The sequence below is a fragment of the Salmo salar genome, unplaced genomic scaffold (assembly GCF_905237065.1).
Source record: "Salmo salar unplaced genomic scaffold, Ssal_v3.1, whole genome shotgun sequence".
In the NCBI taxonomy this organism is placed as follows: domain Eukaryota; kingdom Metazoa; phylum Chordata; class Actinopteri; order Salmoniformes; family Salmonidae; genus Salmo; species Salmo salar.
The window spans coordinates 43,448-115,536 of NW_025547706.1; the positions used below are offsets into that span (position 1 = coordinate 43,448).

Sequence of the window (72,089 nt, forward strand, 5' to 3'; positions counted from 1 at the left end):
GATTTACATCTTTTGAACGCAATCAACTTGCCAGATTTAAAAATAACCTTACTGGGAAATCACACTTTGCAATAATCTGAGCACTGTGCCCAGAAAAATACGCGCTGCGATACAGACTAGACGTCATGTTGGGGAGATCTAAAATCGAAAATACTATGTAAATAATCCATTACCTTTGATTCTCTTCATCAGATGTCACTTCCAGGTATCACAGGTCCATAACGAATGTAGTTTTGTTCAAAAAAGCTCATCATTTATGTCCAAAAATCTCCGTCTCGTTAGCACATGATGTAAGCCAGCCGGACTTTCGTCATGAACGAGGGGAAAAAATATATTTCCGTTCGTTCAAACATGTCAAACGTTGTATAGCATAAATCATTAGGGCCTTTTTAACCAGAACATGAATAATATTCAAGGTGGACGAATGCATAGCCTTTTATAACGTATTGGAACGAGGGTACCCAACATGAAGTACGCGCCAGGTGTCTAATGGGACATCACCGTTCCATGGCTCTTGTTCGGTCAGATCTCCCCTCCAGAAGACTCAAAACACTTTGTAAAGGCTGGTGACATCTAGTGGAAGCAATAGGAAGTGCCAAAATATTCCTAAACCCCTGTGTCTTTCAATGGGATAGCTTTAAAGTCAATACAACACATCAGGTATCCACTTCCTGTCAGAAAATGTCTCAGGGTTTTGCCTGCCAAATGAGTTCTGTTATACTCACAGACACCATTCAAACAGTTTTGGAAACTTTAGAGTGTTTTCTATCCATATATAATAAGTATATGCATATTCTAGTTACTGGGTAGGATTAGTAACCAGATTAAATCGGGTACATTTTTTTTATCCAGACGTGCAAATGCTGCCCCCTAGACCCAACAGGTTAACGGTGGCTCCTGTATCAAGATAGCTGGCACAGACACAGTTCCTTTCAATCGAACCCTATCTGTGTATGATGACGACAACAGGCAGGCTCTCATCAATGTCTTAGCCTTCATGATGTCAAACAGTCTCTGGGCATCGGACAGCGCAAAAGGAGCTTTAGACATTCTAGTTGCTTCTGCCCGAGGGGAGTTTCAATTCACATGCCGCACAGGTGTTCAACAATAGGTCTTGCCAGGGTTATCATGGGACCCAGTGGAATATCATCCTTTTCTTTTCCCCAGTGTGCAGACAGTTACGTCTGCATACCTTCTCATCACCTCAGCACTGACAAGGACTATGATGCTCTCAGAAATGTCCTAGCTCTTTTGCGATCTGCCTGCCTTGACGACCTTGGGATTCTCCACAGAGTCACTCAGGAGATGGCAATGGCAAGCCCGCGAGCCTTCCAAGACCTCGACTGTACATCTTTCCCTCATAGACACATATATGGTGGGGGCATTGTCATCCCATATGCTGTGATGAAATACGTCACCGCAGTGTACCAGACCATGAGTGAGTACGCGGACAACATTGCCATTGTAGACGAAAATAGGCCTCACGTCAAAGTCTTGATCCAGAGCCCCTCTGATAACATAGGTGAAATCACTGGACATCTCTCAATCACCATACTCTATGGACCAACACTCTGGGACATATACACAAAACTCATCCATGGGCTGAGGCTTTCAGAGGGGTGTGAGGAAGAAGACATTGACAGTATTGCTACTGTCACACAGTTAAGCACCGAGGTGTTGATCAGGAGAACCCAGTTGAACTTTATGTTGAATAACCATATGTCTTTAACGTCTATGGGACCGGCGGGACGAATTCGTCCCACCTACGTAACAGCCAGTTGAATCCTGTGGCGCGATTTTCAAAACCTTTGAAATGCTATTACTTCAATTTTTCAAACATATGACTATTTCACAGCATTTTAAAGACAAGACTCTCCTTTATCTAACCACACTGTCCGATTTCAAAAAGGCTTTACAGCGAAAGCAAAACATTAGATTATGTCAGCAGAGTACACAGCCAGAAATAATCAGACACCCATTTTTCAAGCTAGCATATAATGTCACAAAAACCCAGAAGACAGCTAAATGCAGCACTAACCTTTGATGATCTTCATCAGATGACACACCTAGGACATTATGTTATACAAAACATGCATTTTTTGTTCAATCAAGTTCATATTTATATCAAAAAACAGCTTTTTACATTAGCATGTGACGTTCAGAAAAAGCATACCCCCGCAAACTTCCGGGGAATTTACTAACAATTTACTAAATTACTCACGATAAACGTTCACAAAAAGCATAACAATTATTTTAAGAATTATAGATACATTACTCCTCTATGCACTCGATATGTCCGATTTTAAAATAGCTTTTCGGATGAAGCACATTTTGCAATATTCTGAGTAGATAGCCCGGCATCACAGGGCTAGCTATTTAGACACCCGGCAAGTTTAGCCTTCACCAAAATCCCATTTACTATAACAAAAATGGTCTTACCTTTCCTGTTCTTCGTCAGAATGCACTCCCAGGACTTCTACTTCAATAACAAATGTTGGTTTGGTCCCAAATAATCCATCGTTATATCCAAACAGCGTTGTTTTGTTCGTGAGTTCTAGACACTATCCGAAATGGTAAATAACGGTCGCGCGCATGGCGCATTTCGTGACAAAAAAATTCTAAATATTCCATTACCGTACTTCGAAGCATGTCAACCGCTGTTTAAAATCAATTTTTATGCCATTATTCTCGTAAAAAAGCGATAATATTCCGACCGGGAATCTGCAATTAGCTAAACAGCCGAAGGAAAATACTGCACGGGGTCGAATCGGGCACGCGCCTAATTCCATTGTCCTCTGATGGGCCACTTGGAAAAGGCGATAATGTGTTTCAGCCTGAGGCTGCCTCGTCATCGTTCAGGTTTTTCCCGGGCTCTGAGAGCCTATTGGAGGCCTAGGAAATGTCACGTTACAGCTAAGATCCTGACTCTTCAATACACAGAAGCAAGAACAACAACACCTTGTCAGACAGGCCACTTCCTGCATGAAACCTTCTCAGGTTTTTGCCTGCCATAGGAGTTCTGTTATACTCACAGACACCATTCAAACAGTTTTAGAAACTTTAGGGTGTTTTCTATCCAAAGCCAATAATTATATGCATATTCTAGTTACTGGGCAGGAGTCGTAACCAGATTAAATCGGGTACGTTTTTTATCCGGATGTGAAAATACTGCCCCCTAGCCCAAAGAAGTTAAAGGATTGGTATAACTTTTACTATGGTTCGACATGTGTATAGGTTAACAGCAATTGTGTGATATGTACAGGTGGACTATGTTATACAGTAATGTTTCACAAATATATTGAATAAAGGCACAAGACACATCTCCCTGACTGATCATTCATTTGGTTTATTCATGTGAAGACAAACTCAATGCTAGCTGGAATGGCATTATACAATAATTATACAATAGCTTAGTATGTTATGAAAAGAGTTCACTATTCATATCTATAGCCTTGTGCTGAGCACATCGGACCCTCTTGTGTCCTTTGATCATAGTCCATCCTTGTCATTGTCTCCACTCACTTTAAGGGGAAGGTCGTGGCACAAAAAGTACATTCTTAGCACTTGTCATGTGGTCCATCAACTCTCGTATATTTGAGAAGTGTAGATTGGCCCCATATCGAAACCCAGACCTGTCGAACATCACTTTGTGTCCCTTGCCTTTCCCTGTTACAATGTCAAAGAGGTATCCAGAGCAGTGTTCATCCATGTAACATATTGCTGCAGCAGGATTGCTTTTTTCCATTTGCATACTTTTTAGGTTGTTTAACAAGGCAGTGTGCTCACATTACCCTGAGGACATTCCATTTGGTGACTGCCCAAAAGACAGTCCCCACCATGCACTCTTTAGTGACTGTATCATGGTATGCATCTCTTCCACTACACATATGCAAGGGAACTCACTTTGACCACCAGGTATGGATCTCGGTCTAGCCATCAGGTACCCTCCTGGGTATTTTGCAATCATGTCCTCTATAATGTTTGCAGGTTGACTGTATTCCCATTTTAGGAAGTCGGTACATTTGTAACGGCCTCCTATGACATATATGGCGAATGAGATAATAACATAATCATCTGTCTTCATCATACATGAACACACTCCTCCGGGCACCGCTCCACAGTATTCCGATATGGCAAAAGCTCCAGCATTCACATCGGGTCATTTGTTGCTCAGACACAGAACCCCACCAGTTGTCACCCAGTGACTCTACAAATGAAAGCCATGATCTATCCAATAGAGGCCAGTTTCCATATGTCACTTCCATTCCAGCCATTTCCAATAGACACTTGCTGTTCTTCCCAGTGCTGAGACAGGCTAAGTGTGTTCATATCCTAGGAACAGACCTTGCTATTTAACTGCTTTCCTGTGATAGTTGGTTGGGTAAACACCCGGGGGTTGGGTTTATCCAAGGCTTGCTTGGGATTCATCCAAGGCTTGCTTGGATGAATACCCCAGAGCTGGAAGAGAGAGAGAGAGAGCCACATTATGCTAAGTGGTAAATGGGTTGCTAAGCACCCCTAGGTTGAATACACACGAGCGGTTGAGTAACAGTCCACAGATGAATAACCAAGATATTGTGCCATGAAGGGACTCGTGTTAGATAATACAGACACGGCTGAATGAGCAGGCCCAGCCATAATCACTTTCTGAATGAGCAGGGCAGAGTTGATAACACGACCTCGGAAAAGGAACAGGGGGGAGAAGAAAAACGCTTGCTTTGTTTTTTCTATCTTTTTATCTCGTGTGAAGTATTTGGCTTTCCTTATGTGTGGGTTTGAAGTTCCACACCCAGAGAAAAGGGGGATGGTTGGGATATATTTAATTAAACTAGGTGTGGTTCATAGCTTATGAATACATTCATGTTATTAAACATAACAGGTTTGTATTGTATTGACATAGATTGAGCAACCTATAATAGAAGTGACTAACTGGAGGGTTGGTCATAGGGGCTAGTCTGTATGGACCGTTTGAGACTGGGTTGATCGCCACTTGTCTCCACTGGTCTCCTCCTTCTCCCTCTTGTTACATCCATCGTGCTCATGCACAGGTCCTGTGCTGTAGGAAAGGGTCTTAGTACAAAGGACACTTTTACAACCGTTGTCATATGGTCCAGCAAACTTGTCATTGAGTTAAAGTGTATATCTGTATCAAGCACAAACCCCGAATTATCAAACGTGACCTTGTATGGTTGTCCTTTTGCTGTTACAATTTCAAAGAGGTATCCACATTCCTCTTCATCCATATAACAGATCGCTGCAGCTGGCTTGGGGTATTCGTCTTCCATCTTTATTAGGTCCTGTATAACTTCAATGTGCTTTGATGACCTTGGGGAACTGCCCGTTGAAAGCCCCCCCACCTCCCTGCATCTCACCAGAGTAGGCCGTGATGGCAATAGCTTCTACAGTGACTTCGGGTCTATTTAGGGATGATATTAGCTGCTCTTTAGAGACGGAACCCCACCACTTCTGAGGCCAGTTGCCATATTTCCTTTACTTAGAGACACGGAGTGAGTCGAATTGTCTTCTCCCCACATAGGCCATCTTCTAATCAGTAACCTAGTTTGCTATATGTGTGTGTGTGTGTGTGTGTGTGTGTGTGTGTGTGTGTGTGTGTGTGTGTGTGTGTGTGTGTGTGTGTGTGTGTGTGTGTGTGTGTGTGTGTGTGTGTGTGTGTGAGGCATCAGTGTCTCCGGAAGGGAATAAATAGTGCAGCAAACACCAGACTCCCAGCAGGTAACAGTAAACAGACACATTGAAAGCAATGAATAAGCTTAAACCATTTGATAAAGCACACACACACACACACATCGCCGTCCTGTAGATACGACTCCTGAGTTGAAATGGTATCAGCGCTTTCGGCTGAGTCGACCGTTGAATATGATGTGTAGAAAGAATGGTTTCCAGGGTCCCCATCTGCCATAGTAGCGACTTAGATGTAATCAAAGGCACGTATAGATAGAGAACCCTGCCCTGTTGCACAAGAAGGACACCATTTACACAGTCCACTGAAGTGTGTATATGCACACATGCAAATGGCACTCGGTACATAAGCACACATCTGTCAATACCACATAAACCGATCCCAGAGAGGCCCGAGTCTACAGGCAGTTTGCTGAGATACACTTAGCGCCTCCAGTCCTCACACACTCAGGGGGTAATATCAGTCCATTAGCCTGACACACAAAAAGAACACCACGTTGGTTAGATAGGTTTCAACAGAGCCATTGCCAACCTCTGAAAAGCTCTCTGACAGCAACTCTCTTTGCTCTCTAATCAAACTCTTAGGACAACCTAAGCTTAGCCCCTATCCTCGTAACTCCATCGAACACCTCAGGATACCACAGACTGCACTTTCACTAAGGCTATGGCAGGCTGGTACGACTGCCTCCTCGAGAAGGAAAAGCTGGACCGTGTGAACGTGAGAGCCGGCAGCGCCGAAGGCGGCCATGTGACGATAGGCCCAAGGGACAGTCTCTTCACCGGACCCATGTATGTGCCGTTAACGCACTACCACCATCTCGACGCCCTATTAGCCATCATGGCGTGCTACGTCTCCCCGAGAGTGAAAAGTTTGTACGATTATCCCGTGAGACATGTTCACATTGAACCAGGGCAGCTGCTCCATCACGCATCACAATCCCCTGTCAAGTCAACGTGGAGAGGAGAAGAGTAAGCAAAGTATAGATACGATAAGGGTAAAAGAGAATATTACCATCCTATTCACACTACACCCACAAGTGGAAAGACACTGGTCCACCCTGGACTTGGTCCCCCCCATAGCCTTATGCGGCCAGGGACCACAGCCAGCCCTCAAGACATGGACTCCACCGCTAGCTACCAAGACCTGAGGTTCATTTCAAAGCATTACACATTCACTGTACAGCATGTATGCACTATGGTGATGACAAAGAATATGAATAAAAAGCTCAACAGCCGTTCTCACAGTTCAGTGCCATGTTGTTACATTGACTATTCATCTCTACCCCTACACCTGTCTTTCACTCATTACTTTGCAAGGCATACCTCGCAGTGTTTCATATCCCACATAGGAATATGCACTCCCAGCACTTACAGAGACGAGTGGTAGCACTATGGATCACGTTCCCAACCCTATTGCAGGTATAACTTAGTGTTTACATTGGGAGGGAGAAATGTAGCACATACCCCTGACAGACATGGTGAATTAGTCAGTCCTCGCAAGCAAAACTCCCGAATGCACTCTGTGACACTGAGACAGAATAGCATATTGTAGCCTAAGTCAGGTGCATGTATTATAGACACAGAGATAGTTAGGCAGGGAATAGGAGGACAGTGTGTACGAGAGACAACCCAATAAACATTGGGGCGAGGTGCAGCAACTATTACCTACATTGGATAAAGCAGGACATTAAACCAACAGTAAGGGGGAGCGACGGGAAGGTACATTTCCAAACACACCGGGTGACAGGAAGGTCAGGAATACTACTATCACACTCACCAGACACAGTGTTCCTAACCAACAGATATGTTATTTATATAGTTTTAGAATACTTTTAGAAATAGTTAGTTGATTACGGGGCCACCTGGCTGTTTGCGAACAGGGCACTTGGTTGGAATGTGGCGCGTGTGAGTTCTGGGGCAGGACGTTCCAGTGGTATCCACCTGGTGGTAATGTGGTATAACAAATAAATGTATTAAACATTTTCAGTATTTCATTTTCTCTTTCTCATTTATTTTTCCTTTTTGTTTCTTGTCCTTGGGTTTACAGTTCTTTATCAGAGTTTCCATTTCCTCACACACAGAGACATCCAATGTTCCCACTGCAGGCCATTTGGTGTTTAATTTTCTTGTGTGTTTTTCCCATTTCATAGAGATTTTATTATCTCCTCTTTACTTAGGGGGTGTCTAGTCCCTAATATCTCTACTGGTGTTGTATTCATTTTATCGATTGTCTACAGCTTAGCTATAATTGATTAAATCCTCCTTGCTATCTTCTTTTCCTTTTGATTTAATTCTTTGTGATGTCTATCCTTCTTATGTTTATTTATTTACTCACTATATCCTATCTTCTGGTTAATGATTGTTTTGGTCCTATTTTACTCTATCCTCAGCACTAGTTCCTATTTCACGGCTGGGTAGCCTGAGGCTGTTTTTCTCTACACAGCTTGTGCTTTATCCGTATGTTTTATCTTCTCACTTCACTCACCGTATATACTATATGTGTTTTGTTTAATACTTTTTATTATGTTCTGTGTATTTCACAGTGGTTACTTTAACACACTATTATGTCAATGTTTTATCTTTCCATAGCTTCTTTTGTCTGTTATCTATTGATTTTGTTCCCTCTTCCTTGTCAGTATAACCTCTCTGTCAACAATAACATATCTCTGACCTTACTGTTGACAAATGGAACCGGTCTCTAGTTGGGGGAAAGTGCTTGTCAGTATAACCTCTCTGTCTACAATAACATAACTCTGATCTTACTGTTGACAAATGGAACATTCCACCCTAACATGTAGCTGGGAATACGTTATAAACTTCAGAATGTCAGTGTGTATGCTGAACCTACTTCCTCAGTAAATGGAACTATGTATGTATGGAGGGGAAAGCCTGCTATTATCTGTCTATACTATGTATGTATGGAGGGGGAAGCCTGCTATTATCTGTCTACACTATGTATGTATGGAGGGGGAAGCCTGCTATTATCTGTCTACACTATGTATGTATGGAGGGGGAAGCCTGCTATTAGCTGTCTACACTATGTATGTGATGTACAACAAGCAGTGCAGCAGTAATGAATGAGGAGGAAAGTGTTTCCATAGGTTTGTGTTGTTATTATTATTAGCGGCTTGGGTCTTTTTTAATATCAAGGAATATTTCACTTCCTCTGTTCATAGGAGTAACAACATGAATTTGTCCATGAGGCAGAAGTAATGTGGTGCGACTCGAGTTTCGCCATCAGCTGGAAGACTGTGTCCCTTTTTGGTCAGTGTCAGTGGAGGAAAGAGAGAGTGGAGGGATGTTGAGAGACGGACCCTCAGTCTGCTGCTCTCTCCCTCTGCTGAGACTGACCCTCAGTCTGCTGCTCTATCCCTCTGCTGAGACTGACCCTCAGGCTGCTGCTCTCTCCCTCTGCTGAGACTGACCCTCAGTCTGCTGCTCTCTCCCTCTGCTGAGACTGACCCTCAGTCTGCTGCTCTATCCCTCTGCTGAGACTGACCCTCAGGCTGCTGCTCTCTCCCTCTGCTGAGACGGACCCTCAGTGTGCTGCTCTAGAGACTGAGAGGTATAGAGACATACTGTCAAGGTGACAGGTATCCTAGTGGTTTAGAGACTGAGAGGTATAGAGTCACACTGTCAAGGTGACAGGTATCCTAGTGGTTTAGAGACTGAGAGGTATAGAGACACACTGTCAAGGTGACAGGTATCCTTGTGGTTTAGAGACTGAGAGGTATAGAGACTTGTCTCTATAAGACTGTTTCATTTCATCGGGTTTCAGAAATAATGTATAGGATATGTTCATAACCCCGTCCACCTATAAGATGTGGGGGGATCTGTATGACTAAGAAGAGATACAAAGAACTCTGATTGTAAAACATCTTCTCTTTTTAGTCCTAGATATGTCTATGGTTACTGCTGAATGTAGTACCTCTAACCCTGATCCTAGGCCTAACAGTAATAACCACACTGTAATGTTAGAACACATAAGTGTATTATAAGGCATTATAAAGGTCATTAAAATATTTATAATATGTACTTCATAGAAACTGTTAACCTTTATATATGCTAACAACTCACATTTTGTTAGATGTATTCCATATTAAGGGTCCTAAACTAGGAACTAAAATATTTGTCTCCCTCTAGACGTTGTATGCAGATCTCTCTCTCTCCCTCCCTGCACCCCTCCTTCCCTTGTTCCCTCCCTCTAACCCCTCCTTCCCTCTAACCCCTCCCTCCCTCTAACCCCAGCCATCTGGCAGAACAAGGAAATCCCTCCCCCTCCCACAGACTCTCTTCTGTGGAAACTAAACTGATCTGAGTCTCTGTGTCGTCTGTCTGTGTGAGAGTGAACAACCATCCAAATGGCTCAGCAGGGAGTTCTGCTGGACCAGGACCAGTTCTGTTGTTCTGTCTGTCTGGATCTACTGAAGGAACCGGTCACCATCCCCTGTGGACACAGTTACTGTAGGAGCTGTATTGAGGACTGCTGGGATAAGGATGTTCTGAAAGGGGTCTATAGCTGTCCTCAGTGCAGAGAGACCTTCACTCCAAGGCCTAATCTGAGGAAAAATAACATGTTGGCTGACATGGTGGAGAAACTGAGGAAGACAGGACTCCAGGCTGCTCCCCTTCCTGCTCTGTGCTGTGCTGGACCTGGAGATGTGGTGTGTGATGTCTGCACTGGGACCAGAAAGCGGAAAGCCCTCATGTCCTGTCTGCCGTGTCTGGCCTCTTACTGTGAGACTCACCTCCAATCTCACTACGAATCTCCTGCTTTGAAGAAGCACAAGCTGGTCAAAGCCACCGCACAACTACAGGAGAAGATCTGCTCTCATCATGACAAACTGCTGGAGGTTTACTGTCGTACCGATCAGCAGGGTATCTGTTATCAGTGTGTGATGGATGAACATAAAGGCCATGATACAGTGTCAGCTGCAGCAGAGAGGAATGAGAAACAGGTAAGACCAGAACAACTTGTTGGTGACTGTCTGATAAACAAGGAATTAATGATACAGTAGGAACTAAGGCTGTTTGAATATGAGATCATTCAAATGAAATTGATCTACAACTATGAACACAAACCTTGATTATATAGATATGTTAACCCAGATTCTTCAAATGTATCACCATTTTCTAAAGTCTGTTAGGTTCTGAACAGACAGAGTTAAAACTCAAACCAAGTTTATTCACCCACTGGGTCATACAGCTCAAAGACAATGTATGATTACACAATAACATATATTTATAACCTCATACTAGGCAGGGTCAATTGTTACACATCTAGACAGCCAATACATCTCTGTTGCTAGGCAGGAACTGAATTGGTTCCTCTCACTGGTGTAGTCATGGCCCTGCCTGATGCTAGAACCTTGGTGGGTGTGGAAGTGTGTGTGAGATAAGACTGTAGTAGGAGGGTCGTTGGGGTGGGCCTCTCTGGCCCCCCTCCCAGAGGTTTCTTCTCACTTCGTCTGTTGACTTGAACTCGAGCCGAATTCCTGGCTCCTCCCTAGTTCTGCAGCTGGCCTGCCTTATCAGAGACTAACTAGACTGTTGAATTCCTGGCTCCTCCCTAGTTCTGCAGCTGGCCTGCCTTATCAGAGACTGAAACTAGTTGCCCTTTGCCTCCCTCGTTAGGAACATTGATATTCAACAATAACATATTTGAACAGAATATTTCAGCACTTCCCTTGTCTCTCTCAGTAACTTTCCATACACCAAGTTCCTATCCAACCTTCATTGACCCCAACATATACATTCCTTATACATGTAAAATCATCAATACGTTATAGTCAAACATCATTATCATTAGTTATCAAACATCATTATCATTCGTTTTCAAACACCCAATCAACTCCCTGTTAAAACTATAATCATTCACATGACTACATAATGATATAATTTCAGACAGACACTTCCTCAATATTTTGATCCTTATCTTCTATGGGTCCTATGTCACATTACTATACTATTGATCTACTGGACAAATAAAGCTTGATAGCTCATTGAAGAGTGATTCTCCACAGAGGCAGCTGGGGATGAGTCAGCAGAAGGTCCAGCAGAGATTCCAGGAGAGAGAGAAGGAGCTGAAGGAGCTCCAACAGGCTGTGGAGTCTTTCAAAGTGAGTATTGTTGACCAGAGGAGACACACCATTTCACTTCTCTCCTCCAGTCAGAGAGAGAGAGGGGCCCCTCTCCAATCCCACTAACCCCACTGTTGAGAACAGGCTGTCTGGACTCCTTTCAGAGAATTGACTGCTTAATGTAACTGACAGGATATGAACACAGGTCTACCGCGGGAGAAACCAACATATTGACCATTACACCAAGAGGACATTCCCTATTGGGCCGACACTGATTTAGAAGTCACAGGCGGGGCTACCTCATCACATAACCATGAGTAACCATGACTGACTCATGTCCCCTATACATTAACATGGAGCACTCTCTCTCTCTCAAATTAATTCAAAGGGCTTTATTGGCATGGGAATCATATGTTTACAAATGAACAGAAATGAACAGTAAACATTACACTCACAAAAGTTTCAATGGAATAGAGACATTTCAAATGTTATAAATCAATTGGAAAACAGAGTTTTTTTGTGGTTTCACGGTGGGTGGGACTATCGATATTTGTTTGTGTTTCTTCTGACCAGAGAGAGTGGTCGCTCCGTGTCACGCAACTTGGTTTAAGATCTGATTCTTGTTTTGCTCTTAGGAACAGGGCACCATTGAAAGGAGTGATTTCTGGGGTAGCGTTAGTGTGGAGGTGGAGCAATTGAAGTTGAAGGCTCTTGGTGTTTGTGATGCCCGCCGTTTGGTGTGAAGCAGACCAGGTGGTGAGCGTGGTGAAACAGAGGAGTCACTGTCAGCGTTTGAGTCTTTACCCGACAAAGTCATGTTGGGATATATCAGTTATTCTGTTAGAGTCTTTGTGTTGAATCCACTGAGCTGTTTCAGGTGCAACGTTTATGGTCATGTTGCAGCAGTTTGTAGGAGGGAGATTCCAAGATGTGGGAAGTGTGCAGGAGGTCATGGGATAGAGGATTGTGAAGTTTCAGTGGATAAAGTTGCGTCAACTGTAGGGGTACACATGTTGCTGGGGATCAGAGGTGTCTGGTGAGAGAGAGGCAGGTTAAGGTGGCTAGAGTCAGAGTAGTGCAGAAGGTGGCGTATGCTGAGGCAGTGAAGAAAGTAGAGGAGGATGGGTCAAGGCTGAGGGATCCTGAGAGGATCCCTGTGAGTAGTAGATCTGTGACAGCACAGAGGAATTGGCCAATGAGTGATATAAGCTTCAGTAAGGTTGGCTTCTTAGAGTTCAAAGCAATGGTTATCAACTGTACCGCAGAAATGGAACGTAAATCACAGACAATAGATGTTGTGGTGGCAGCTGCAGAGAAGTATTTGGTCATACGAGATTTGACTTCAGAAGAGTTCCAGGGTGTGTTGAGTGGTGGTGTCCCGTCCTCCCAGGTCGTTGGCATGGTGCAGGAGCAGATAGGGTCAAAGTAGTGGAATGGGTTAGTGGGTTTTTAATGAGTGTAGGGTTAGTTGGCATGGTGCAGGAGCAGATAGGGTCAAAGTAGTGGAATGGGGTAGTGGGTTTTTAATGAGTGTAGGGTTAGTTGGCATGGTGCAGGAGCAGAAAGGGTCAAAGTAGTGGAATGGGGTAGGGGCTTTTTAATGAGTGTAGGGTTAGTTGGCATGGTGCAGGAGCAGATAGGGTCAAAGTACTGGAATGGGGTAGTGGGTTTTTAATGAGTGTAGGGTTAGTTGGCATGGTGCAGGAGCAGATAGGGTCAAAGTAGTGGAATGGGTAGTGGGTTTTTAATGAATGTAGGGTTAGTTGGCATGTTGCAGGAGCAGATAGGGTCAAAGTAGTGGAATGGGGTAGTGGGTTTTTAATGAGTGTAGGGTTAGTTGGCATGGTGCAGGAGCAGATAGGGTCAAAGTAGTGGAATGGGGTAGTGGGTTTTTAATGAGTGTAGGGTTAGTTGGCATGGTGCAGGAGCAGATAGGGTCAAAGTAGTGGAATGGGGTAGTGGGTTTTTAATGAGTGTAGGGTTAGTTGGCATGGTGCAGGAGCAGATAGGGTCAAAGTAGTGGAATGGGGTAGTGGGTTTTTAATGAGTGTAGGGTTAGTTGGCATGGTGCAGGAGCAGATAGGGTCAAAGTAGTGGAATGGGGTAGTGGGTTTTTAATGAGTGTAGGGTTAGTTGGCATGGTGCAGGAGCAGATAGGGTCAAAGTAGTGGAATGGGGTAGTGGGTTTTTAATGAGTGTAGGGTTAGTTGGAAGGGTGTTGTTTTATTTGAATAAATATGAGATGTTCCTTTTCCCATTTTGTATCACAAAGTAAAATAGATTTATATTATTGTCCAGTTGGGGGCAGTAATGCAACATATAGGATGCCAACCGCCGTTAAACTCCAAAGAAGAAGAAACGTTATACTATGTCTATTTATAGTGTTGTAACGATGTCTCTCTCTCTCATTCCATCACTTTCGTGGTAGTTGGTTGTGTGGGTCTCTGGTTATGAATGGGGTGCTGACAGACAATCGTTGATGGATATTTATAGAGCCCTGATCAGGACGACAATTGATTACGGGTGTATAGTTTATTGAACAGCAGCAAAGACTTAAGCTGGACAGAATCCAATATATAGCTTTAATGATATTTATTGGTGCATTTAAATCAACATCTGTATGTGTCTTACTAGTGGAGGCAGATGAGATGCCTTTGGGTATACGGCGTAATAAATTGTCATTATCTTATTGGGTTGAAAGGCTGTGAGGTTGAGCATCCCACTGCTAGTGTTCTAGATGACTGTTGGGAATATACTAGTAGACAAGGCTGTGGTTTTGGTTGGACAGTTGTTGGTATTAATGTTATTATTGAGAAATGAGAGAATGGGTGTAGTTGTGAGATTCTGCTGGGTCCCAGCACATTCAGGTGTGGAAGGGAATGAAATTGTAGACCAGTTATCTAAAAGAGCTTTACTACAAGATATAATATATATTAATGTTCCACTGGGTAGAGGTGAGGACAAATGTAAGATCAGATACATTTTGATAGATGTGTGGCAGAAGAGATGGGGACTCTGGGCACAAGGGACGGCATTTATATGTCCTCTAAAGGTCGGTGGACCAAGGTTCAAAGGTCAGATTAGGAAGGAAGAGGTGGTGTTTAATCGATTGTGCCTAGGACATTGTACATTGAACTGGTCCTTACATCTGGTTGGCAGCATGTGAATGGTTTGTGTCTAGAGGGTATTGTCAATGAAACGGTGGACCATGTGTTGTTATATTGTTGTAAGGATGTTGAAGAGAGGGAAAGATTGAAGGGTAGGGTCATTGAGGTTGGATGGGGTTGGGGGGTTGGAAGGGATTTGGGGGGATGGAGGAGGGTCTATTAGAAGTTAGTAGGACTCTTTTTTATTTTCTCAGAAGTACTGAGTTAGGTAGGAGGATTTAGAAATGGTGTAAACCGTGATTGAACACACTCCAGCACAGTAGGTGGCGCCATGCACCTTAACGTTGGTTTGAGGACCGCCATTATATCATAGAAGAAGAAGGTGTTGTGTGAGGGTTTTGTGGTTCCTGAGGAGGGCTACTATTCTTTTTGCGTATTTTCCAAATGTATTTTGTAGTTGTTAAGGGTTTATATATTAGTTTCCACTGTTTATCGGTTAGAGTTGAGGGGGGAGTAGGGTAGGTTGTTTGGGAGGTGTGATGTCCTCAACCGAGTGGAGAAGAAACACTGTCTCTTCAGGTGCATTCTGGAGAATGGTGTGGAGGAATTATTGATCATGGTCGGTGAACAGGTGGGAGAGGAACATATACACTCTGTATCCAGAATGAACAAGGCGGTGGTTGTGGTAATGTAAAAGGTGAGTCTTGTTACCCGGCTAGTTACCAGTATGATTTATGTGAGGGGTGTTGGTGCTGATTTCGATAAGAGTAGTGGTGTCTAATCTGCCTCCATTTATTACGACCGAACAGATCCGTAAAGAGTTGGTTCGTTTTGGTCAATGTACAAGTGGTTTTCGTTTCGTGGCTCTCGGCTGGGTGTCTCTTTTCGTAGACGAGTGTTTGTTTCTTAACTAAATTCAAGGTTAAACAGGGGAGGGGTGGTACACAGGGTTTGTTTAGGGCAGACAAGCGTGACCAGCCAGCAGCGGGGGCTAGGACTAGGCTGGACACTACATTTTTAACCACATTTACTGATAAAACTCGTTCATTGCATCCGCCAAGGAGCCCAGTTATATAATATTACCATATGTCCCAGCTGTTTGGCGTAGTTTTGAAGTAAACGCGAAAAAGCGGGGCGTATTTTAGTTCATGTTTCACCCTCCAGCTCCTATTAGTTGTATTGAAAAAACAGGTCTTATTTTAGGTCATGTTTCACCCTGCCAACTCCTATTAGTTGTATTGAAAAAACAGGTCTTATTTTAGGTCATGTTTCACCCTGCCAACTCCTATTAGTTGTATTGAAAAAAACAGGTCTTATTTTAGGTCATGTTTCACCCTGCCAGCTCCTATTAGTTGTATTGAACAAACAGGTCTTATTTTAGGTCATGTTTCACCCTGCCAACTCCTATTAGTTATATTGAAAAAACAGGTCTTATTTTAGGTCATGTTTCACCCTGCCAACTCCTATTAGTTGTATTGAAAAAACAGGTCTTATTTTAGGTCATGTTTCACCCTGCCAACTCCTATTAGTTGTATTGAAAAAACAGGTCTTATTTTAGGTCATGTTTCACCCTGCCAGCTCCTATTAGTTGTATTGAAAAAACAGGTCTTATTTTAGGTCATGTTTCACCCTGCCAACTCCTATTAGTTATATTGAACACTGTCACAAGTACTGTACAGAAACTCTAACTGTACGTATAACCTATTTTAGCCTGAACCCTAATTCTAGGGTAGGGTGGCCTACAACTATTTTAGTAATAATATTATTTTAGTAAATACCATTTTAGTACTAAATAGCATTTATTATTTTTTAAATAAAACCTATGTAAGCATTTGCCTTTTATTAGTTATTTTATTATATTTATTATTGCAAGGCAGAACACTTGATAAACAAGACTCATTTGTTTTATATGTTAAATGTGGTTTGAACTGGGTGACATAGTAACCTCTATGTGAAAGTCCAGCAATTGGCGTGGGACAGGTGGGGCAGGTTTGAGACTGATCTCTCGAATTAAATACACTTTATTTCTCAGCTGCCTCACCAATGTCTTTACGTGAATTAATATTGTGTATTTATATATTTACATATTTTTTTTTTTCCTTTTTTTCTCTTCACTTATCTTTTTATATATATATATATTCTTTTTTAATTTCTAAAAACTCAACCTCAAAGCACTCTCCTGCAACCCGCCTCACCAATTTAAAAAAAGAAAGTATTATTTACCTCATCTGAATTCCACAACAGAAGCTAGCAAGAGGTTAGCCATTTTCACTGGCTAACGTTGAAGTTCAGCTAGCCACGGTTAGCTGTCCTCAGCTATCCATTAGCTCGAAAAGCTATCGCCAGTTTTTGTACAGCGCGACTCAGACCAGAGCATACCGGACCTATTCTCTCTCCTTTCCCCGATTTCTACCGCAGGCTCTGGACATTTACACCTGGATCTTGCAGCTAACTAGCTGCTACCTGAGTGACTATTGGCAACGTCGGTCACGGAAATAACACACATTTTTACGGAGCTAGCCAGCTAGCCAGCTGAAGAGTTCCGTCAGCCACTCCTGGGCTATTCCTGAGCTAGCCAGCTGAAGTGTCTCCTGGGCTACAACTCACCTATCCTGACCCGTTTTACTGCCGATCCGGAGCCCCATCGGGTCTTCACGACTGGACCACCGACGTTATCTGCCCGAGGGAATTATCCAACTGGCCCCTCCGTCGCGACGTAACCTGATCGCCCATCTGCGGCCCGCTAATCGTTAGCTGTCTTTTCGGCTGCGATCTGAATAGGTCTATCGGACACTTTTCTTGGGCCACTATAACTAACTATTTTGCCAACTTGGACAGGTCCCCTTCCACACGGAACCCCACTAACCCACAGACGGAAACGCACGAGCTGGCTAAAAACAGACCTCCCTCCCATCTTCCACCAGCTTGCTACCTATGGCCCGGCTAGCTGTCTGAATCTCACTGGACCCTTTGATCACTCGGCTAAGCATGCCTCTCCTTAATGTCAATATGCCTTCTCCATTGCTGTTCTGGTTAGTGTTTATTGGCTTATTTCACTGTAGAGCCTCTAGCCCTGCTCATTATACCTTATCCAACCTCTCAGTTCCTCCACCCACACATGCTATGACATCTTCTGGTTTCAATGATGTTTCTAGAGACAACATCTCTCTCACTATCACTCAATGCCTAGGTTTACCTCCTCTGTACTCACATCCCACCATACCTTTGTCTGTACATTATACCTTGAAGCTATTTTATCGCCCCCAGAAACCTGCTCCTTTTTCTCTCTATTCTGGACGTCACAGACGACCAATTCTTATAGCTTTTAGCCGTACCCTCATACTTATTCTTCTCTGCTCCTCTGGGGATGTAGAGGTGAATCCAGGCCCTGCAGTGCCTGGCTCCACTCCTACTCCCCAGGCGCTCTCTTTGATGACTTCTGTAACCGTAATAACCTTGGTTTCATGCATGTTAACATTAGAAGCCTCCTCCCTAAGTTTGTTTTATTCACTGCTTTAGCACACTCCGCCAACCCGGATGTCCTAGCTGTGTCTGAATCTTGGCTTAGGAAGTCCACCAAAAACTCTGAAATCTTCATCCCTAACTACAACGTTTTCAGACAAGATAGAACGACCAAAGGGGGCGGTGTTGCAATCTACTGCAGAGATAGCCTGCAGAGTTCTGTCCTGCTATCCAGGTCTGTACCCAAACAATTTGAACTTCTAATTTTAAAAATCCACCTCTCCAAAAACAAGTCTCTCACCGTTGCCGCCTGCTATAGACCCCCCCTCGGCCCCTAGTTGTGCTCTGGACACCATATGTGAACTGATTGCCCCCATCTATCTTCAGAGCTCGTGCTACTAGGTGACCTAAACTGGGACATGCTTAACACCCCAGCCATCCTACAATCCAAGCTTGATGCCCTCAATCTCACACAAATTATTAATGAACCCACCAGGTACAACCCCAAAGCCGCAAACACTGGCACCCTCATAGATATCATCCTAACCAACGTGCCCTCTAAATACACCTCTGCTGTTTTCAACCAAGATCTCAGCGATCACTGCCTCATTGCCTGCACCCGTAATGGGTCAGCGGTCAAACGACCTCCACTCATCACTGTCAAACGCTCCCTGAAACATTTCAACGAGCAAGCCTTTCTAATCGACCTGGCCCTGGTATCCTGGAAGGATATTGACCTCATCCCGTCAGTAGAGGATGCCTGGTTATTTTTTTTAAATGCCTTCCTCACCATCTTAAATAAGCATGCCCCTTTCAAGAAATTTAGAACCAGAAACAGATATAGCCCTTGGTTCTCTCCAGACCTGACTGCCCTTAACCAACACAAAAACATCCTGTGGCGTTCTGCATTAGCATCGAACTGCCCCCGCGATATGCAACTTTTTAGGGAAGTTAGAAACCAATACACACAGGCAGTTAGAAACGCCAAGGCTAGCTTTTTCAAACAGAAATTCGCTTCGTGCAACTCCAACTCTAAAAAGTTCTGGGACATTGTAAAGTCCATGGAGAATAAGAACACCTCCTCCCAACTGCCCACTGCACTGAGGATAGGAAACTCTGTCACCACCGATATAATTGAGAATTTCAATAAGCATTTTTCTACGGCTGGCCATGCTTTCCACCTAACTACCCCTACTGCATTCAACAGCACTGCACCCCCCACAGCAACTCGCCCAAGCCTCCCCCATTTCTCCTTCTCCCAAATCCATTCAGCTGATGTTCTGAAAGAGCTGCAAAATCTGGACCCCTACAAATCAGCTGGGCTTGACAATCTGGACCCTTTCTTTCTAAAATTATCTGCCGAAATTATTGCAACCCCTATTACTAGCCTGTTCAACCTCTCTTTCGTGTCGTCTGAGATTCCCATAGATTGGAAAGCAGCTGCTGTCATCCCCCTCTTCAAAGGAGGTGACACTCTTGACCCAAATTGCTACAGACCTATATCCATCCTACCCTGCCTTTCTAAGGTCTTCGAAAGCCAAGTCAACAAACAGATTACCGACCATTTCGAATCCCACCGCACCCTCTCCGCTATGCAATCTGGTTTCAGAGCTGGTCATGGGTGCACCTCAGCCACGCTCAAGGTCCTAAACGACATCGTAACCGCCATCGATAAGAAACATTACTGTGCTGCCGTATTCATTGACCTGGCCAAAGCTTTTGACTCTGTTAATCACCACATCCTCATCGGCAGACTCAGTAGCCTTGGTTTCTCAAACGATTGCGTCGCCTGGTTCACCAACTAATTCTCTGACAGAGTTCAGTGTGTCAAATCGGAGGGCCTACTGTCTGGACCTCTGGCAGTCTCTATGGGGGTACCACAGGGTTCAATTCTTGGGCCAACTCTTTTCTCTGTATACATAAATGATGTCGCTCTTGCTGCTGGTGAATCTCTGATCCACCTCTACGCAGACGACACCATTCTGTACACTTCTGGCCCTTCTTTGGACACTGTGTTAACAACCCTCCAGACGAGCTTCAATGCCATTCAACTCTCCTTCCGTGGTCTCCAACTGCTCCTAAACACAAATAAAACTAAATGCATGCTCTTCAACCGATCGCTGCCTGCACCTGCCCGCCTGTCCAGCATCACTTCTCTGGACGGTTCTAACTTAGAATTTGTGGACAACTACAAATACCTAGGTGTCTGGTTAGACTGTAAACTCTCCTTCCAGACTCACATCAATCATCTCCAATCCAAAGTGAAATCTCGAATTGGCTTCCTATTTCGCAACAAAGCATCCTTCACTCATGCTGCCAAACATACCCTCGTAAAACTGACCATCCTACCAATCCTCGACTTCGTTCGATGTCATTTACAAAATAGCTTCCAATACCCTACTCAACAAGCTGGATGCAGTCTATCACAGTGCCATCCGTTTTGTCACCAAAGCCCCATATACTACCCACCACTGCGACCTGTACGCTCTCGTTGGCTGGCCTTCGCTTCATAATCGTCGCCAAACACATTGGCTCCAGGTCATCTACAAGACTCTGCTAGGTAAAGTCCCCCCTTATCTCCGCTCACTGGTCACCATAGCAGCACCCACCTGTAGCACGCGCTCCAGCAGGTATATCTCTCTGGTCACCCCTAAAGCCAACTCCTCCTTTGGTCGTCTCTCCTTCCAGTTCTCTGCTGCCAATGACTGGAACGAACTACAAAAATCTCTGAAACTGGAAACACTTATCTCCCTCACTAGCTTTAAGCACCAGCTGTCAGAGCAGCTCACAGATCACTGCACCTGTACATAGCCCATCTATAATTTAGCCCAAACTACTACCTCTTCCCCTACTGTATTTATTTATTTTATTTATTTTGCTCCTTTGCACCATATTATTTATATTTTATCTTTGAACTTTCTTCAAACTACAAATCTACCATTCCAGTGTTTTTCTTGCTATACTTTATTTACTTTGCCACCATGGCATTTTTTTGCCTTTACCTCCCTTATCTCACATCATTTGCTCACATTGTATATAGTCTTATTTTTTATTTTATTTTTTTTTATTCTACTGCATCATTGATTGTATGTTGTTTTACTCCATGTGTAACTCTGTGTTTTTGTATGTTGTCGAACTGCTTTGCTTTATCTTGGCCAGGTCGCAATTGTAAATGAGAACTTGTTCTCAACTTGCCTACCTGGTTAAATAAAGGTGAAATAAATAAATAAAAAAATAAAAAAATAAAAAAATAACTTTTAATTGGTAAATATTTCCAATAGATGGCAGCATAAGACCACGAAGCATCAGCTATAGGCTACAAGCAGCAATAAGATTGACATAAAATAGCATGCAACCAAAGACTACAGTGAGGGAAAAAAGAATTTGATCCCCTGCTGATTTTGTACGTTTGCCCACTGACAAAGAAATGATCCATCTATAATTTTAATGGTAGGTTTATTTGAATAGTGAGAGACAGAATAACAACAAAACAATCCAGAAAAACTCATGTCAAAAATGTTATAAATTAATTAGAATTTTAATGAGGTAAATAAGTATGTGTATTGTAATTATGTTATTGAAACAGAATAAGTCAGTAATGAGAGATTAAATAAGTCCAGTCCAACCATTACCTCTCTCCTCTTTCACATCCCTCTATCATCTCTCTATGGGGGAGTACAACCATTACCTCCCTCCTCTTTCACATCCCTCTATCATCTCTCCATGGGGGAGTCCAACCATTAACTCTCTCCTCTTTCACATCCCTCTATCATCTCTCCATGGGGGAGTACAACCATTACCTCTCTCCTCTTTCACGTCCCTCTATCATCTCTCCTTGGGGGAGTACAACCATTACCTCTCTCCTCTTTCACATCCCTCTATCATCTCTCCATGGGGGAGTACAACCATTACCTCTCTCCTCTTTCACATCCCTCTATCATCTCTCCATGGGGGAGTACAACCATTACCTCTCTCCTCTTTCACATCCCTCTATCATCTCTCTATGGGGGAGTACAACCATTACCTCTCTCCTCTTTCACGTCCCTCTATCATCTCTCCATGGGGGAGTACAACCATTACCTCTCTCCTCTTTCACATCCCTCTATCATCTCTCCATGGGGGAGTACAACCATTACCTCTCTCCTCTTTCACATCCCTCTATCATCTCTCCATGGGGGAGTCCAACCATTACCTCTCTCCTCTTTCACGTCCCTCTATCATCTCTCCATGGGGGAGTACAACCATTACCTCTCTCCTCTTTCACATCCCTCTATCATCTCTCCATGGGGAGTACAACCATTACCTCTCTCCTCTTTCACATCCCTCTATCATCTCTCCATGGGGGCGTCCCAATAATCAACCCTTCCTCCTGAAGTGTAGCTTTCCTTCTCTACTCCTCACAAATGTAAAAGCATTGGATTGGTGTTGACATGGGGTAGAGGGAGTTTACATATACCAGTCATTTCCTTTTAAATCCATGAAGGGAAGTGGGAGAGAGAGAGAATCAGATAAAGTTGTTGGAGATAAAGGAATATGTGAGCAGAAACCCTCCAGGTACAGATACTGTATGTAGAACCATAGTAAAGCCCAGTATGGACTATCAATACAGATACTGTATGTAGAACCATAGTAAAGCCCAGTATGGACTATTAATACAGATACTGTATGTAGAACCATAGTAAAGTCCAGTATGGACTATTAATACAGATACTGTATGTAGAACCATAGTAAAGTCCAGTATGGACTATCAATACAGATACTGTATATAGAACCATAGTAAAGTCCAATATGGACTATCAATACAGGTACTGTATGTAGAACCATAGTAAAGCCCAGTATGGACTATCAATACAAAGTGACCATTTAGAACGAGGCCCAGTTCAATGAGAGGAAGTCTTAACAGAACTGGGGGATGACAGACATGAAGTGGGAGGGTGGAGATCTAATATTTTTTGGTGCCAAACACTAAAGCATGATATTGTAATAAATCTACACCATATTCCCTATGTAGAACACTACTTTAGACCTGGTTAGAAGCACCGTAGTGCACTACGTAGGGAATAGGGAACCATTTGGAACAGAGACAGTAATTCCCCTGAACATCTTTCTCTTCCTCATCTGGTTTCTTGAACAGCCCTTCACTCCTCCCCTCTTCCTCCCCTCCTCCCTTTTCATTCTATTCTATCACCCACACCACTAGCTCACCTCCACACAATCCATTTACAAGTTAAAGACACACCTTGGAATAAATAACAAAGGAAAACTATTACTAGAAGAAGTTTAGTGTTGTATTTTTTTATTTCCCATCACCATAAATCATATTTAATCACTGAACAGTAGCAGACCTAACTTCATCTGTTCCTGACTCTGGATATTGGATTAAAAAGACCATCAATCTCCAATGATATTAAAGTACTATTCTGAACATTACTGATATACTGAGGGGCAAGTCAAGATATCTGCAGGTTTTATTGTTTGGTCAATACCACCACCTGCTGGACAGGTTTAATGTTGCTGGACTGAGCAGTATTGGAGGATGAAAGATGACACATTTAGGGCCGGTTTCCTGGACATCTACATTGAACATGCTTTTTAGTCCAGGACTAGGATTAATCTGTGTCTGGGAAACCAGACCATATACTTTAGTAGAAAGTAAGAGATTCCAGCTTGTAGTGGGCTGACTTGTCCTGAATTCTCAATTGAGAAAACAAATCAATGGTTCTGAATGACAACCAATATACATCAACACCATACATCATGATTCATGGAAATGTACAATATTAAAACATTGCACTTAAATAAAAATGAATACATTGAATGTTTATTTTAATTCAGATCATCTGAAGATCAAATCAGTTGAATCATTGTACATAAAACAGAGTAGAATGAATCATCACATGTGGGGACCATCACCACCAGCATGACTAGTATCTATGTGGACCCTACTACAGTTTAACCAGCTCAGCTATAGACTACACCAGCATGACTAGTATCTATGTGGACCCTACTACAGTTTAACCAGCTCAGCTATAGACTACACCAGCATGACTAGTATCTATGTGGACCCTACTACAGTTTAACCAGCTCAGCTATAGACTACACCAGCATGACTAGTATCTATGTGGACCCTACTACAGTTTAACCAGCTCAGCTATAGACTACACCAGCATGACTAGTATCTATGTGGACCCTACTACAGTTTAACCAGCTCAGCTATAGACTACACCAGCATGACTAGTATCTATGTGGACCCTACTACAGTTTAACCAGCTCAGCTATAGACTACACCAGCATGACTAGTATCTATGTGGACCCTACTACAGTTTAACCAGCTCAGCTATAGACTACACCAGCATGACTAGTATCTATGTGGACCCTACTACAGTGTAACCAGCTCAGCTATAGACTACACCAGCATGACTAGTATCTATGTGGACCCTACTACAGTTTAACCAGCTCAGCTATAGACTACACCAGCATGACTAGTATCTATGTGGACCCTACTACAGTTTAACCAGCTCAGCTATAGACTACACCAGCATGACTAGTATCTATGTGGACCCTACTACAGTTTAACCAGCTCAGCTATAGACTACACCAGCATGACTAGTATCTATGTGGACCCTACTACAGTTTAACCAGCTCAGCTATAGACTACACCAGCATGACTAGTATCTATGTGGACCCTACTACAGTTTAACCAGCTCAGCTATAGACTACACCAGCATGACTAGTATCTATGTGGACCCTACTACAGTTTAACCAGCTCAGCTATAGACTACACCAGCATGACTAGTATCTATGTGGACCCTACTACAGTTTAACCAGCTCAGCTATAGACTACACCAGCATGACTAGTATCTATGTGGACCCTACTACAGTTTAACCAGCTCAGCTATAGACTACACCAGCATGACTAGTATCTATGTGGACCCTACTACAGTTTAACCAGCTCAGCTATAGACTACAACAGCATGACTAGTATCTATGTGGACCCTACTACAGTTTAACCAGCTCAGCTATAGACTACACCAGCATGACTAGTATCTATGTGGACCCTACTACAGTTTAACCAGCTCAGCTATAGACTACACCAGCATGACTAGTATCTATGTGGACCCTACTACAGTTTAACCAGCTCAGCTATAGACTACAACAGCATGACTAGTATCTATGTGGACCCTACTACAGTTTAACCAGCTCAGCTATAGACTACACCAGCATGACTAGTATCTATGTGGACCCTACTACAGTTTAACCAGCTCAGCTATAGACTACAACAGCATGACTAGTATCTATGTGGACCCTACTACAGTTTAACCAGCCCAGCTATAGACTACACCAGCGTGACTAGTATCTATGTGGACCCTACTACAGTTTAACCAGCTCAGCTATAGACTACACCAGCATGACTAGTATCTATGTGGACCCTACTACAGTTTAACCAGCTCAGCTATAGACTACACCAGCATGACTAGTATCTATGTGGACCCTACTACAGTTTAACCAGCTCAGCTATAGACTACACCAGCATGACTAGTATCTATGTGGACCCTACTACAGTTTAACCAGCTCAGCTATAGACTACAACAGCATGACTAGTATCTATGTGGACCCTACTACAGTTTAACCAGCTCAGCTATAGACTACACCAGCATGACTAGTATCTATGTGGACCCTACTACAGTTTAACCAGCTCAGCTATAGACTACACCAGCATGACTAGTATCTATGTGGACCCAACTACAGTTTAACCACCTCAGCTATAGACTACACCAGCATGACTAGTATCTATGTTGACCCTACTACAGTTTAACCAGATCAGCTATAGACTACACCAGCATGACTAGTATGTATGTGGACCCTACTACAGTTTAACCAGCTCATATATAGACTACACCAGCATGACTAGTATCTATGTGGACCCTACTACAGTTTAACCAGATCAGCTATAGACTACACCAGCATGACTAGTATCTATGTGGACCCTACTACAGTTTAACCAGCTCAGCTATAGACTACACCAGCATGACTAGTATCTATGTGGACCCTACTACAGTTAAACCAGCTCAGCTATAGACTACACCAGCATGACTAGTATCTATGTGGACCCAACTACAGTTTAACCAGCTTAGCAGTACTATAAAAGAGACTAAACCCAGGATAGAGGGGCTGAGTGAATGTGGTCTGGACTCTGTGGAGGAGGGTCATTGTGTCAGAGACACTGTAGAAGGACAGAGTACCTGCCTTGTGATCCAGGTACACTCCTACTCTGGAGGACTGAGGGCCTGATACTTTAGTCACAACATTATTGTGTATGAAACAATAACCATCACTACAGCACTGTAAACTCCAAGACTTGTTATTGTGTCCAAATATATTACTTCTCTCTGTTCTGCTGATGTCTTTATATGAGACTGCTGTAACAACCAACTCCCCACTCCACTCCACCTCCCAGTAACAGCATCCAGACAGACCCTTTCTACACAGAACCTGGTAATGGTTAGTGAATCTGTCTGGATGGTCAGGATATGGTTGGACTTGGCTTGTATAGGTCACCTTTCTGTTCCCTTTAGACAAAGAGAGGAGTGTGTATGCTGTGTTTGGGTCCAGTCTGAGCTGACAGGAATCTGGGAGAAGAGCAGAGACCAATGAGGGGAGTCAGAACAATAACTTAAGTCAGATACTGTGTCTACCCTGTCTTTGATTAGAGCACAGCAGAGATCAAATCAGAGAAATATGAGGAGTCAGATAGATACCCAGTCTTTGATTAGATCTACTATTGCTCTATATTTCTAGAGGGATTGTTAGGAGTGTCAGTAAAAAGAGACTGTTAGTTACTTCACAATAAAGAGACTCACATGGTAACAACTGTTCTCTGGTCTTGGGCTCTGGAGGCAGTACAACATCCACTAAATTCACTACAGACACACAAACACATTGACAGAGAGAGGGAATGTTATCATCATACCATATTCCACATGTATATGACTAGTAGGGAACTTTCAATGGTCTAAAGTTGATGTTCTTATTGTTTTCAACACACCTGTAGTGGAGATCTTGGTCCATTCTCCTTTAAGGAAGTCTTCTAGTTTCACTCTCAGTTCAGACACAGTCTTACTCACATCTCCAAAGTACTGAAGAGGACGGACAACAATTCTGGGTAAGTCTGAAGATACACTGATACTGGAGAGAGACTGATAACTCTGGAGAGAGAAAGAGAGAGAGAGAGAGAGAGACAGGGGGAAAGAGAGAGCGAGAGGGGCAGAGAGAGAGAGAGAGAGAAACAGAGAGGGAGAGGGACAGAGAGAGAGCGAGAGAGAGAGAGGGACAGAGAGAGAGAGGGGCAGAGAGAGAGAAACAGAGAGGGAGAGTGATAGAGAGAGAGAGACACAGAGAGAGAGAAAGGGGCAGAGAGAGAGAGAGAGGGACAGAGAGAGAGAGAGAGAGAGGGAGAAGGACAGAGAGAGATTAAGAGGGAGAGAGGGAGAGAGAGAGAGAGAGAGGGACAGAGCGAGAGAGAGGGACAGAGAGAGATAGAGAGAGAGGGACAGAGAGAGAGAGAGAGGGACAGAGAGAGAGGGAGAGAGAGAGAGACAGAGAGAGAGAGGGATAGAGAGAGAGAGAGATAGAGGGACAGAGAGAGAGAGAGACACAGAGAGAGAGAGACAGAGAGAGACACAGAGAGAGAGAGACAGAGAGGGACAAAGAGAGAGAGACAGAGAGAGAGAGAGAGAGAGACAGAGAGAGAGACAGGGAGAGAGACAGAGAGAGAGGGACGGACAGAGAGAGAGAGGGACGGACAGGGAGAGAGAGAGAGAGAGAGAGAGAGAGAGAGAGAGGACAACATAATGATTGAGATGAATAGTTTCACGTTAAGTTAATTTCATATCACATGTAACAAGGCAGTTTAGTTACCTGGAGGAAATGGATGTGATCCTCTGTGTGTGAGAGCTGCTCCAGCTCAGTGCTTCTCTTCCTCAGCTCAGCTATCTCCTTTTTCAGTTGCTCCAGGAGTCCTTCAGCTTGACTCACTTGAGCCTTCTCTTGGGCTCTGATCAGCTCCTTCACCTCGGAGCTCCTTCTCTCAATAGAGCGGATCAGCTCAGTAAAGATCTGATCACTGTCCTCCACTGCTGCCTGTGCAGAGCGCTGTTAAGAGAGAGAGAGAGACAGAGAGACAGAGAGAGAGAGAGACAGAGAGACAGAGAGAGAGAGACAGAGAGAGAGAGAGAGAGAGAGAGAGAGAGAGACAGAGAGAGAGACAGTAGGTACAGTAGCCTCTGCACCTCATTGAGTCAGAACGCTGCCACCCCTGCTCTCCATGTCCACCAGGCCTTGTCCCCCTCCTGGACAGGCAGGTACAGAACACCGCTTGGCCCTGCTCTACTCTCCTCCCTCCTGGTACCCCCTCCAGTAGCCTGCCCCGTAGCAGAGCTAGACCCAGCCTCTGCCCCTGAGTCCTAGTAGGCTGGACAATAGAACGAGTCAAAACGGCCAAAGAACGTTGTCTGAGCTGGAACACTAGCGAGGTCATAGCAAATGAATTGAAACGAACCTTCACAGAGCCTCTTCTGACTGGAATGATCCTTAGAATTCCATTTCCCCTAAATGGCACCAAAAATGTCTACCTTCTTATTTGACCACTAAAACCTGTTCTTAGGACCAAACTGAAAAATAACAACTGGTGTAGAAAGTAAACACCCGCACCTCGATTGTGCCAAGTGTGTTTATGTCTGCGTTACCAGGAAGTAGGAAAAAACGGGCAACTTCTGACTATTTCTGGTCTAGCGATCGATGACAGCAGAGGACGCTGCCCAACCTTATGTCATTAGAAAGAGGAGATTGTCCTGATTAAAATCGTGTCCGACATGAAAACATCTAAATTTACACATTGTGAGATATTTAGTGAAATAAACAGAAAAACCATAACTAAGCTACTCAAACTTACATCATTAGAAATAATAGGTTATCCTGATTAAAATGGTGTAGAACTTTAAACCATTAAAATAAATACATCTATTACAGATAATTGGAGAAATAGACATGTCCCTATTTCCCCAAAACAATGGCAGTCTGAAAGTTATAACAGCAGTCTTTTAATTAACCAGCTTACCATTTATCTACGACCATTTGACTTTGTGTTTAACATTTAGTGGTTTGTAATCTAGTGGTTAAGAACGTTGGGCAGTAACTGAAAGGTGGCTGGTTCCAATCCCCGAGCAGACTAGGTGAAAAATCTGTAAATCGCTTTTTTTTAGGCAGATTTGGGCTCTTAACCCTAGTGGCCTAGGGTTGTCATCTGATGAAGATCATCAAAGGTGAGTGCTGCATTTAGCTGTCTTCTGGGTTTTGGTGACATTATATGCTGGCTTGAAAAATGGGTGTCTGATTATTTCTGGCTTGGTACTCTGCTGACATAATCTAATGTTTTGCTTTCATTGTAAAGCCTTTTTGAAATCGGACAGTGTGGTTAGATTAACGAGAGTCTTGTCTTTAAATAGCTGTAAAATAGTCATATGTTTGAGAAATTGAAGTAATAGGATTTTTAAGGTATTTGAAAATCGCGCCACAGGATTCAACTGGCTGTTACGTAGGTGGGGCGAATTCATCCCGCCTGCCCCATAGAGGTTAATACAGATTTACTTTAATACAATAATTCATTGAATGTAATTAGTTTGTGTATTGTAATTATGTTATTGAAACAGAATAAGTCAGAAATGAGAGAATAAATAAATCCAGTCCAACAATTACCTCTCTCCTTTTTCACATCCCTCTATCATCTCTCCATGGGGGGTACAACCATTACCTCTCTCCTCTTTCACATCCCTCTATCATCTTTCCATGGGGGAGAACAACCATTACCTCTCTCCTCTTTCACATCCCTCTATCATCTCTCCATGGGGGCGTCCCAATAATCTCTCCTTCCTCCTGAAGTGTAGCTTTCCTTCACTACTCCTCACAAGTGTAAAAGCATTGGATTGGTGTTGACATGGAATAGAGGGAGTTTACATACAGTGGGGCAAAAAAGTATTTAGTCAGCCACCAATTGTGCAAGTTCTCCCACTTAAAAAGATGAGAGGCCTGTAATTTTCATCATAGGTACACTTCAACTATGACAGACAAAATGAGAAAAAAAATCCAGAAAATCACATTGTAGGATTTTTTATGAATTTATTTGCAAATTATGGTGGAAAATAAGTATTTGGTCAATAACAAAAGTTTATCTCAATACTTTGTTATATACCCTTTGTTGGCAATGACACAGGTCAAACGTTTTCTGTAAGTCTTCACAAGGTTTTCACACACTGTTGCTGGTATTTTGGCCCATTCCTCCATGCAGATCTCCTCTAGAGCAGTGATGTTTTAGGGCTGTCGCTGGGCAACAGAGACTTTTTACTCCCTCCAAAGATTTTCTATCGGGTTGAGATCTGGAGACTGGCTAGGCCACTCCAGGACCTTGAAATGCTTCTTACGAAGCCACTCCTTCGTTGCCCGGGTGGTGTGTTTGGGATCATTGTCATGCTGAAAGACCCAGCCACGTTTCATCTTCAATGCCCTTGCTGATGGTAGGAGGTTTTCACTCAAAATCTCACGATACATGGCCCCATTCATTCTTTCCTTTACACGGATCAGTCGTCCTGGTCCCTTTGCAGAAAAACAGCCCCAAAGCATGATGTTTCCACCCCCATGCTTCACAGTAGGTATGGTGTTCTTTGGATGCAACTCAGCATTCTTTGTCCTCCAAACACGACGAGTTGAGTTTTTACCAAAAAGTTCTATTTTGGTTTCATCTGACCATATGACATTCTCCCAATCCTCTTCTGGATCATCCAAATGCTCTCTAGCAAACTTCAGACGGGCCTGGACATGTACTGGCTTAAGCAGGGGGACACGTCTGGCACTGCAGGATTTGAGTCCCTGGCGGCGTAGTGTGTTACTGATGGTAGGCTTTGTTACTTTGGTCCCAGCTCTCTGCAGGTCATTCACTAGGTCCCCCCGTGTGGTTCTGGGATTTTTTCTCACCGTTCTTGTGATCATTTTGACCCCACGGGGTGAGGTCTTGCGTGGAGCCCCAGATCGAGGGAGATTATCAGTGGTCTTGTATGTCTTCCATTTCCTAATAATTGCTCCCACAGTTGATTTCTTCAAACCAAGCTGCTTACCTATTGCAGATTCAGTCTTTCCAGCCTGGTGCAGGTCTACAATTTTGTTTCTGGTGTCCTTTGACAGCTCTTTGGTCTTGGCCATAGTGGAGTTTGGAGTGTGACTGTTTGAGGTTGTGGACAGGTGTCTTTTATACTGATAACAAGTTGAAACAGGTGCCATTAATACAGGTAACGAGTGGAGGACAGAGGAGCCTCTTAAAGAAGAAGTTACAGGTCTGTGAGAGCCAGAAATCTTGCTTGTTTGTAGGTGACCAAATACTTATTTTCCACCATAATTTGCAAATAAATTCATTAAAATTCCTACAATGTGATTTTCTGGATTTTCTTTCCTCATTTTGTCTGTCATAGTTGACGTGTACCTATGATGAAAATTACAGGCCCCTCTCATCTTTTTAACCTCTATGGGCTAGGCGGGACGAATTCGTCCCACCTACGTAACAGCCACTTGAAGCCTGTGGTGCGGCTTTCAAAACCTTAAAAATCCTATTACTTCAATTTCTCAAACATATGACTATTTTACACCTATTTAAAGACAAGACTCTCTTTAATCTAACCACACTGTCCGATTTCAAAAAGGCTTTACAACGAAAGCAAAACATTAGATTATGTCAGCAGAGTACCAAGCCAGAAATAATCAGACACCCATTTTTCAAGCTAGCATATAATGTCACCAAAACCCAGAAGACAGCTAAATGCAGCACTCACCTTTGATGATCTTCATCAGATGACAACCCTAGGACATTATGTTATACAATACATGCATGTTTTGTTCAATCAAGTTCATATTTATATCAAAAACCAGCTTTTTACATTAGCATGTGACGTTCAGAACTAGCATACCCCGCAAACTTCCGGGGAATTCGCTAACATTTTACTAAATTACTCACGATAAACGTTCACAAAAAGCATAACAATTATTTTAAGAATTATAGATACAGACCTCCTCTATGCACTCGATATGTCCGATTTTAAAATAGCTTTTTGGTGAAAGCACATTTTGCAATATTCTAAGTACATAGCCCAGGCATCACGGGCGAGCTATTTAGACACCCGGCAAGTTTAGCACTCACCATAATCATATTTACTATTATAAAAGTTTGATTACCTTTTGTTGTCTTCGTCAGAATGCACTCCCAGGACTGCTACTTCAATAACAAATGTTGGTTTGGTCCAAAATAATCCATCGTTATATCCGAATAGCGGCGTTTTGTTCGTATGCGTCCAGACACTATCCGAAATGGTAAAGAAGGGTCGCGCGCATGGCGCAATTCGTGACAAAAAAATCTAAATATTCCATTACCGTACTTCGAAGCATGTCAACCGCTGTTTAAAATCAATTTTTACGCCATTTTTCTCGTAGAAAAGCGATAATATTCCGACAGGGAATCTCCTTTTCGGCAAACAGAGGAAAAAATCACAAAGGCGGGGGCGGTCGGGTCACGCGCCTAAGCCCAGAGTCCCTTGATCGGCCACTTGAGAAAGGCGATAATGTGTTTCAGCCTGGGGCTGGGATGACGACATTCTGTTTTTTCCCCGGGCTCTGAGCGCCTATGGACGACGTAGGAAGTGTCACGTTAGAGCAGAGATCCTTAGTAAAAGATAGAGATGGAAAAGAAGTTCAAGAAATGGTCAGACAGGCCACTTCCTGTAAAGGAATCTCTCAGGTTTTGATCTGCCATTTGAGTTCTGTTATACTCAGACACCATTCAAACAGTTTTAGAAACTTTAGGGTGTTTTCTATCCATATGTAATAAGTATATGCATATTCTAGTTACTGGGTAGGAGTGGTAACCAGATTAAATCGGGTATGTTTTTTATCCAGCCGTGTCAATACTGCCACCTAGCCCTAACAGGTTAAGTGGGAGAACTTGCACAATTGGGGGCTGACTAAATAGTTTTTTGCCCCACTGTATACCAGTAATTTCCTTTTAAATACATGAAGGGAAGTGGACAAGTTAACCTCTATGGGCTAGGTGGGACGCAAGCGTCCCACCCGTGGTGCACTCCATCAACAGCAGGTGCATTTCAAGAGCGGCAAATTTGAATCCAAATAAATGTCAAAATTCTAATTTTTCAAACATACAACTATTTTACACCCTTTGAAAGATAAACATCTCCTTAATCTAACCACGTTTTACGATTTCAAAAAGGTTTTACGTGCGAAAGCATAAATTTAGAGTATGTTAGGACAGTACATTTACAAGAGTTGTGTGTAATGTTTTGTCAATTCAAAGACAGGGTCACCAAAACCATAAAACCAGCTAAAATGATGCACTAACCTTTTACAATCTCCATCAGATGACACTCCTAGGACATTATGTTAGACAATGCATGCATTTTTAGTTCTATCAAGTTCATATTCATATCCAAAAACAGCGTTTTACTATGGCATTGATGTTGAGGAAATCGTTTCCCTCCAATAACCGGCAGTCAAGTCAGCATCACAAATTAAATAATTAAAATTAGAAAACATTGGTAAAATATTATATTGTCATTTAAAGAATTATAGATTTACATCTCTTGAACGCAATCAACTTGCCAGATTTAAAAATAACCTTACTGGGAAATCACACTTTGCAATAATCTGAGCACTGCGCTCAGAAAAATACGCGTTGCGATACAGACTAGTCGTCATGTTGGGGAGATCTAAAATCGAAAATACTATGTAAATAATCCATTACCTTTGATTCTCTTCATCAGATGTCACTTCCAGGTATCACAGGTCCATAACGAATGTAGTTTTGTTCAAAAAAGCTCATCATTTATGTCCAAAAATCTCCGTCTTGTTAGCACATGATCTAAGCCCGCCGGACTTCACTTCATGAACGAGGGGGAAAAATATATTTACGTTCGTTCAAACATGTCAAACGTTGTATAGCATAAATCATTAGGGCCTTTTTAACCAGAACATGAATAATATTCAAGGTGGACGAATGCATACTCTTTTATAACGTATTGGAACGAGGGTACCCAACATGAACTCGCGCCAGGTGTCTAATGGGCCATCATCGTTCCATGGCTCTTGTTCGGTCAGATCTCCCTCCAGAAGACTCAAAACACTTTGTAAAGGCTGGTGACATCTAGTGGAAGCAATAGGAAGTGCCAAAATATTCCTCAGCCCCTGTGTTTTTCAATGGCATAGGTTTAAAGGTAATACAACACATCAGGTATCCACTTCCTGTCAGAAAATGTCTCAGGGTTTTGCCTGCCAAATGAGTTCTGTTATACTCACAGACACCATTCAAACAGTTTTAGAAACTTTAGAGTGTTTTCTATCCATATATAATAAGTATATGCATATTCTAGTTACTGGGTAGGATTAGTAACCAGATTAAATCGGGTAAAAAAAAATGTATCCAGCCGTGCAAATACTGCCCCCTAGCCCTAACAGGTTAACCATACATGACTCCCCAGCATACAACAGCTTCACACAGGTCAAAAAACTCTTCCCAAACCCAAACACAGACATCACATTAAACAGATACTCATGGTCCACTCTATCAAAAGCCTTCTCTTGATCTAAAGAGACCAGTCCAAAGTTCACATTAGAACCTCTCGACAAGTCCAACATGTCCCTGATTAAGAACAAGTTGTCCGTGATTGAGCATCCTGGTACACAATATGTTTGGTCCTGATGTACTATCGAGTCCAAATGGGACTTCAGTCTGTTAGAGAGGACCTTGGCAAATATCTTGTAGTCCGCACAGAGTAATGCCACAGGCCTCCAGTTCTTAAGTTCACACAAGTCCCCTTTGTTGGGCAGGAGAGTCAGAGCCGCCCGACGGCAGCTCATCGGCAACTCTCCTACCCCGATGCATTCACGCAACACACAAAAGAAGTCCTGTCCAATTATTCCCCAGAATCTTTTATAAAACTCCATTGGGAGTCCATCGACCCCTGGTGCACGACCGGGGGACATCTGGGTTACAGCCTCTGCCAGTTCATGGGACAACAGGGGAATGTCCATTTCATCCCTCTGTGCCAGAGAGAGCTTAGGGAGTCTTGCGAACAAGACCTGAGCACACATAGGATCACACACTTCTGCCCTATACAATTCAGTATAAAACTCTACAGTCCGCTCCCGCATCTCACCCACCACAGAGGTCACCCGCCCATCAGACAGCCGTAGACAATGCATACCCTTGGCTTCACTGCTCTGTCTTTCCAAACCAAAGAAGAAGGAGCAGGGAGCATCCATCTTCTTGAGCATGGAGTACCTAGCTCTTACATGTGCTCCATTTGCTTTAACCTGGAAAAAACTGCTCAGGTCCCTACGTAATTCAGCTAAATTAGCCTGGAGGCCTGCATTGCCTTGCCCCACCATCTCTACCTCCATCTCACTAATACATCGCTCTACTTCCCCCACTACTCTCCTAGCCTCTGAGGATGAGAGAGCTGTGTACTGTTGACAGAAAAGCCAAATTTGGACTTTCCCCACATCCCACCATTGACTCAGAGACTCATACTCCTCTCTTCACTGCCCCCACCTTTCCCAAATGGTCTGGAAACCTGAGCAAAAAGTGGCATCTTGTAGGGGCTTTACATTGAACTTCCAATAGGATGCCTGCCGGGGCCCTGGTGAAATAGACAGCCGAGTCATGGTTATGTGATGATCCGAATACCCCACCGGGAGAATGGTAGCGCCCAACAGCCTATTGCTCCAATTCCTAGACATGTAAAACCGATCAAGTCGGACTGCACTCACCCTAGCCCCAAAAACCTTCAACCATGTATGCTGTCTTGTGTTTGGATGTTTAGTTCTCCAAACATTCACTAGGTCGAACTGATTAATATGTCCTGCTTGGGCTAGGGGGCAGTATTTTCACTTTTGGATGAAAAGCATGCCCAGAGTAAACAGCTTAATACTCGGGTCCAGAGTCAAATATTTGCAAATTATTAGTAGATTTGAATAGAAAACACTCTCTAAAGTTTCCAAAACTGTTTGACTGATGTCTGTGAGTATAAGAGAACTCATATGGCAGGCAAAAACCTGAGAAAAATACAACCAGGAAATGGAAATCTGGTACCTGTATTCTTTTCAAGTCATTGCCTTTCTAACACACAGTGACTTAGGGTTCATTTTACACTTCCTAAGGCTTCCACTAGATGTCAACAGTATTTAGAAAGTTGTTTGAGGCTTTTGCGGTAAACACAGAGCAAACAAGAGGACATGGAAGTAGGTGACTCAGAAAATGACATGGGTTTCTGACGCTCGTTCACGTGAGGAGGTAGCTGTGTTCCAAAACGTTTTTCAAGACATTGCAATCGTCCGGTTGGAATATTATTGAAGTTCTAAGACAAAAGGCTCAACAGATTGATGCTATACAACGTTTGACATGTTTGAACGAATGTAAATATCACTTTTTTTTACTTTTCGTTGTGACATTTTCCTCGCGCTTCCTACACTTGGAGTAGATTACTCAACGCACAAACAACAAGAGGGTATTTCGACATAAATGATGGACTTTATCGAATAAAACTACATTTATTGTGGACCTGGGATTCCTGAAAGTGCCTACTGATGAAGATTATTAAAGCTAAGTGAATATTACCAATTTCCTATTTATGATTTCAGATGACTCCAAAATGGCGGGTATCTGTATTGCCTGATGTTTTTTTCTGAGCGCAGTACTCAGATTATTGCAAAGTGTGCTTTCCCCGTAAAGTTATTTTGAAATCTGTCAAAGCAGTTAATCTATAATTCTATAATTCTTTGAATAACAGTTTAACCTCTATGGGCTAGGTGGGACGCTAGCGTGCCACCCGTGGTGCACTCCATCAACAGCAGGTGCATTTCAAGAGCGGCAAATTTGAATCCAAATAAATGTCAAAATTCAAATTTTTCAAACATACAACTATTTTACACCCTTTGAAAGATAAACATCTCCTTAATCTAACCACGTTTTACGATTTCAAAAAGGTTTTACGGCGAAAGCATAAATTTAGAGTATGTTAGGACAGTACATTTACAAGAGTTGTGTGTAATGTTTTGTGAATTCAAAGACAGGGTCACCAAAACCATAAAACCAGCTAAAATGATGAACTAACCTTTTACAATCTCCATCAGATGACACTCCTAGGACATTATGTTAGACAATGCATGCATTTTTAGTTCTATCAAGTTCATATTTATATCCAAAAACAGCGTTTTACTATGGCATTGATGTTGAGGAAATCGTTTCCCTCCAATAACCGGCAGTCAAGTCAGCGTCACAAATTAAATAATTAAAATTAGAAAACATTGGTAAAATGTTATATTGTCATTTAAAGAATTATAGATTTACATCTCTTGAACGCAATCAACTTGCCAGATTTAAAAATAATCTTACTGGGAAATCACACTTTGCAATAATCTGAGCACTGCGCCCAGAAAAATACGCGTTGTGATACAGACTAGACGTCATGTTGGGGAGATCTAAAATCGAAAATACTATGTAAATAATCCATTACCTTTGATTCTCTTCATCAGATGTCACTTCCAGGTATCACAGGTCCATAACGAATGTAGTTTTGTTCAAAAAAGCTCATCATTTATGTCCAAAAATCTCTGTCTTGTTAGCACATGATCTAAGCCAGCCGGACTTCTCGTCATGAACGAGGGGAAAAAATATATTTACGTTCGTTCAAACATGTCAAACGTTGTATAGCATAAATCATTAGGGCCTTTTTTAACCAGAACATGAATAATATTCAAGGTGGACGAATGCATACTCTTTTATAACTTATTGGAACGAGGGTACCCAACATGAACTCGCGCGCCAGGTGTCTAATGGGACATCATCGTTCCATGGCTCTTGTTCGGTCAGATCTCCCTCCAGAAGACTCAAAACACTTTGTAAAGGCTGGTGACATCTAGTGGAAGCAATAGGAAGTGCCAAAATATTCCTCAGCCCCTGTGTTTTTCAATGGGATAGGTTTAAAGGCAATACAACACATCAGGTATCCACTTCCTGTCAGAAAATGTCTCAGGGTTTTGCCTGCCAAATGAGTTCTGTTATACTCACAGACACCATTCAAACAGTTTTAGAAACTTTAGAGTGTTTCCTATCCATATATAATAAGTATATGCATATTCTAGTTACTGGGTAGGATTAGTAACCAGATTAAATCGGGTACATTTTTTTATCCAGACGTGCAAATGCTGCCCCCTAGCCCTAACAGGTTAACCTGTTAGGGCTAGGGGGCAGTATTTACACCGCCGGATAAAAAACGGTTTCCTGGACATCTACATTGAACATTCTAAAATGCATTTTAGTCCAGGACTAGGATTAATCTGTGTCCGTCCCATATAGTTTAGTTAGTTAGTTAGTAAGTGATACTACCTGTTCAACGCCACTGAGGAGAATTACATAGAGACAGAGAACCAACTGAGAAAACATATCAATGGTTCTGAATGACAACCAAAATACATCACCACCATACATCATGATTCACGGAAATGTACAAGACTGTGTTTGATAAAAATAAGAATATTGCATTTTAATTCAACTGTACAGTCAGACAAATGATTGTACAGAAAAACAGACCATTAAATCTGGGGACCATCACCACCAGCATGACTAGTATCTATGTGGACAATACTACAGTTTAACCAGCTCAGCTATAGACTACACCAGCATGACTAGTATCTATGTGGACACTACTACAGTTTAACCAGCTCAGCAGTACCAGAGAGACTAAACCCAGGATAGAGGGGCTGAGTGAATGTGGTCTGGACTCTTGTGGAGGAGGGTCATTGTGTCAGAGACACTGTAGAAGGACAGAGTACCTGCCTTGTGATCCAGGTACACTCCTACTCTGGAGGACTGAGGGCCTGATACTTTAGTCTCAACATTATTGTGTCTGAAACAATAATCACCACTACAATACTGTAAACTCCAGGACTTGTTATTGTGTCCAAATATATTACCTCTCTCTGTTCTGCTGATGTCTTTATATGAGACTGCTGTATAAACATCACCTCTCAACTCCACCTCCCAGTAACAGCGTCCAGACAGACCCTCTCTACACAGAACCTGACAGTAGTTGGTAAATCTGTCTGGATGGTCAGGATATGGTTGGACTTGGCGTGTAGTGGTCACCTTTCTGTTCCCTTCAGACAGAGAGAGGTATGTGCCTGCTGTGTTTGGGTCCAGTGTGAGCTGACAGGAATCTGGGAAAAGAGCAGAGCATAGACCAATGAGGGGAGTCAGAACAATAAGTTAAGTCAGATACTGTATCTACCCTGTCTTTGATTAGAGCACAGCAGAGATCAAATCAGAGAAATATGAGGAGTCAGATAGATACCCAGTCTTTGATTAGATCTACTGTTGCTATATATTTCTAGAGGGATTGTTAGGAGTGTCAGTAAAAAGAGACTGTTAGTTACCTCACAATAAAGAGACTCACATTGTAACAACTGTTCTCTGGTCTTGGGCTCTGGAGGCAGTACAACATCCACTATATTCACTACAGACACACAAACACATTGACAGAGAGAGGGAATGTTATCATCATACCATATTCCACATATATATGACTAGTAAGGAACTTTCAATGGTCTAAAGTTGATGTTCTTATTATTTTCAACACACCTGTAGTGGAGATCTTGGTCCATTCTCCTTTAAGGCAGTCTTCTAGTTTCTCTCTCAGTTCAGACACAGTCTTACTCACATCTCCAAAGTACTGAAGAGGACGGACAACGATGCTGGGTAAGTCTGAAGATACACTGATACTGGAAAGAGACTGATAACTCTAGAGAGACAGAGAGAGAGAGATGGACAGAGAGAGAGAGAGGGACAGAGAGAGAGAGATAGAGAGAGAGGGACAGAGAGACAGGGACAGAGAGACAGGGACAGAGAGAGAGAGGGACAAATAGAGAGAGGGACAAATAGAGAGAGGGACAAATAGAGAGGGACAGAGAGAGAGACAGACAGAGAGAGACAGAGAGAGAGACAGACAGAGAAGGGGAGCGAGACAGAGAAAGGGAGAGAGACAGAAAGGGAGAGAGACAGAAAGGGAGAGAGACAGAAAGGGAGAGGGACAGAAAGAGAGAGAGAAAGACAGAGAGCGAGAGAGAGAGAGACGGACAGAGAGAGAAAGGGAGAGAGACATACAAAGGGAGAGAGACAGAGAAAGGGAGAGAGAGAGAGAGACGGACAGAGAGAGAGAGGGAGAGACAGGGACAGAGAGACAGACAGGACAACAATGATTGAGATGAATAGTTTTACATTAAGTTAATATCACATGTAACAAGGCAGTTTAGTTACCTGGAGGAAATGGATGTGATCCTCTGTGTGTGAGAGCTGCTCCAGCTCAGTGCTTCTCTTCCTCAGCTCAGCTATCTCCTGCTTCAGTTGCTCCAGGAGTCCTTCAGCTTGACTCACTTGAGCCTTCTCTTGGGCTCTGATCAGCTCCTTCACCTCAGAGCTCCTTCTCTCAATGGAGCGGATCAGCTCAGTGAAGATCTGATCACTGTCCTCCACTGCTGCCTGTGCAGAGCGCTGTTAAGAGAGAGAGAGAGAGAGAGAGAGAGAGAGAGAGACAGAGAGAGAGAGAGTGAGACAGTAGGCAGTATAGGTTATAGGTAGGGTTAGAGTTTCTGTACAGCACTTTGTGACATCTGCTGATGTAAAAAGGGCTTCATAAATACATTTGATTGATTGTTAGGTTCAGGGTATTTAAAGAGAAAAACTGTATGGGTTTATATCTCTCTTGCTCCTCCCTGTGGTCTTCTGTGGGTACTACATACCTCATTCACCACACTTGATAGGCTCATAATCTGAGATATCAACTGCGTCAGAGCTACAAATCAATGAGCTCCACCTATCCATTTGGTTTACAACTCAGTGAACCTGCGCAGCATTCTCTCTATTTGATGTCTACGAACCAACAGATTTCAACGATTATCAAATTACCCAGCAGCCATTAAGAAATAACATATAAAAAATTATGTTATTTCTTCATTTAACAAAAAGATTTTCTGGCTGTTTAAATCGGCCACATCTTGAAAAAGAGGACAAGGGACATGCGTTTTGTTTAGGTTTTAAACCTTTTTCTGAAATCAAATATGGTTAAACATGTTTAACGTTTGATGGCTTTGCACCAACCATCTCTTCTACTCACTAACACTGTAGGTCACTACAACGTGTAACCAGGTGAACAGTGAGCTTCCTCAACAAGTAGCTGTAACCTAGTTAATAATAAGTTACCTAAGGTAAACCTACAAGGTTAACGTGGGCTGGTCTCATTGATAACAATAGTGAAGCTGACATTGTGACGCAGAACAATGGACTGGGAATAGAACTTTCAGAAGGTGAGTTGGTGCCACAGTGTTCAATACAACTAATAGGAGCTGGCAGGGTGAAACATGACCTAAAATAAGCCCCGCTTTTCGCGTTTACTTCAAAACTACGGCAAACAGCTGGGACATATGGTAATATTATATAACTGGGCTCCTCGCCGGACGCAATGAACTAGTTTTATCAGTAAATGTGGTTAAAAATGTAGTGTCCAGCCTAGTCCTAGCCCCCGCTGCCGGCTGGTCGCGGTTGTCTACCCTAAACAAACCCTTTGTACCACCCTCCCCTGTTTAACCTTGAATTTTGTTAAGAAACAAACACGTGTCTATGAAAAGAGACACCCAAACGAGATCCACGAAACGAAAACCACTTGTAAATTGACCAAAACGAACCAACTCTTTACGGATCTGTTCGTCCGTAATAAACGGAGGCAGATTAGACACCACTACTCTTGTCGAAATCAGCACCAACACACCCCTCACATAAATCATACTGGTAACTAGCCGGGCAACAAGACTCACCTTTTACATTACCACAACCACTGCCTTGTTCATTCTGGATACAGAGTGTATATGTTCCTCTCCCACCTGTTCACTGACCATGATCAATAATTCCTCCGCACCATTCTCCAGAACGCACCTGAAGAGACAGCGTTTCTTCTCCACTCGGTTGAGGCCATCACTCCGCCCAAACAAACTACCCTACTCCCCCCTCAACTCTAACCATTTCTAAATCCTCCTACCTAACTCAGTACTTCTGAGAAAATAAAAAAGAGCCCTACTAACTTCTAATAGACCCTCCCCCATCCCCCAAATCCCTTCCAAACCCCCCAACCCCATCCAACCTCAATGACCCTACACTTCAATATTTCCCTCTCTTCAACATCCTTACAACAATATAACAACACATGCTCCACCGTTTCATTAACAATACCCTCCAGACACAAACCATTCACATGCTGTCAACCAGATGTAAGGACCAGTTCAATGTACAATGTCCTAAGCACAATCGTGTAAACACCACCTCTTCCTTCCTAATCTGACCTTTGAATCTTGGTCCAACGACCTTTAGAGGACATATAAATGCCGACCCTTGTGCTCAGAGTCCCATCTCATCTGCCACACATCTATCAAAATGTCTCTGATCTTACATTTGTCCAGTGGAACATTAATATATATTATATCTTGTTTTAAAGCTCTTTTAGCTAACTGGTCTGCAATTTCATTCCCTTCAACACCTGAATGTGCTGGGACCCAGCAGAATCTCACTACTACACCCATTCTCTCATTTCTCCATAATAACATTGATACCTACAACTGTCCAACCAAAACCACTGCCTTGTCTACTAGATTATTTCCAACAGTCATCTAGAACAGTAGCAGTGGGATGCTCAACTTCACAGCCTTGCAACCCAATAAGATAATGACAATTTATTACGTCGCATACCCAAAGGCATCTCACCTGCCTCCACTAGTAAGACACATAAAGATGTTGATTTAAATGCACCAATACATATCCTTAAAGCTATATACTGGATTCTGTCCAGCTTCTGAAGATAAGTCTTTGCCGCTGTTCCTTAAAACCTGTTGGGGCTAGGGGCCAGTATTTGCACGGCCGGATAAAAAACGTACCCGATTTAAACTGGTTATTTCTCTTGCCCAGAAACAAGAATATGCATATAGTTAGTAGATCTGCATAGAAAACACTCTAAAGTTTCTAAAACTGTTAGAATGGTGTCTGTGAGTATAACAGAACTCATATGGCAGGCCAAAACCTGAGATGATTCCATACTGGAAGGGCCCTGTCTGACAATTTGTTGTCCTTCTTTTGCCTCTCTATCGAAAATACAGCATCTGTGCTGTAACATGACATTTTCTACGCCTTCCATTCGCTCTCTAAAGCCGCCAAAAGTGGAATGGGGTGTCTGCTGTCTATGGGCGAAGAACAGCAGGAGAGTTTGTGAGTGTTCAGCCTGGGGACAGTGAGACTGAGATGCGCTTTAACCTGTTATGGATAGTATTCCGACTCCCGGTCGGAATATTATCGCTTTTTTTTTACGAGAAAATTATTGACATGCTTCGAAGTACGGTAATGGAACATTTAGAATTTTTTTTGTCACGAAATGCGCCATGCGCGTGACCCTTATTTACCATTCGGATAGTGTCTAGAACGCACAAACAAAACGCCGCTGTTGGAACATAACTATGGATTCTTTTGGACCAAACCAACATTTGTTATTGAAGTAGAAGTCCTGGGAGTGCATTCTGACGAAGACAGCAAAGGTAATAAAATGTTTCTTATAGTAAATCTGATTTTGGTGAAGGCTAAACTTGGTGGGTGTCTAAATAGCTAGCCCTGTGATGCAGGGCTATCTACTGAGAATATTGTAAAATGTGCTTTCACCGAAAATAAATTGTTATGTTTTTTGTGAACGTTTATCGTGAGTAATTTAGTAAATTCACCGGAGGTTTGCGGGGGGTATGCTAGTTCTGAACGTCACATGCTAATGTAAAAAAGCTGTTTTTTGATATAAATATGAACTTGATTGAACAAAACATGCATGTATTGTATAACATAATGTCCTAGGGTTGTCATCTGATGAAGATCATCAAAGGTTAGTGCTGCATTTAGCTGTGGTTTTGTTTTTGGTGACATTATATGCTAGCTTGAAAAATGGGTGTCTGATTATTTCTGGCTGGGTACTCTGCTGACATAATCTAATGTTTTGCTTTCGTTGTAAAGCCTTTTTGAAATCGGACAGTGTGGTTAGATAAAGGAGAGTCTTGTCTTTAAAATGGTGTAAAATAGTCATATGTTTGAAAAATTGAAGTTTTCGGATTTTCCAGGAGTTTGTATTTCGCGCCACGCCTATCATTGGATATTGGAGCAGGTGTTCCGCTAGCGGAACGTCTAGATGTAAGAGGTTAAACAACGTGAACACTATACAAAAACAAGAAAACCGACAGCCAAACAGTACTGTCAGGTGCAAACACGAAACAGAAACAATCCCCCACAAAACCCAAAGGAAAAACAGGCTCCTTATGTGTGACTCCCAATCAGCAACAATGAACTACAGCTGTGCCTGATTGAGAGCCACACACGGCCCAAAACAAAGAAATACAAAAACATAGAAAAATGAACATAGAATGCCCACCCAATGTAACACCCTGGCCTAACCAAAATAAAGAACAAAAACCCCTCTCTATGGCCAGGGCGTTACAGTACCCCCCCCCAAAAGGTGTGGACTCCGGCTGCAAAACCTGACTCTGAAGGGGAGGGTCCGGGTGGGCCTTCTTACGGCGGCGGCTCAGGTGTGGGACGTGGCCTCCGCTCCACCCTCGGCGTCGCCCACTTAGGTGGCGCCCCTGGCCACGCCGGAGGACTGGTGGGCGACCCTGACTGCGCCCGACTGGCGGGCGACCCTGGCTGCGCCCGGCTGGCGGGCGACCCTGGCAGCTCCGGGCTGGCGGGCGGCCCTGGTGGCTCCGGGCTGGTGGGCGGCCCTGGCATCTCTGGCCCAGGATTCACCAGGCTGGGGAGACATGAAGGAGGCCTGGCCCTGGGCGCAGGCACAGGACTCACCAGGATGGGGAGGCATGGAGGCCTGGCCCTGGGCGCAGGCACAGGACTCACCAGGATGGGGAGGCATGGAGGCCTGGCCCTGGGCGCTGGCACAGGACTCACCAGGCTGGCGGGCGGCTCGGGCGGCTCCGGGCTGGCGGGCGGCTCTGGCGGCTCCGGACAGGCGGGCGGCTCTGGCGGCTCCCGGACAGGCGGGCGGCTCTGGCGGCTCCCGGACAGGCGGGCGGCTCTGGCGGCTCCTGACTGGCAGGCGGCTCTGGCGGCTCCGGACTGGCGGGCGGCTCTGGCGGCTCCGGACTGGCGGGCGGCTCTGGCGGCTCTGGACTGGCGGGCGGCACTGGCCTGGCGGGCGCCTCTGGCGGCTCCGGACTGGTCCTAGGATGAGGCACAGGACGGACCAGGATGGGGAGACCCACTGGAGGCCTGGTCCTAGGAGGAGGCACAGGACAGACCAGGATGGGGAGACTCACTGGAGGCCTGGACCGAGGAGGAGGCACAGGATAATCCGGGCTGTGGGGGAGCACTGGAGTTCTGGTACTTAGGCTATTTACCCACACTCCAGGCTGAATGCCCACTTTGGCCCGGCACGAGCGGAGCGCAGGCATTGGGTGAACTGGACCCTCCCAGCGCCCTGGAGAAACGGTGCGCAGAGCCGGTGCAGGATAACCTGGACCGAAAAGGCGCACTGGAGACCAGACGCGCTGAGCCGGCACAATCGCATGGCACTTGTAGGGGGCTGGCCTATAGCGCACCGGGCTATGCACGCGCACTGGAGACACCGTGCGCTTCACAGCATAACACGGTGCCTTACCAGTACCACACTGCCTGCCGTAAGCACGGGAGTTGGCCCAGAATTCCTTCCTGGTTCCGCCACACTTCCCGTGTGCCCCCCCCAAAAAAATTTGGGGGGCTGCCTCTCATGCCTGTCACGCTCCCTTGCCTCATACCAGCACCTCTCCGCTCTCGCAGCCTCGATCTCCCACTGCGGGCGGCGATACTCCCCAGCTTGAGCCCATGGTCCTTTACCGTTCAATATCTCCTCCCATGTCCACGAGTCCTGAACGCTCTTCTCCTGGTGCTGCTCCTTCCTCCGCTGCTTGGTCCTTTTCTGGTGGGGGATTCTGTAACGGCCGTCGGAAGAGAGAGTAGACCAAGGTGCAGCGGAGTTAGTGTTCATCTTCAGGAATTTATTAAACAACGTGAACACTATACAAAAACAAGAAAACCGACAGCCAAACAGTTCTGTCAGGTGCAAACACGAAACAGAAACAATCCCCCACAAAACCTAAAGGAAAAACAGGCTCCTTATGTGTGACTCCAGCAACAACGAACTACAGCTGTGCCTGATTGGGAGCCACACACGGCCCGAAACAAAGAAATACAAAAACATAGAAAAATGAACATAGAACGCCGACCAAATGTAACACCCTGGCCTAACCAAAATAAAGAACAAAAACCCCTCTCTATGGCCAGGGCGTTACAACCTGAAACAGCTCAGTGGATTCAACACAAAGACTCTAACAGGATAACTGATATATCCTAACATGACTTTGTCGGGTAAAGACTCAAAACTCAAAAGGACTGACAGTGACTCCTCTGTTTCACCACGCTCACCACCGGGTCTGCTTCACACCAAACGGCATCACAAACACCAGGAGTCTTCAACTTCAATTGCTCCACCTCCACACTAACGCTACCCCAGAAATCACTCCTTTCAATGGTGCCCTGTTCCTAAGAGCAAAACAAGAAACAGATCTTGACCCAAGTTGCGTGACACGGAGCGACCACTCTCTCTGGATAGAAGAAACACAAACAAATATCACAAGTACACTACAGGTTACCTTCAGTGATTCATCAGCACCCAACTCCTTTCCCACCCACCCTGAAAGCACAAATAAACTCTGTTTTCACTTGAATTATAACATTTGAAATGTCTATTCCTTTGAAACTTTGGTGAGTGTAATGTGAGTGTAATGTTTACTGTTCATTTCTGATTGTTTAATTCACTTTTGTTTATTATCTATTTCACTTTCTTTGGCAATGTAAACATATGTTTCCCATGCCAATAAAGCCCTTTGAATTGAATTGAATTAAATTGAATGGAGAGAGAGAGAGAGAGAGAGAGATCCATGTTAATGTATAGGGGACATGAGTCAGTCATGGTTACTCATGGTTATGTGATGAGGTATCCCCGCCTTTCACTTGTAAATCAATGATCAGTGTGATCACGGCCCAATAGGGAATGTTCTCTTGATGTAACGGTCAAGATGTTGGTTTATCCCACGGTAGACCTGGGTTCATATCCCGTCAGTTACATTAACTTAAGCAGTCTATTCTCTGAAAGGGGTCCAGACAGCCTGTTCCCAACCGTGGGGTCAGTTGGATTGGAGAGGGGCCCCTCTACCTCTCTCTGACTGGAGGAGAGAAGTGAAATGGTATGTCTCCTCTGGTCAACAATACTCACCTTGAGAGACTCCACAGCCTGTTGCAGCTCCTTCAGCTTCTTCTCTCTCTCCTGGAATCTCTGCTGGACCTTCTGCTGACTCATCCCCAGCTGCCTCTGTGGAGAATCACTCTTCAATGAGCTATCAAGCTTTATTTGTCCAGTAGATCAATAGTATAGTAATGTGACATAGGGCCCATAGAATATAAGGATACAAATATTGAGGAAGTGTCTGTGTGAAAATATATTATTATGTAGTCATGTGAATGATTATAGTTTTAACAGAACACAAATCAGGGCGCTGATTGGGTGTTTGATAAGGAATGATAATGGTGTTTGATAACAAATGATAATGAAGTTTGATAACAAATGATAATGATGTTTGACTTGTTGATTTCTAGCTTGAAATATACTTATTCATGTTACCATACTATAACGTATTGATGACTTTACATGTATAAGGAATGTATATGTTGGGGTCAATGAAGGGTGGATAGGAACTTGGTGTATGGAAAGTTACTGAGAGAGAAAAGGGGAAGTGCTGAAATATTCTGTTCAAACATGTTATTGTTGAATATAAATGTTCCTAAAGAGGGAGACAAAGGGCAACTAGTTTCAGTTTCTGATAAGGCAGGCCAGCTGCAAAACTAGAGAGGAGCCAGGAATTCAACAGTCTAGTTAGTCTCTGATAAGGCAGGCCAGCTGCAGAACTAGAGAGGAGACAGGAATTCAACAGTCTAGTTAGTCTCTGATAAGGCAGGCCAGCTGCAGAACTAGGGAGGAGCCAGGAATTCAACAGTCTAGTTAGTCTCTGATAAGGCAGGCCAGCTGCAGAACTAAGGAGGAGACAGGAATTCGTCTCAAGTTCAAGTCAACAGATGAAGTGAGAAGAAACCTCTGGAAGGGGGGCCAGAGGGGCCCACCCCAACGACCCTCCTACTACAGTCTTATCTCACACACACTTCCACACCCACCAAGGTTCTAGCATCAGGCAGGGCCATGACTACACCAGTGACAGGAACCAATTAAGTTCCTGTCTAGCAACACAGATGTATTGGCCGTCTAGATGTGTAAGAAGTTGATTTCGCCTAGTATGAGGTTATAAAAATATGTTCTTGTGTCTTTGTCTTTGCAGCTGTCTGACCCAGTGGGTGAATAATCTTGGTTTGAGTCTTTAAAAAACTGTGATAAATGTTTTGTTTTTTTACCTTTATTTAACTAGGCAGTCAGTTAAGAACAAATTCTTATTTTCTTTTTAACCACCTTTTTCATAGTATCCAATTAGTAGTAGTTACAGTCTTGTCGCTGCAACTGGTCAGGAGATGCGAAGGTCAAGAGCCATGCGTCCTCCGAAACACAACCAAGCCACACTGCTTCTTGACACAACGCACATGCAACCCGGAAGCCAGCCGCACCAATGTGTCAGAGGAAACACCGTGCAACCTGGTCAGCATGTACTGCACCCAGCCCGCCACAGGAGTAGCTAGTGCGCAATGAGACAAGGATATCCCTGCCGGCCTAACCTTCCCTAACCCGAAAACGCTCCGCAAATTGTGCGCCACCCCACGCTCCTCCCAGTCACAGCTGCAACAGAGCCTGGGCTCAAACCCAGAGTCTCTTGTGGCACAGCTAGCACTGCCTTAGACCCCTGTGCCAGCCAGGAAGCCCATAGAAATTCTTATTTTCAATGACAGCCTAGGAACAGTGAGTTAACTGCCTTGTTCAGGGGCAGAACAACAGATATGTACCTTGTCAGCTCAGGGATTTGATCTTGCAACCTTTCGGTTACTAGTTCAACGCTCTAACCACTAGGCTACACTGCCACCCTGGAATCTGGGTTAACATATCTATAAACTCAAGTTTGTGTTCATATTTGTTCTGCCCTGGATTGATTTCACTTGAATGATCTCATATTCACACAGCCTTAGTTCCTACTGTATCATTAATTCCTTGTTTATCAGACAGTCACCAACAAGTTGTTCTGGTCTTACCTGTTTCTCAGTCCTCTCTGCTGCAGCTGACACTGTATCATGGCCTTTATGCTCATCCATTGTACACAGCAGACAGATACACTGCTGATCGGTACAACAGTAAACCTCTAGCAGTTTGTCATGATAAGAACAGATCTTCTCCTGTAGTTGTGCAGTGGCTTTGACCAGCTTGTGCTTCTTCAAAGCAGGAAATTCATAGTGAGATTGGAGGTGAGTCTCACAGTAAGAGGCCAGACACACCAAACAGGACATGAGGGCTTTCTGCTTTCTGGTCCCAGTGCAGAAATCACACGCCACATCTCCAGGTCCAGCATAGCACCGAGCAGGAGGGGGAGCAGCCAATAGTCTTGTCTTCTTCAGTTCCTCCACCATATCAGCCAACATGTTATTTTTCCTCAGATTAGGCCTTGGAATGAAAGTCTCTCTGCACTGAGGACAGCTATAGACCCCTTTCAGAACATCCTGATCCCAGCAGCCCTCAATACAGCTCCTACAGTAATTGTGTCCACAGGGGATGGTGACTGGTTCCTTCAGTAGATCCAGACAGACAGAACAACAGAACTGGCCCTGGTCTAGCAGAACTCCCTTCTGAGCCATTTTGATGGTTGTTCACTCTCACACAGACAGACGACACAGAGACTCAGATATGTTTTGTTTCCACAGAAGGTATTTTTTGGGAGGTATGGACTTTCTGGTTCTGCCAGATAGGTGAGTTTAGAGGGAGGGAAGGAGGGAGGGGTTAGAGGAAGAGAGAGAGAGAACTGTATGCAACGTTGAGAAGGAGACAAATATTTTAGTTCCTAGGTTAGGCCCCTTAATATTAAATAGAGTGGTTAGAATATATAAAGGGTAACAGTTTCTATGAAGTACATATTCTAATTATTTTAATGACCTTTAAAATGGCTATTTATACACTTATGTGTTATAACACTGATTATAAGTGTCTATAATAATTCTTAAGTGGTTGTAATGAGGGGACTTGATATTGATCCAATGTTCTGTAGTTGAAATGAATACTGTATGTATTGACTGATCATTGAGAATGAGGTAATACTTTACATTACAGTGTGGTTATTACTGTTAGGTCTAGGGTCAGGGTTAGAGGTATTACATTCAGCAGTAACCCTAGACATATTTAGGACTAAAAAGAGAAGACGTTTTACAATCAGAGTTCTTTGTATCTCTTCTTAGTCATACAGATCCCCCCCACATCGTATAGGTGGACGGGGTTATGAACATACCCAATACATTATTTCTGAAACCAAATGTAATGAAACTGTCTTTCAGGAGGAAAAGCTTCTCTAATAATCCTAACCATGGCTGGGTGTCTTCAGAGACTGAGAAGTATAGAGACACACTGTCAAGGTGACAGGTATCCTAGTGGTTTAGAGACTGAGAGGTATAGAGACACACTGTCAAGGTGGCAGGTAGCTTTGTGGTTTAGAGACTGAGAGGTATAGAGACACACTGTCAAGGTGGCAGGTAGCCAAGTGGTTTATAGCGTAGGGACAGTAACTGAAAGGTCGCTGGTTTGAATCTCTGAGCGGACAAGGTGAAAGCTCTGTCTTTGTACCCTTGAGCAAGGCTCTTAACCATAATTCTCCTCTAAGTTTCTCTGGATAAGAGCTTCTGCTAAAGGACTAAAACATCTGGCTGTGCTTTCATGTCAAAACTGTTCTTCTATTCTAGTCATTATATTGTATTATATGATAATATTATCAGGTATGAAGGTAAGACCCAGATGCAGACAACGTTGAATTATCAATGGTTTAATAATCCAACAGGGGCAATAGACAGGTCAAGGCAGGCAGGGGTCAGTAAACCAGAGGTGGGGGAACGGTACCGGACGGCATGCAGGCTCAGAGTCAGGGCAGGCAGAGGTCAATAATCCAGAGGTGGGGCAAAGGTACTGGACGGCAGGCAGGCTCAGGGTCAGGGGCAGGCAGAGTGGTCAGGCAGGCAGGCTCAGAGTCAGGACAGGCAAGGGTCAAAACCTGGAGGGCGAGAAAAAGAGAGACTGGAAAAGGCAGTAGCTGAGACACAAAAACGCAGCTTGACTTGATAAACAAGACGAACTGGCAACAGACAAACAGAGAACACAGGTATAAATACACAGGGGATAATGGGGAAGATGGATGACACCTGGAGGAGGGTGGAGACAATCACAAAGACAGGTAAAACAGATCAGGGTGTGACAGTACCCCCATTCTAGGGGTGCCACCTGTTGTCCTACCTGAACACATACCTGGTAGACTGGGGTGCTGGTGGTGGAAGTCGGCGATGAGGGCTGGGTCCAGGATGTCTCTAGTGGTGACCCAGCACCTCTCCTCCGGGCCATAACCCTCCCAGTCAACCAGGTACTGGAAACCCCTGCCCCATGGTCGAACACTCAGGAGGAGTCTCACGGTGTACGCCGGATGGCAATCGATGACACAGTGAGGAGGGGTGGAACTGGAAACAGAAGACAAAGGATAAGATAAGGGAGGGAGGTAAGGCAATAAACAGGGGGAAAGTTTATGGGACTCTACCTGGAGTGAGGGTCCCGGGTGGAGAGCCATACCCTCTGCCCGAGTCGATAGCGTGGAGCAGGGGTCCGGTGGTGATCCGCTTGTCGCCTATACCTGGAAGTGGTCTTCAACAGAGCGGCCCGGGCTCTCTTCCAGGTACGGCGACAGCGGTGGAAGAACATCTGGGCAGAGTGATTGCTGACTTCCTCCTCTTGCTCGGTGAAGAGCGGCGGCTGACATCCCAAGGAACACTTGAAGGGTGAGAGACCCGTGGCAGAGCAAGGAAGGGTTTTGCGAGCGTACTCAACCCATACCAGTTGCTGACTCCAGGTGGTAGGGTTGGCGGAGACTAGGCAGCAAATAGTTGTCTCTAAGTCCTGGTTGGCTCGCTCCGACTTGCCGTTGGACTGGGGGTGGAATCTGGAGGACAGGCTGGCTAACGACCCAATGAGCGTGCAGAATGCATTCCAGAACCGGGACGAGAACTGCTGACTCCGGTCGGAGACCATGTCCACCGGGAGTACGTGGATCCGGAATACGTGCTGCACAATAAGCTGGGTTATCTCCTTGGCCGAGGGTAGTTTGGGGAGAGGAATGAAGTGGGCAGCTATGGAAAATCGGTCGACCACAGTCAGGATGGCAGTGTTGCCCTCAGATGGGGGGAGACCCGTGATTAAATCCAGGGATATATGGGACCAGGGACGGTGAGGGACAGGCAGGGGTTGGAGAAGACCAGCCGGAGCTTGCCGAGGAGTCTTGTTCTGTGCACAGACCGTGCAGGTGGCGACAAATGCGGCAACATCCGGAACAATAGTAGGCCACCAAAAGCATTGTCACATGAAGGCCAGAGTCCGACAAGAGTGACAGGCAAGCCTGGAGGAATGGGCCCACTCCAGGACCGTGGAGCGGACAGCGTCAGGCACGAGGTGGGAAGGATGGTCTCAGGCTCCAGGGTGGTAACCGTGGGGTTAAAGCGGCGAGACAGGGCATCCGGCTTGACGTACTTGGACCCCGGCTGGTAGGAGAGGAAAAGTTGAACCGGGTGGAAAGGTAGGCCTTCTCTGTCTGGGGTGGAAAGGTAGGCCTGCTCTGTCTGGGGTGTAAAGGTAGGCCTACTCTGTCTGGGGTGTAAAGGTAGGCCTACTCTGTCTGGGGTGTAAAGGTAGGCCTTCTCTGTCTGGAGTGTAAATGTAGGCCTTCTCTGTCTGGGGTGGAAAGGTAGGCCTACTCTGTCTGGGGTGGAAAGGTAGGCCTGCTCTGTCTGGGGTGGAAAGGTAGGCCTGCTCTGTCTGGGGTGGAAAGGTAGGTATCTTTTTCCCGAATTAACTCTTACATCTAGACGTTCCGCCAGCAGAACACCTGCTCCAATATCCAATGATGGGCGTGGCGCGAAATACAAATTCCTCTAAAATCCGAAAACTTCCATTTTTCAAACATATGACTATTTCACAGCATTTTAAAAACAAGACTCTCGTTAATCTAACCACACTGTCCGATTTCAAAAGGCTTTACAGCGAAAGCAAAACATTAGATTATGTCAGCAGAGTACCAAGCCAGAAATAATCAGACACCCATTTTTCAAGCTAGCATATAATGTCACAAAAACCCAGAAGACAGCTAAATGCAGCACTAACCTTTGATGATCTTCATCAGATGACACACCTAGGACATTATGTTATACAATACATGCATGTTTTGTTCAATCAAGTTCATATTTATATCAAAAAACAGCTTTTTACATTAGCATGTGACGTTCAGAACTAGCATACCCCCCCGCAAACTTCCGGGGAATTTACTAACAATTTACTAAATTACTTACGATAAACGTTCACAAAAAGCATAACAATTATTTTAAGAATTATAGATACAGAACTCCTCTATGCACTCGATATGTCCGATTTTAAAATAGCTTTTTGGTGAAAGCACATTTTGCAATATTCTAAGTACATAGCCCAGCCATCACGGGCTAGCTATTTAGACACCCGGCAAGTTTAGCCTTCACCAAAATCAGATTTACTATTACAAAAGTTTGATTACCTTTTGTTGTCTTCGTCAGAATGCACTCCCAGGACTGCTACTTCAATAACAAATGTTGGTTTGGTCCAAAATAATCCATCGTTATATCCGAATACCGGCGTTTTGTTCGTGCGTTCCAGAAACTATCCGAAATGGTAAATCAGGGTCGCGCATGGCACATTTCGTGACAAAAACATTCTAAATATTCCATTACCGTACTTCGAAGCATGTCAACCGCTGTTTAAAATCTATTTTTATGCAATTTATCTCGTAAAAAAAGCGATAATATTCCGACCTGGAATCTCCTTTTCGGTAAACAGAGGAAAAATCCCAAAGACGGGGGCGGCCAGTGCACGCGCCTAAACCCACAGTCCCTTGATCGGCCACTTGAGAAAGGCGATAATGTGTTTCTGCCTGGGGCTGGATTGACGACATTCAGGTTTTTCCCGGGCTCTGAGACCCTATTGGAGCCGTGGGAAGTGTCACGTTACCGCAGAGATCCTAAGTTTTGGAATGAGATGTCAAAGAAAGACAATAAATGGTCAGACAGGCCACTTCCTGTAAAGGAATCTCTCAGGTTTTGACCTGCTATTTGAGTTCTGTTATACTCACAGACACCATTCAAACAGTTTTAGAAACTTTGGAGTGTTTTCTATCCAAAGCCAATAATTATATGCATATTCTAGTTACTGGGCAGGAGTAGTAACCAGATTAAATCGGGTACGTTTTTTATCCAGCCGTGTCAATACTGGCCCCTACCTTCAACAGGTTAAAGATATATCTCTTACATGCCATCAGAACAGTGTTTTGGAGATTCTCTTCCACATGTTGCAATCTGAGTGACTACTATCTCCGATGTCACTGTTATCAATAGCAATTTGACTTGTGAGCTCTTTAACCTTCCTACTGATTGTGGCTGGACTGACTATGCTGGCATTGGTACTGGTACTCAAGGGGACCAGTTATCCTACCGATTTATTCTGAAATATTACCCTGAGCATTTATTAGAGCATTTTACTATTTGCATTGTAGTTGAAACTACACATGGCGAGGAATGATTATTGTTGCCATTTGTTTTGGAGGTGGAAAGTGTTTTGGAGGTGGACTTCTTTTACGACCAGTGTGGGTACACCTCAGTAATATCTTAGATGTTTTCTAAGGTTATCCCAGTTGAGGGGCCTGTCCGCTCCTCTCTGTTTTCATGGGGAAGTTTACAACTAGATTTGTTTTCTGCTCTGGCAGCCTCGTGCGGTGTTGCGTGTGGTCTCGACCGCTCCACCGGCCTCGACGAGGTTCATTACAGATTAGCTGTAACCTTTCAACCAAATCTTCTGGTGATTGTGCTTCAAAACACTCAGTGGCTGTCGAGGCCTGTCTGTCACCACAGCGTCCACATGTGGCAACTGTTCCAGTACCTGTGAACTGAGAGGAGGATATCTGTCTGCAATATCGCACAGTGTTTCGCCAGTGGGAGTCCTCGGGTCAGTTGCGGGACTGGTGCCGTGAGTTATATTGTGAGGGGTTTCAGTCCCCTTCAAAGCTGAAAATGTATCATCGGAAGCAGAGTACATTCTGCACGCCGATGCTTTTATTCTTGAGACGGCCGCAGTGCTTGCGGAAGTGTACGAAGGACAAGAGAAGTTCATCTCAGCAACAGTATTGCACGACTTCAAGGAGGAGGGAAGTTGCTCATTCACAGAGACTGCTGGCTCGAAATCATGAAAAGAGTGGTCAATCACGTTTGCTGACTGAATGTGATGAGATATCGTAATATCTCCTTGGCTCAGATTCTTCACCAAGTTTTTTTCCCAAGCGGTGCTGTCGACAGATAACCTTTGTGAATGACTGTGTTGCAGCTAGGATTAGGAGTAGACAGTGTGGTCAGTGGAGAAGTCACTGTTACCTGTGACCATACTTGGTTGGTTTTCCAATCCATAAGTGGGAGTAAACAATTCAAGTCTGCTCTGAGTAGCAGGGGTTCAGATTCGATGCTGGTAACATACACAGGGTGAGCAAGCGATACGTCCTGGAAGTGTAGTTTCAGCATGAGTCTCAATGTGAGAGGCGAGGTAGTCTGAGTGAAACCTCAAAGTGTAGGGCTCTTAGTGTTGCGTACTTTTGGTGCCTCAAAAGCTGTGCTTGCAAGCTCTCTGAGTTGTAAGATTGGCAAGCCAACGTGGGCTGTAGGTCCCAAGTAAGTAATGAAGGTGGGATACATGTTCGACAGAAACATTTGTTTGAATAGTAACAGCTCTTCCATTCCTGTTTCAGTGAGTAGGCCAAAGTAAGCTGAAGAAGCCTATGATATTAAGTTTGTGGGTGTTCATTCCGAGCTTGTTTGACAGTGTTAGCCAGTGAGCTGTCGTTGCGAGTCGCAGAGCCTCTGAATTATATTTTCAAAGCTGTGGCAAGTTTAGCGTAGTCATTTGCATGTGTTGCTGTTGTATACGAATGAACCTTGTCACGTGTCTATTCTACGTTCGCTTCAACAGGTAAAGCCTGTCAGAACCTGTAGCGTTCGGGTAGCCATCCAATGCGTCCTCTATGTCAGCTAGGAACATATCTGTTTCATTTGGCTTACCTGGAATGGGGTCAAAAGTTTGTAAGGCTTTGACGAGTTTGTCAAGGCGTTCCGTGCCCAGAGGGCGGACAGGGTTGGCTTCATCTTGTGGGGAAATTGGGGCCGAAAGGCCAAGAGGAGAAGCAAAGCATTGGCTTTGTTGGCGAGGAGGCGCCAAATTACTCTCTGCCGAATGGCCAAGAGGAGAAGAATGAGGGACATCTGAGAGAGACAAAATCTGAAACCTTTTATAGTCTTCACTCCGGTCTTCACTCCGAGTACCGAGCTCTGGTTCGGTGCTTAGAGTACTGATTTTAGACACGTGAGTGTCATGCTTGCTCCGTTCGGCCTCATACTTATCTGTCATGATTTGCAGATAGAGGTCTTGAGTACAGAGCGAGAGATTCAGTGATGAGATTTCCTCCGCTTGCTTAGAAATCAACATTTCCATCTTCATCACCTGAGTTCTCATCATTCATTTGGTCAGCGACTTCAATGAGTTCTGGTTTGTCATCCAACTTGGTCATTGTGTTCATTAACTGATTGTTTTTGTTCCGCAGCATTTGGACTAGAACAGTACTGCTTTGAGTAACATTAATCAAAACTGCATGTTTCTAGATAATTTGAAAGATTTATATTGTTTAGCATGGACTACATTGTATTTAGTTTTGGTGAAATCGAGTTGTTTCTGTAGAAATCGATTTTGTTGAAGAGTTTGTGCTTGTTCATCATCATAAGTATTTGCAATTACTTGTAATTGTTCAGTTTTCAAATGCAGTTCCTCGGCTGGCAGAATGTTTTCATTTTCTGCTGTTGTCATTAGTTGGTCGGTTCTCACCACCTGTCCCTTCATATCAACCAGTTCTTGCTCGTGGTTTTTCTGTGCACTGCAGTACTGGGCTGATGCCAACCTTTGTTGGCGATACATCAGGGCTAAACTGGAGAGAGCCTTTACCAGGCTTGTACCCAATGGTTGATTTTGGAGAGCGTTTGTCACAATTTGTGCTGTTTTACCCCTAATGGCACAGGTAGGGTTTGTATCGCGGAGACGGGACTTCCATCAACACTGGATCAGTAATGTGGGAGTTGGACTCATTGAGCTTGCAAAAGCAAATTTAACTGATTAATTAGTGTTCATGATAAATCAAACCTGTATAGACTATTTGGGAATTAAACTTTAATTAACCTGAAAGCGTTGCTCTATCTAGGTTAATGTGGAAAAGTTTAAATTGTCACATTTGCAGAAACCAATCAATTTGGATATTATTCAAAAGATCCACCTGGAAAGGTAAGTCTGGCATTTTGAACTTTAGTTAAAATTGAATTAGAACAATTTCCAATCAGTTGACATTGGTTGGATAAGATACAGTGTAGTTCAGATAGTTTTCTAGCTCCTGTTTCACTGTGTTTTCTTCTGTGTTGTGCTTCTAAACATGACGCTGTCCTTTATTGACTTCTTCTCTGTCCGTCTCTGTAGTGGCCTGTTGTTGTTATTGTTGTATTGACCATGTTGTCCTCTGTTCTTATTTCCCCCAGTGGTCTGTTGTTGTTCTTGTTGTATTGACCATGTTGTCCTCTGTTCTTATTTCCCCCAGTGGTCTGTTGTTGTTCTTGTTGTATTGACCATGTTGTCCTCTGTTCTTATTTCCCCCAGGGTCCTGGCTGTGTTGGGCCGGGCTGGGAGGGGGTGGTGGTGGTCTCTGGGTGCTGGTATAGCTGAAGAGGCAGAGGCAGAAGGAGCCTGCAGTGGAGGAGTGGCTGTGGGTGTTGAGGTGGTGCCCGTGCCAGGCCATGCCTGGGGGCTGGAGATGGCAGAGTAGATAGCAGCTGAGCCGCTCTGCTCTGCCCTCGCAACAGACCCAGAAACAGGTGAGGAATGGATGAGGGGAGACGACACACAGAGAGATACACACACACAGACGTGGTACAGTACTGTACTACAACAAGCAGGCTTAGCAACCCCTCTCCAAACACACACACACAGACATGGTACAGTACTGTAGTACAACAAGCAGGCTTAACAACCCCTAACCAAACACACACACACAGACGTGGTACAGTACCGTAGTACAACAAGCAGGCTTAACAACCCCTAACCAAACACACATACACAGACATACTTTACTTATTAACGCAAGGCTCCATGGGAAATGAAATGTTAGGACTATTTGATCAGACTCCCTTTTGAGAACATGTTTGAAGTTGACTATCAGTCTACAACTACCATAAGACAGTCATATCTTCTTCCTTCCATCCTGACTGGGATTTACATTTACATTGTAGTCATTTAGCAGACGCTCTTATCCAAAGACTTACAGGAGCAATTAGGGATAAGTTCCTTGCTCAAGGGCACACCGGCAGAGTTTTCACCTTGTGGGCTGATTTATAGTAGAGATTAGGTTAGTAAAATAAATCACTGATGTGACTGAGGGGGAGTAGAGATTATTTACCTGAAATATTTCCCCTGAGGGACAAGAAGGTATGTAACACAGATAAGAGGAGAGATGTCTTCCACTGTTCTGTTCTCACCACAACATGCTCTTCCACATTCTCACACACATTCCTCACTGCTGCAGACCTTAGCCTGAGTCCCAGTCTATTTGTGTCATCATGCCAACTCCTTGTCACTCATGGCGATGCCAAATGTTTGGCTTGAGAATGACAGCAATGGAGTTGGCAAGAACACAAATCTATGACCAGGCTACAGACACCTGGGATTATTACTGTAGTCAACTCACACTGCACCACAAACACACACACTAACCCACTACCTGTATGTCCCCTCTGTCTAGGAGCAATAACACACACTAACCCACAACCTGTACCTCTCCTCTGTCTAGGATCAGTAACACACACTAACCCACTACCTGTATGTCCCCTCTGTCTAGGATCAGTAACACACACTAACCCACAACCTGTACCTCTCCTCTGTCTAGGATCAGTAACACACACTAACCCACTACCTGTATGTCCCCTCTGTCTAGGATCAGTAACACACACTAACCCAATACCTGTACATCCCCTCTGTCTAGGATCAGTAACACACACTAACCCACTACCTGTACATCCCCTCTGTCTAGGATCAGTAACACACACTAACCCACTACCTGTACATCCCCTCTGTCTAGGATCAGTAACACACACTAACCCACTACCTGTACATCCCCTCTGTCTAGGATCAGTAACACACACTAACCCAATACCTGTACATCCCCTCTGTCTAGGATCAGTAACACACACTAACCCACTACCTGTACATCCCCTCTGTCTAGGATCAGTAACACACACTAACACACTACCTGTACATCCCCTCTGTCTAGGATCAGTAACACACACTAACCCACTACCTGTACGTCCCCTCTGTCAATCTGTTTTCTATTTAGAGAATGATCTACTGTTATGAACTTGTATTTTTCTACTGATGCAAACTGTCTTTGTGTAACTTAGTAATGCGGCTAAGAGCAGTTTGGGTGTGACCACAGTAAGTGACATATCCTGTTTGTTGGTATCTGCAATGGACACAGCTGGGTGGAGACATACCAGAGAACAGAAACTAGCTGGAGCAGCAGCACCTAAATATCAGCAGAAAAGAGTAATGAAACTGGTGGTTATCACTGTCTGCACTCTATGCCTCCACCAACGTCTTCACACAGCTGTTAAATGACACATAGACAAAGAGGTTGTACTTTTCTATAAAAGCTGAGACCCCACCCTGTTTGTTGGGCTTTAGACTCTGGACTATTGAGTGATGGTCAACTGATCCAGATGTTCACATCTGATAATAAAGTTGCTGTTTGAAGAATCTACAGTCTCTCTTCCTTTTGGTTACAATTTCCACGACAATAGTCATCCTGCTGCCTCTATAGACACACAGGTGGGTTGTAGTACAGACACACAGTACATTAATATATACAGGACTGTGTGGGGGTAACCCTATAGTCATCCTGCTGTCTCTATGTCTCTGGTGGGTTGTAGTACAGACATACAGTACATTAATATATACAGGACTGTCTGGTGGTAACCCTATAGTCATCCTGCTGTCTCTACGTCTCTGGTGGGTTGTAGTACAAACACACAGTACATTAATATATACAGGACTGTGTGGTGGTAACCCTGTAGTCATCCTGCTGTCTCTACCTCTCTGGTGGGTTGTAGTACAGACACACAGTACATTATAATTGTCACAAGTGTCGAAGAGATGAGACCAAGGCACAGCGGGTACCGGAATACTCATACTTTAATTTATTATTTAAAGTGAGTAACGGGAAAAACAAGAAATAGAACGACAGCTAACAGATTTGCAGGCTAGACAAACAGCAGTGCAAATACAACTACCCACAAGTGAACAAACAAAACACACACCTACTTATAGGACTCCCAATCAGAGGCAACTAGAAACACCTGCCTCCAATTGAGAGTCAGGCACCCAACCTACACATAGAAAACCTAACCTAGAACATACCCATAGAAAACACACATAAACCAGTGACCAAAAAACCCCAGTAATACATAAATACACTACCCTCTGCCACGTCCTGACCAAACTACAATAACAAAATATCCTCTATACTGGTCAGGACGTGACAATAATAAATGTGAATGTTCACATCAAATGTTTAAAGAATGTCACAATTATTAAATTGAATCATTTTATTGAAATAAAATGTATTGACTTTAATCAAAAGTCTAACCATGCTGAGGGATCAGGATTAGGAAAAGGTCCGGAGGCGTTCAGGGGTGAGGACTCATCCATAAAGGAGGTATTATTAACCATTTCAAAAGGTACGGAGGTGTTCAGGGGTGAGGACTCATCCATAAAGGAGGTATTATTAACCATTTCAAAAGGTCTGGAGGTGTTCAGGGGTGAGGACTCATCCATAAAGGAGGTATTATTAACCATTTCAAAAGGTCTGGAGGTGTTCAGGGGTGAGGACTCATCCATAAAGGAGGTATTATTAACCATTTCAAAAGGTACGGAGGTGTTCAGGGGTGAGGACTCATCCATAAAGGAGGTATTATTAACCATTTCAAAAGGTCTGGAGGTGTTCAGGGGTGAGGACTCATCCATAAAGGAGGTATTATTAACCATTTCAAAAGGTCTGGAGGTGTTCAGGGGTGAGGACTCATCCATAAAGGAGGTATTATTAACCATTTCAAAAGGGGGAGGGGTTGTTAGAACATCTTTAGGTTTGCTGTAGCCCTTTGAAGGGTCTTGTTATAAAGATTGAATCTGTTGGTGAAGCTTATAGTTTGGAACACCTGAGAGGGGAATGTTGAGGATTGCCAGGGCTTTAAGAAACTGATGCCACCCAGGAGGTCTTCTGTCATCAGCAATCTGGTGGGCTGCTGTGGTACTTTTAAACAAGTCCATCATATGAGAACCTCTGACAACATCCCCCTGAAAGATAAACTCTCCTTTGTCATTCCAAGTAAAGGCCCCCTTTGAGTCTTTTATCTTCTTCATAATGTATCTAACATTTTTCCTGTTACGTGCCGGAACATGTGTCAACATGTCATGCATAACATTATCTTCAACATCTATTTGATCTATAGCCGGTAACATAACAATTATTTTAAGAATTATAGATACAGAACTCCTTTATGCAATCGCGGTGTCAGATTTTAAAATAGCTTTTCAGTGAAAGCACATTTTGCAATATTCTGAGTACATAGCCCGGCAATCACGGCTAGCTAATTTGACACCCACCAAGTTTGGTATTCACCAAACTCAGAATTACTATAAGAAAAATTTGATTACCTTTGCTGTTCTTCGTCAGAATGCAGTCCCAGGACTTCTACTTCAACAACAAATGTTGTTTTGGTTCGAAATAATCCATAGTTATATCCAAATAGCTCCGTTTTGTTCGTGTGTTCAAGTCACTATCCGAAGTGTGACGCGCCGGCGCATTTCGTGACAAAAAATGTCTAAATATTCCATTACCGTACTTCGAAGCATGTCAAACGCTGTTTAAAATAAATGTTTATGCTATTTTTCTCGTAAAATAGCGATGATATTCCAACCGGGCGACGTTGTATTCGTTCAAAGACTGAAAGAACAAAATGGAGTCGTCTCGTGCATGCGCGCCTCAGTGTCATTGTTCTCAGAAGGACCATTCACAAAAACCCCTGCTGTTTTTCGCCCAGAGACTGGAGAGCTCTCATTCCACTTTCTGGCGCCTTCCTAGAGCCAACGAAAGCCTTAGAAAATGTCACGTTACAGCAGAAATGCTGTATTTTTGATAGAGATGCCCTAGAAGGAGAAAAAATTGTCAGAGAGGGCACTTCCTGTATAGAATCTTCTCAGGTTTTGTCCTGCCATATGAGTTCTGTTATACTTACAGACACCATTCAAACAGTTTTAGAAACTTTAGAGTGTTTTCTATCCAAATATTCTAGTTTCTGGGCAGGAGTAGTAACCAGTTTAAATCGGGTACGTTTTTTATCTGGCCGTGAAAATACTGCCCCCTAGCCCAGACAGGTTAAATAAAACAGACAGAATTCCCAGCTTTCAATAGTCACGAATGTTTATTCACCAGAGCGCTCTACAGTTCATACACAAAACACCTATTATACACCAGACTCCTCATTATGCACACACATTACACACTAACATCAAGAGTTAATTGTCATCTTCCCCAGAACTCTCAACACCGTAAATCCTTATCCTGACGATATTTGTAGTACTCTGAGATTAGGGAATCCTTGAGGGTTCAAGCTAGGTCAGGTCAACCACAGTTTAACAGTTCTTGGTGTTTACTTAAACACACAGACAACCATTCCTCTCTTATCCTAGTTAATCTTGTGAGACTTATGCTTAAGAATTATAGATACAGAACTCCTTTATGCAATCGCGGTGTCAGATTTTAAAATAGCTTTTCGGCAAAAGCACATTTTGTAATATTCTGAGTACATAGCTCGGCCATTCCCTGTGGCTCAGTTGGTGTTTGCAATGCCAGCATGGTGTGTGCAACACCAAGGGTGTGGGTTCGATTCACACGGGGGGCCAGTACAAAAATGTTTTAGTCCTTTAGCAGAAGCTCTTATCCAGAGCAACTTAGAGGAGCATTATGGTTAAGTGCCTTGCTCAAGGGTACATAGGCAGAGGTTTCACCTAGTCAGCTCAGAGATTCAAACCAGCAACCTTTCAGTTACTGTCCCTACGCTATAAACCACTTGGCTACCTGCCACCTTGACAGTGTGTCTCTATACCTCTCAGTCTCTAAACCACTAGGATACCTGTCACCATGACAGTGTGTCTCTATACCTCTCAGTCTCTGAAGCCACCAGCCATGGTTAGGATTATTAGAGAAGCTTTTCCTGCTGAAAGACAGTTTAATTTCATCTGGATTCAGAAATAATGTATAGGATATGTTCATAACCCCGTCCACCTATATGATGTGGGGGGATCTGTATGACTAAGAAGAGATACAAACTGTTACCCTTTATAAATTCTAAGCACTCTATTTAATATTAAAGCTCCTAACCTAGGAACTAAAATATTTGTCTCCTTCTCGACGTTGCATGTAGTTCTCTCTCTCCCTTCCTCTAACCCCTCCCTCCTTCCCTCCCTCTAAACTCACCTATCTGGCAGAACCAGAAAGTCCATACCTCCCAAAAACGAACTTCTGTGGAAACAAAACGTATCTGAGTCTCTGTGTCGTCTGTCTTTGTGAGAGTGAACAACCATTAAAATGGCCCAGAAGGGAGTTCTGCTGGACCAGGACTAGTTCTGTTGTTCTGTCTGTCTGGATCTACTGAAGGAACCAGTCACCATCCCCTGTGGACACAATTACTGTAGGAGCTGTATTGAGGGTTGCTGGGATCAGGATGTTCTGAAAGGGGTCTATAGCTGTCCTCAGTGCAGAGAGACCTTCATTCCAAGGCCTAATCCGAGGAAAAATAACATGTTGGCTGATATGGTGGAGGAACTGAAGAAGACAAGACTCCAGGTTGCTCCCCCTCCTGCTCTGTGCTATGCTGGACCTGGAGATGTGGCGTGTGATTTCTGCACTGGGACCAGAAAGCAGAAAGCCCTCATGTCCTGTTTGGTGTGTCTGGCCTCTTACTGTGAGACTCATCTCCAACCTCACTATGAATTTCCTGCTTTGAAGAAGCACAAGCTGGTCAAAGCCACCACACAACTACAGGAGAAGATCTGCTCTCATCATGACAAACTGCTGGAGGTTTACTGTCGTACCGATCAGCAGTGTATCTGTATGCTGTGTACAATGGATGAGCATAAAGGCCATGATACAGTGTCAGCTGCAGCAGAGAGGAATGATAAACAGGTAAGACCAGAACAACCTGTTGGTGACTGTCTGATAAACAAGGAATTAATGATACAGTAGGAACTAAGGCTGTGTGAATATGAGATCATTCAAGTGAAATCAATCCAGGGCAGAACAAATATGAACACAAACTTGAGTTTATAGATATGTTAACCCAGATTCCAGGGTGGCAGCGTAGCCTAGTGGTTAGAGCGTTGAACTAGTAACTGAATTGGTTGCAAGACCAAATCCCTGAGCTGACAAGGTACAAATCTGTTGTTCTGCCCCTGAATAAGGCAGTTAACCCACCGTTCCTAGGCTGTCATTGAAAATAAGAATTTCTATGTGCTTCCTGGGTGGCACAGGGGTCTAAGGCAGTGCTAGCTGTGCCACAAGAGACTCTGGGTTTGAGCACAGGCTCTGTTGAAGGTGTGACTGGGAGGAGTGTGGGGCGGTGCACAATTTGCCGAGCATTGTTCTGGTTAGGGAAGGTTTGGCTGATAGGGATATCCTTGTCTCATTGCGCACTAGCTACTCCTGTGGCGGGCTGGGTGCAGTACATGCTGACGAGGTTGCATGGTGATTCCTGGCTTCCACATTGGTGCGGCTGGCTTCCGGGTTGGATGTGCGTTGTGTCAAGAAGCAGTGTGGCTTGGTTGGGTTTCGGAGGACGCATGGCTCTTGACCTTCGCATCTCCTGACCAGTTGCAGCGACAAGACTGTAACTACTACTAATTGGATACTATGAAATTGGGAAGAAAGGGGGGAAAATAAGAATTTGTTCTTAACTGACTTGCCTAGTTAATTAAAGGTTAAAATACATTTATCACCATTTTTTTTAAAGACTCAAACCAAGTTTATTCACCCACTGGGTCAGACAGCTGCAAAGACAAAGACACAAGAACATATTTTTATAACCTCATACAAGACGAGATCAACTCCTTACACATCTAGACGGCCAATACATCTGTGTTGCTAGACAGGAACTTAACCTGTTAGGGCTAGGGGGCAGCATTGACACGGCTGGATAAAAAACATACCCGATTTAATCTGGTTACCACTCCTACTCAGTAACTAGAATATGCATATACTTATTACATATGGATAGAAAACACCCTAAATTTTCTAAAACTGTTTGAATGGTGTCTGTGAGTATAACAGAACTCAAATGGCAGGTCAAAACCTGAGAGATTCCTTTACAGGAAGTGGCCTGTCTGACCATTTCTGGAACTTCTTTGCCATCTTTACATTTTACATTTTAGTCATTTTAGCAGACGCTCTTATCCAGAGCGACTTACAGTAGTGAATGCATACATTTCATACAATTATATACATTTTTTTTTTTTTTTTCTGTGCTGGCCCCCCCGTGGGAATCGAACCCACAACCCTGGTGTTGCAAACACCATGCTCTACCAACACACATGCTCTACCAACTGAGCTACAGGGAAGGCCATCTCTATCATTTACTAAGGATCTCTGCTCTAACGTGACACTTCCCACGTCTTCCATAGGCTCTCATAGCCCGGGAAAAAAGAGAATGTCGTCATTCCAGCCCCAGGCTGAAACACATTATCGCCTTTCTCAAGTGGCCCATCAAGAGACACTAGCTTATGCGCGTGACCCCGACCGCCCCCGCCTTTGGGATTTTTTCCTCTGTTTGCCGAAAAGGAGATTCCCTGTCGGAATATTATCGCTTTTCTACGAGAAAAATGACGTAAAAATTGATTTTAAACAGCGGTTGACATGCTTCGACGTACGGCAATGGAATACTTTGAATTTTATTGTCAGGAATTGCGCCAAGCGCGCGACACTTCTTTACTATTTCGGATAGTGTCTGGAACGCACGAACAAAACGCCGCTTATTCGGATATAACGATGGATTATTTTGGACCAAACCAACATTTTTTATTGAAGTAGACGTCCTGGGTGTGCATTCTGACGAAGACAACAAAAGGTAATGACATTTTTATAATAGTAAATATGATTATGGTGAGTGCTAAACTTGCCGGGTGTCTAAATAAGCGAGCCCGTGATGCCTGGGCTATGTACTTAGAATATTGCAAAATGTGCTTTCACCAAAAAGCTATTTTAAAATCGGACATATCCAGTGCATAGAGGAGGTCTGTATCTATAATTCTTAAAATAATTGTTATGCTTTTTGTGAACGTTTATCGTGAGTAATTTAGTAAAATGTTAGCGAATTCCCCGTAAGTTTGCGGGGGGTATGCTAGTTCTGAACGTCACATGCTAATGTAAAAAGCTGGTTTTTGATATAAATATGAACTTGATTGAACAAAACATGCATGTATTGTATAACATAATGTCCTAGGGTTGTCATCTGATGAAGATCATCAAAGGTGAGTGCTGCATTTAGCTGTCTTCTGGGTTTTGGTGACATTATATGCTGGCTTGAAAAATGGGTGTCTGATTATTTCTGGCTTGGTACTCTGCTGACATAATCTAATGTTTTGCTTTCGTTGTAAAGCCTTTTTGAAATCGGACAGTGTGGTTAGATTAACGAGAGTCTTATCTTTAAATGGCTGTAAAATAGTCATATGTTTGAGAAATTGAAGTAATATGATTTTGAAGATTTTGAAAATCGCGCCACAGGCTGGCAGTGGCTGTTACGTAGGTGGGACGAATTCGTCCCGCCGGTCCCATAGAGGTTAATTGGTTCCTGTCACTGGTGTAGTCATGGCCCTGCCTGATGCTAGAACCTTGGTGGGTGTGGAAGTGTGTGTGAGATAAGACTGTCGTTGGGGTGGGCCTAACTAGACTGTTGAATTCCTGGCTCCTCCCTAGTTCTGCAGCTGGCCTGCCTTATCACAGACTAACTAGACTGTTGAATTCCTGGCTCCTCCCTAGTTCTGCAGCTGGCCTGCCTTATCAGAGACTAACTAGACTGTTGAATTCCTGGCTCCTCCCTAGTTCTGCAGCTGGCCTGCCTTATCAGAGACTAACTAGACTGTTGAATTCCTGGCTCCTCCCTAGTTCTGCAGCTGGCCTGCCTTATCAGAGACTAACTAGACTGTTGAATTCCTGGCTCCTCTCTAATTCTGCAGCTGGCCTGCCTTATCAGAGACTAACTAGACTGTTGAATTCCTGGCTCCTCTCTAGTTCTGCAGCTGGCCTGCCTTATCAGAAACTGAAACTAGTTGCCCTTTGTCTCCCTCTTTAGGAACATTGATATTCAACAATAACATATTTGAACAGAATATTTCAGCACTTCCCCTTGTCTCTCTCAGTAACTTTCCATACACCAAGTTCCTATCCACCCTTCATTGACCCCAACATATACATTCCTTATACATGTAAAGTCATCAATACGTTATAGTATGGTAACATGAATAAGTATATTTCAAGCTAGAAATCAACAAGTCAAACATCATTATCATTTGTTATCAAACTTCATTATCATTTGCTATCAAACACTATTATCATTCCTTATCAAACACACAATCAGCGCCCTGATTTGTGTTCTGTTAAAACTATAATCATTCACATGACTACATAATAATATATTTTCACACAGACACTTCCTCAATATTTGTATCCTTATATTCTATGGGCCCTATGTCACATTACTATACTATTGATCTACTGGGCTAATAAAGCTTGATAGCTCATTGAAGAGTGATTCTCCACAGAGGCAGCTGGGGATGAGTCAGCAGAAGGTCCAGCAGAGATTCCAGGAGAGAGAGAAGAGGCTGAAAGAGCTGCAACAGGCTGTGGAGTCTCTAAAGGTGAGTATTGTTTACCAGAGGAGACATACCATTTCACTTCTCTTCTCCAGTCAGAGAGAGAGAGAGAGACAGGCTCCTATCCAATCCCACGACCCCACTGTTGGGATCAGGCTGTCTGGACCCCTTTCAGAGAATAGACTGCTTAACCTCTATGGGCTAGGTGGGACGCTAGCGTGCCACCCGTGGTGCACTCCATCAACAGCAGGTGCATTTCAAGAGCGGCAAATTTGAATCCAAATAAATGTCAAAATTCAAATTTTTCAAACATACAACTATTTTACACCCTTTGAAAGATAAACATCTCCTTAATCTAACCACGTTTTACGATTTCAAAAAGGTTTTACGGCGAAAGCATAAATTTAGAGTATGTTAGGACAGTACATTTACAAGAGTTGTGTGTAATGTTTTGTCAAGTCAAAGACAGGGTCACCAAAACCATAAAACCAGCTAAAATGATGCACTAACCTTTTACAATCTCCATCAGATGACACTCCTAGGACATTATGTTAGACAATGCATGCATTTTTAGTTCTATCAAGTTCATATTTATATCCAAAAACAGCGTTTTACTATGGCATTGATGTTGAGGAAATCGTTTCCCTCCAATAACCGGCAGTCAAGTCAGCGTCACAAATTAAATAATTAAAATTAGAAAACATTGCTAAAATATTATATTGTCATTTAAAGAATTATAGATTTACATCTCTTGAACGCAATCAACTTGCCAGATTTAAAAATAACCTTACTGGGAAATCACACTTTGCAATAATCTGAGCACTGCGCCCAGAAAAATACGCGTTGCGATACAGACTAGACGTCATGTTGGGGAGATCTAAAATCGAAAATACTATGTAAATAATCCATTACCTTTGATTCTCTTCATCAGATGTCACTTCCAGGTATCACAGGTCCATAACGAATGTAGTTTTGTTCAAAAAAGCTCATCATTTATGTCCAAAAATCTCCGTCTTGTTAGCACATGATCTAAGCCAGCCGGACTTCTCGTCATGAACGAGGGGAAAAAAATATATTTACGTTCGTTCAAACATGTCAAACGTTGTATAGCATAAATCATTAGGGCCTTTTTTAACCAGAACATGAATAATATTCAAGGTGGACGAATGCATACTCTTTTATAACGTATTGGAACGAGGGTACCCAACATGAACTCGCGCCAGGTGTCTAATGGGACATCATCGTTCCATGGCTCTTGTTCGGTCAGATCTCCCTCCAGAAGACTCAAAACACTTTGTAAAGGCTGGTGACATCTAGTGGAAGCAATAGGAAGTGCCAAAATATTCCTCAGCCCCTGTGTTTTTCAATGGGATAGGTTTAAAGTCAATACAACACATCAGGTATCCACTTCCTGTCAGAAAATGTCTCAGGGTTTTGCCTGCCAAATGAGTTCTGTTATACTCACAGACACCATTCAAACAGTTGTAGAAACTTTAGAGTGTTTTCTATCCATATATAATAAGTATATGCATATTCTAGTTACTGGGTAGGATTAGTAACCAGATTAAATCGGGTACATTTTTTTTATCCAGACGTGCAAATGCTGCCCCCTAGCCCTAACAGGTTAATGTAACTGACGGGATATGAACCCAGGTCTACCGTGGGATAAACCAAAATCTTGACCGTTACATCAAGAGGACATTCCCTATTGGGCCGTAATCACACTGATCACTGATTTAGAAGTCAAAGGCGGGGATAACTCATCACATAACAATGAGTAACCATGACTGTCTCTCTAACATGGATCTCTCTCTCTCTCTCTCTCTCTCTCTCTCTCTCTCTCTCTCTCTCAATTCAATTCAATTCAATTCAATTCAATTCAATGGGCTTTATTGGCATGGGAAACATATGTTTACATTGTCAAAAAAGTGAAATAAATAATAAATAAAAGTGAATTAAACAATCAGAAATGAACAGTAAACATTACACTCACATTACACTCACCAAAGTTTCAAAGGAATAGACATTTCAAATGTTATAATTCAAGTGAAAACAGAGTTTATTTGTGCTTTCAGGGTGGGTGGGAAAGGAGTTGGGTGCAGATGAATCACTGAAGGTAACCTGTAGTGGACTTGTGATATTTGTTTGTGTTTCTTCTATCCAGAGAGAGTGGTCGCTCGGTGTCACGCAACTTGGGTCAAGATCTGTTTCTTGCTTTGCTCTTAGGAACAGGACTCCATTGAAAGTAGTGATTTCTGGGGTAGCGTTATTGTGGAGGTGGAGCAATTGAAGTTGAAGACTCCTGGTGTTTGTGATGCCGTTTGGTGTGAAGCAGACCCGGTGGTGAGCGTGGTGAAACAGAGGAGTCACTGTCAGTCCTTTTGAGTTTTGAGTCTTTACCCGACAAAGTCATGTTAGGATATATCAGTTATCCTGTTAGAGTCTTTGTGTTGAATCCACTGAGCTGTTTCAGGTTGTAACGCCCTGGCCATAGAGAGGGGTTTTTGTTCTTTATTTTGGTTAGGCCAGGGTGTTACATTGGGTGGGCGTTCTATGTTCATTTTTCGATGTTTTTGTATTTCTTTGTTTTGGGCCGTGTGTGGCTCTCAATCAGGCACAGCTGTAGTTCATTGTTGCTGATTGGGAGTCACACATAAGGAGCCTGTTTTTCCTTTAGGTTTTGTGGGGGATTGTTTCTGTTTCGTGTTTGCACCTGACAGAACTGTTTGGCTGTCGGTTTTCTTGTTTTTGTATAGTGTTCACGTTGTTTAATAAATTCCTGAAGATGAACACTAACTCCGCTGAACCTTGGTCTACTCTCTCTTCCGACGGCCGTTACACAGGTGCAACGTTTATGGTCATGTTGCAGCAGTTTGTAGGAGGGAGATTCCAAGATGTGGGAAGTGTGCAGGAGGTCATGGGATAGAGGATTGTGTAGTTTCAGTGGATAAGGTTGTGTGTGTCAACTGTAGAGGTGTCCATGTTGCCGGGGATCAGAGGTGTCTGGTGAGAGAGAGGCAGGTTGAGGTGGTTAGAGTCAGAGTAGTGTAGAAAGTAGAGGAGGATGGGTCAAGGGTGAGGGATCCTGAGAGGATCCCTGTGAGTAGTAGATCTGTGCCAGCACAGAGGGATAGGCCAACGAGTGATATATGCTTCAGTAAGGTTGGCTTCTTAGCATTCATAGCAATGATTATCAACTGTAACTCAGAAATGGAATGTAAATCACA

The 72,089-nt window shown here is 43.6% G+C and overlaps 2 protein-coding genes and 2 pseudogenes across 2 annotated transcripts; 2 read left to right on the forward strand and 2 right to left on the reverse strand.

Annotated features, from left to right (window-relative positions):
* The first annotated feature begins 9,481 nt into the window (after positions 1-9,481).
* Positions 9,482-13,157, forward strand: LOC106561473 (E3 ubiquitin-protein ligase TRIM47-like). Its single transcript, XM_045711512.1, has 2 exons — positions 9,482-10,658; positions 11,724-13,157. The coding sequence occupies exons 1-2, from the start codon at positions 10,062-10,064 to the stop codon at positions 11,904-11,906; spliced, it is 780 nt and encodes a 259-aa protein (XP_045567468.1). The 5' UTR covers positions 9,482-10,061; the 3' UTR covers positions 11,907-13,157.
* Positions 13,158-26,291: 13,134 nt separating this feature from the next.
* On the reverse strand, positions 26,292-28,480 carry LOC106561470 (tripartite motif-containing protein 16-like; the record flags this gene model as incomplete). The annotated part of the gene is made up of 4 exons (XM_045711513.1): positions 26,292-26,979; positions 27,211-27,270; positions 27,396-27,555; positions 28,268-28,480. Coding segments are annotated over 4 exons (948 nt in total), but the record flags the coding sequence as incomplete, so codon positions are not given.
* Positions 28,481-38,971: 10,491 nt separating this feature from the next.
* LOC106595700 (tripartite motif-containing protein 16-like) lies at positions 38,972-50,469 on the reverse strand (annotated as a pseudogene).
* Positions 50,470-64,573: 14,104 nt separating this feature from the next.
* Positions 64,574-72,089, forward strand: part of LOC106561475 (tripartite motif-containing protein 16-like) — a 14,835-nt pseudogene continuing 7,319 nt past the window's right edge.

Bases quoted from the DNA above. Each gene is read 5' to 3' on its own strand.
- LOC106561473 (XM_045711512.1), top strand. From the start codon at position 10,062: ATGGCTCAGCAGGGAGTTCTGCTGGACCAGGACCAGTTCTGTTGTTCT. The intron at 10,659-11,723 runs GTAAGACCAGAA...GATTCTCCACAG, and splicing joins CAGAGAGGAATGAGAAACAG to AGGCAGCTGGGGATGAGTCA.